The sequence below is a fragment of the Cucurbita pepo genome, chromosome 17 (genome assembly GCF_057944985.1).
Source record: "Cucurbita pepo subsp. pepo isolate OVF chromosome 17, ASM5794498v1, whole genome shotgun sequence".
Lineage (NCBI taxonomy): Eukaryota > Viridiplantae > Streptophyta > Magnoliopsida > Cucurbitales > Cucurbitaceae > Cucurbita > Cucurbita pepo.
The window spans coordinates 1,255,214-1,308,201 of record NC_141814.1 but is presented as its reverse complement, the minus strand read 5'-3'; the positions used below and the strand labels follow the sequence as shown (position 1 = coordinate 1,308,201).

General features: G+C 37.9%; 10 protein-coding genes across 12 annotated transcripts; 4 read left to right on the top strand and 6 right to left on the bottom strand.

Moving 5' to 3' along the window:
* The first annotated feature begins 356 nt into the window (after positions 1–356).
* On the top strand, positions 357–971 carry LOC111778702 (uncharacterized). The gene has a single exon (XM_023658675.2). It carries the CDS (start codon positions 529–531, stop codon positions 907–909), a length of 381 nt encoding a protein of 126 aa, XP_023514443.2. The 5' UTR covers positions 357–528; the 3' UTR covers positions 910–971.
* Positions 972–3,460: 2,489 nt separating this feature from the next.
* LOC111778975 (17.4 kDa class I heat shock protein) lies at positions 3,461–3,892 on the top strand. Its single transcript, XM_023658993.2, has one exon. It carries the CDS (start codon positions 3,461–3,463, stop codon positions 3,890–3,892), a length of 432 nt encoding a protein of 143 aa, XP_023514761.2.
* An 855-nt stretch (positions 3,893–4,747) lies between these two features.
* Positions 4,748–7,383, top strand: LOC111778973 (late embryogenesis abundant protein D-34). Its single transcript, XM_023658992.2, has 3 exons — positions 4,748–5,083; positions 6,428–6,709; positions 6,803–7,383. Exons 1-3 carry the CDS (start codon positions 4,763–4,765, stop codon positions 6,968–6,970), a joined length of 771 nt encoding a protein of 256 aa, XP_023514760.2. The 5' UTR covers positions 4,748–4,762; the 3' UTR covers positions 6,971–7,383.
* Positions 7,384–8,231: 848 nt separating this feature from the next.
* On the bottom strand, positions 8,232–10,926 carry LOC111778637 (FRIGIDA-like protein 4b). Its single transcript, XM_023658571.2, has 3 exons — positions 9,945–10,926; positions 9,347–9,522; positions 8,232–9,054 (listed from the first exon to the last, which is right to left on the bottom strand). The coding sequence occupies exons 1-3, from the start codon at positions 10,828–10,830 to the stop codon at positions 8,533–8,535; spliced, it is 1,584 nt and encodes a 527-aa protein (XP_023514339.2). The 5' UTR covers positions 10,831–10,926; the 3' UTR covers positions 8,232–8,532.
* A 1,661-nt stretch (positions 10,927–12,587) lies between these two features.
* On the bottom strand, positions 12,588–21,636 carry LOC111778436 (uncharacterized). Of its 2 annotated transcripts, none has more exons than XM_087119275.1 (3): positions 20,515–21,636; positions 16,819–17,126; positions 12,588–13,101 (listed from the first exon to the last, which is right to left on the bottom strand). In XM_087119275.1, the coding sequence occupies exons 1-3, from the start codon at positions 21,540–21,542 to the stop codon at positions 13,016–13,018; spliced, it is 1,422 nt and encodes a 473-aa protein (XP_086975401.1). In that variant the 5' UTR covers positions 21,543–21,636; the 3' UTR covers positions 12,588–13,015. The 2 variants fall into 2 exon arrangements, with proteins under 2 accessions (XP_086975401.1, XP_086975400.1); XM_087119274.1 differs by lacking the exon at positions 12,588–13,101 and adding an exon at positions 14,092–14,814 and having other exon boundaries at positions 20,515–21,631.
* A 1,050-nt stretch (positions 21,637–22,686) lies between these two features.
* On the bottom strand, positions 22,687–30,450 carry LOC111778214 (uncharacterized). The gene is given in 9 exon segments (XM_023657908.2): positions 22,687–23,879; positions 23,881–24,703; positions 24,794–25,007; positions 25,112–25,211; positions 25,545–25,631; positions 25,865–26,103; positions 27,077–27,156; positions 27,250–27,379; positions 27,805–30,450. Coding segments are annotated over 9 exon segments (3,930 nt in total). The 5' UTR covers positions 30,010–30,450; the 3' UTR covers positions 22,687–23,827.
* Positions 30,451–32,241: 1,791 nt separating this feature from the next.
* On the bottom strand, positions 32,242–35,533 carry LOC111779269 (putative serine/threonine-protein kinase WNK9). The gene is made up of 7 exons (XM_023659386.2): positions 35,212–35,533; positions 35,103–35,140; positions 34,792–35,019; positions 34,493–34,713; positions 33,997–34,154; positions 33,549–33,912; positions 32,242–33,472 (listed from the first exon to the last, which is right to left on the bottom strand). Exons 1-7 carry the CDS (start codon positions 35,269–35,271, stop codon positions 32,574–32,576), a joined length of 1,968 nt encoding a protein of 655 aa, XP_023515154.2. The 5' UTR covers positions 35,272–35,533; the 3' UTR covers positions 32,242–32,573.
* Positions 35,534–38,201: 2,668 nt separating this feature from the next.
* On the bottom strand, positions 38,202–41,640 carry LOC111779270 (amine oxidase [copper-containing] alpha 3, peroxisomal). Its single transcript, XM_023659387.2, has 5 exons — positions 40,856–41,640; positions 39,669–40,053; positions 39,464–39,577; positions 38,574–39,106; positions 38,202–38,391 (listed from the first exon to the last, which is right to left on the bottom strand). The coding sequence occupies exons 1-5, from the start codon at positions 41,614–41,616 to the stop codon at positions 38,223–38,225; spliced, it is 1,962 nt and encodes a 653-aa protein (XP_023515155.2). The 5' UTR covers positions 41,617–41,640; the 3' UTR covers positions 38,202–38,222.
* A 587-nt stretch (positions 41,641–42,227) lies between these two features.
* LOC111779108 (uncharacterized protein C24B11.05) lies at positions 42,228–44,264 on the top strand. 2 transcript variants are annotated; one of them, XM_023659179.2, is made up of 8 exons: positions 42,240–42,534; positions 42,613–42,678; positions 42,775–42,872; positions 42,950–42,987; positions 43,058–43,145; positions 43,231–43,440; positions 43,504–43,569; positions 43,930–44,264. In XM_023659179.2, exons 1-8 carry the CDS (start codon positions 42,504–42,506, stop codon positions 44,104–44,106), a joined length of 774 nt encoding a protein of 257 aa, XP_023514947.1. In that variant the 5' UTR covers positions 42,240–42,503; the 3' UTR covers positions 44,107–44,264. The 2 variants fall into 2 exon arrangements, with proteins under 2 accessions (XP_086975399.1, XP_023514947.1); XM_087119273.1 differs by lacking the exon at positions 43,504–43,569 and having other exon boundaries at positions 42,228–42,534.
* A 627-nt stretch (positions 44,265–44,891) lies between these two features.
* On the bottom strand, positions 44,892–49,051 carry LOC111778601 (putative linoleate 9S-lipoxygenase 5). Its single transcript, XM_023658518.2, has 9 exons — positions 48,757–49,051; positions 48,327–48,622; positions 47,995–48,235; positions 47,583–47,918; positions 47,392–47,477; positions 47,212–47,319; positions 46,820–47,124; positions 45,949–46,212; positions 44,892–45,872 (listed from the first exon to the last, which is right to left on the bottom strand). The coding sequence occupies exons 1-9, from the start codon at positions 49,010–49,012 to the stop codon at positions 45,104–45,106; spliced, it is 2,661 nt and encodes an 886-aa protein (XP_023514286.2). The 5' UTR covers positions 49,013–49,051; the 3' UTR covers positions 44,892–45,103.
* Positions 49,052–52,988: the final 3,937 nt, after the last annotated feature.

The window sequence follows — 52,988 nt, the reverse complement described above, 5'->3', positions numbered from 1 at the left end:
CGACGCACTACCGTTCACAACTCAACCCAACCCAGTTCTCTATTTTCAGGTTGTATTAGATTTTGCTTGTAGATATTGTCTTCTTTGGGCTTTCCTTTCTGAGCTTTCCCTTCTGAGCTTTCCCTCATGGATTTTAAACAATGCTTCGTTCAACTGAGAAAGAGGGTAGGTCGAGTTGGACAGTAACCCTACTCTCCAAGTTTGTTGGGTTTGTGCCAAAATTTTCAATTTTCTAAGAAATTAACCAAACCCAACTAAATTTTTATAATTTGAATTAAAAATTTCGAGTAAGTGGAGATTTGGAGTCACATAAACACACGTGAATGGGTAGGTTTGTTCATCAATAATTATGTAACTATAAACATATATATTAATAGGTTTATGGAATACACAACATAAAAGTGAGTGAGGTGAGCAGACAATTTTTTTAGAGAAAAGAAAGTTGAGTAAAACAAAAAGAAGGCATAGCCCACTTTGAGCTTTCCACTTTCCATACCCATTTGTTCTTCATGTTCTTGATGTTCTTGAATGGAAGAGATAGAAACAGTGAAGTGCGAGTGCTGTGGGTTAAAAGAAGAGTGCACACAGCATTACATATCTCAAGTCAAGGCCAACTTCGACGCCAAATGGCTCTGTGGCCTCTGTTCTGAAGCCGTTCACGACGAAATTTTCAGATCCAAAACCCCCCCGCCGCCGCCCTCCACTCGGATTCAAGACGCCGTCAAAGCCCACATGCTCTTTTGCCGGAGGTTCAAGTCTAACCCCGCCGTTGGAGTCGCCGATGGCATGAAGCAAATCTTGAGAAGACGCTCTTCCGACTTGTCGTCCTCCCACTCCTCTTCTCCTTCTTCTTCCTCCACTTCTTCCCAGGTTCGCGACATGTCGTCTTTCTCCTCTTCCTTTACATAATTTTCCACCCTACACCATTCAATTCCCTTTCAATATTAATAATAATCCTTCCTCTCTCTCTCTCTCTCTCTTGTTTTTTTTTTCATGCATGAAAAAAATAAAATCAATTCAATTTTATATTCCATCGAGCATAAAAATTTTCGATTAATAGTTGGTTACACACAAATCCACTTTTCTTCAATATTCGAGTCGAGCTGGTCTCACTTTGATTAGTTGCATCGCCTATTTCTCGTTCTCGCTCGAGAGCCAAAACAGTTTCTTTACGAACGGGCTTGACCCAGCTCAAATATCCCAGCAGCGAAAAAAAGTACCCTTACCAGAGTCCCTCTTTAGGATCAGTCTTATGATGAATAGCTGCTCTTAGGGTTACACGCGATTGGTAATAGCATAACTAGAAGAGGGGTAGGAGAAAGAAGGTTACGAGCTGGTTAGCGCAGCGCATCTGTTTCGGGATATGTGACGATTTTATTGAATAATTTAAATTTTTACTAAAAATATATTTAAATAAAATTTAATGATTAAATTAAATTTAGGTCGTGGAGGTAACACTAAAGAATTATTATTATTATTATTATTTGGGTAATAATGTTGTTGGATTACGTGGGATTTAAGGAAGTTTGAGTGTGCTTCAATTGAAGTCAAATGTATTAATTATCTCAGTTGGGTTGATTAAGATGTAAGATTAGTGTAATTAAAATTAATTAATGTATTAAAAAAATATAATGTAATTAAATTATTTATAAAGTTTTTATACAAATATATATATACAATAAAGTAGCACCAACACTAAATCTCATTTATGATTTAATATGTCATTTTTTGTGGATAGGACACATTTTTAGGTCACCTTGCCCTATATAACAGCGACATTTTATCATATAATATCTTTAATTAAAATAACTAAAATTTGTCGTGGTCGTAAATCCTAATTAATAATTTTTTCTTTTATTAAATTTATTGGATTTCACATAGTTAATGATTTTTTTTTTAAAATAGTGACATATTAAATATATCAATAAATAAGTTAAAATGGGAATATTTTTTAATTTATGACCCAATTTGTGTGTGAATTTTGGCTATAATTTCGGGTGGGGTGTTTTCTGTCAAAAGGTTAAAATGGGCCAACCATGTTGGGCTGTTTAATACCACACCCTTTATAGTAGGCCCATTAATACATTACCAAACGTTTTGGGCCAACCATGTTGGGCTCTTTAACGCCACTTAGTAGGCCCATTGATACATCACCAAACTTCAAATAAGTTTAAATTATTATTTTGATAACTATTTGTCTTAAAATTTCATTTTTTATTTTTTTAATAAATATTAAAATAATTCATACCATTAGTGATACGTGAAAATCACTCCAAGGGAGAGTAAGATTCGGATTACCTTGTTGATCGAATATCTCAAGACAAGAACATTGTTTGAGATTCGAATCACTCGATAAGTAAGATTGATCACGTCTAGCTTGAATGATTCTTGTTGATCAAATATCTCAAGGTAAGAATACTTGCTTGAGATTCAAATCACTCCACAAGTAAGATTGATCATGAGCCTGAATGATTCTACACCCAACCTAAACTATATAGAATTGGAAAGAAAGAAACTTAGCAATTGACTAAAGAAAAGTACACAACTTCTTTTACTATATTTTTCAAGTTTACTCGTAAATACTTCTTTTACTATATTTTTCAAGTTTACTGGTAAATGGCTTTAACGGCCTCAAAATCAAATTATTAAAGACATTCAAGAGTGGTAACATTTATATTTGACCATAATTAACCATCATGTAATTGTAACACAAAGTAAATAAAAAATCTTAAAATATATCAATGAAATAATAACTCTAAATTACTCCAAATTGTAATCTACCCAAAATTTATAACATTAAACTTCATTCTCTTCCATGCGACACGAATTAAAATATCTTTTGAAATTTCAACAATATTTTCTTCACATCTTCATTTAAGCATATTGTATGATTTATGTCTCTCCGTTTATATCAATTAGTTTTTATTTACACTTATATAAATTTTGGAAATAAGTTTCTATCAAAATTATTATTATTTAAAATAATAATAAAACTTCAACTAATAGCGAGGATTACATCTAGTAATAAATTTTCGATTTTACCAATAATGATTTAACCGAGACATTGACAATGAAAAAAGCACGGCATGTAAATTTGATATCTTGGCAATCTTACGAGCAGTGACAGTATTTTTCTCGTGAGATCAAGTTCATGGTAGCAATTGTGGCATTGTGCAAAGGGTTGTGGTTGAGAAATTTGTTGAGCGAAATGACGGGAAGTGAATTAAAGTCGGTAACTCTCTATGTGGACAACAAATTTGCGAGTGCATCGATGAAAAATGCAATTTTAGGGACGTAGCAAACACTTTACCCATTAATTCCGATTCCAATACCAATTCGTTAACGATTCTTCCCTTTCCTTGAACACCAACTCTATGATCAACATTTTGATTCCTTTTTGGAATCCATCTTCCTTCCTTTCTTTACCAGACAATCACTCTGTTTCTTCCAAGTTCATCCAATGTCGAACAGCCGGAATATCTCTCCTCCTCAATCGCTTCCGGGTTTAAACCCTAACAAACTGCGGCGGTTGCCCCATCTTTTCAGCCGGGTTTTGGAGCTTCCCTTTTTTAAGTCCGACGCCGATATTTCCATTTCCGAAACCTCTGATTGCTTCCGATTCGTAGCGGAAACTGATGGACTCCGCCGCGAGTTTAGGGCGCACACGGTTCATATCCATCCCGGAGTCCTCAAGGTTGTGATTACACAAATTGGGGCTCTGGAGTTGAAGTTAGATGAACTGGAAATCGACACGTGGAGATTTCGACTGCCGGAGTCGGCTCTGCCGGAGCTTGTAACCGCCGCGTTCGCCGGCGGAAAACTGATCGTGACGGTTCCGAAGACGGAAGACGCCGGAAAAGGTGCGTGGGGGATAAGAAAGGGGATTGTTTAGTCCATTTTTCATATATTGAAAGGAATTTAATGAAATTTCTCATTGGTTGAATGGTTCGGCACGCTTTGTTATAGAGAGGTTTTCGGGTTTTCAGACTCTCAATATCGAATGTTTTGTTCCATTCTCCAACATGAGATCTCACACTTTTTGTAACAATACGAACCAATTGCTAGCACATATTGTCATCCTCACGATTTTAAAATACGTCGATCAGGGAGAGGATTTCACAACTTTTGTAAACGCTAATAGATATTGTCCACTTTATTTCGTTATGTATCGCCGTCAGTCTCACGATTTTCAAACGCGTCTGTTAGGAATGAATTCAAAGTTTCCACATTCTTACAAGAAATTTTTCGTTATTCTCTTCAACCGATGTGGGGTTTCACAACTTTTGTAACGGCCCAAACTAACCGCTAGCAGATATTGTCCGCTTTAGCCTATTACGTATCGTCGATCACACACTTTTTGGAATAGCCCAAACGAACCGCTAGTAGATATTATCCACTTTAGGCCGTTACATATCGTCGATATCACAATTTTGTAACAGGGCAAACCAACTGCTAACAGGTATTGTCTGTTTTCATCTGTTACGTATCACCAATACGACCGTTAGAGAGAGGTTTTAATACCCTTACAAACATAAAACTAGTCCGTTAGAGAGAGATCTCCACACTCAATGTTTATTTCTCCTCTCCAACCAACCTATCTCGGGTCTTTGCCAATGAAACCTGTACCATAGGGTTACAAAATGCAACACGTGTCTGGTGACGTGTCATTTACACTTTCTTCCAAACGTCCGGCAACGGCCGTTTAAATCCCTCTCCTCCTCCTCCTGCGATTGTTTCAGGATCCTTTACTTTGTGAAAGCAAATGAGCCAAGAACAACCGCGCCGCCACCAACAGCAACAACCCATCAAGTATGGCGACATTTTCAACGTCTCTGGAGATCTCGCCTCCAAGGCTATACCGCCGGTGGATGCTGACATGATGCAAACCGCCGAAACCATGGTGTTCGGTGAAACCCAGAAGGGCGGGCCCGCCGCAATGATGCAGTCTGCCGCCTCACGTAATGAGCGCTCTGGCTTCGTTGGCCATGACGATGTCACTGATGCTGCTAGAGACCAAGGAGTCGCCGTCAAGGAGACCGACGTCCCCGGAATTCGAGTCATCACCGAAAAAGTCGCCGGACAGGTCCCCATTTTAATTCTGAAACCATTGATTTTAGGTCACTTGAATTCGGGAGATACTCTGTTTTGTTAGGAATAGGAATTAAATTAGTGAATGTGAGACTCCCTCTCAACAATCCTCTCCTCCTACAAAGTATATTATAGAGCTTCCTCCGACCTCTGTGGTGCCTTCGAATAGTATCCCCTTAAACTAGACTTGACTTCATCTCTGGACCCCTCCCTTAGAACAACTGGACCCCTTCCTTAGAACAAAGTATACTATAGAGTCTCCTCTAACGTCTATGAAGCCCTCAAACCGCCTCCACTTAATCGACACTCGACTTCATCTCTGAAGCCCTCTCCTAAAAAAAAAAAAACTATAGAGCCTCCCCTAAGGTTAATGGAGCCCTCGAACAACCTCCCCTTTATCGAGGCTTGACTTCTTTTCTGGAGCCCTCCCCTCGAACCTAGACACTATAAAGGCTCCTATGAGGTCTATGGAGCCTTCAAACAGCCTCTCCTTAATCGAGGCTTGACTTCTTCTCTGGAGCTCTCTCGAACAAAGTACACTATAAAGTCTCCTCTGAGGTCTATGGAGCCCTCAAACAACCTCCCCTTAATTGAGGCTCGACTTCTTCTTTGGAGCCCTCCCCTCGAACAAAGTACACTATAAAGCCTCCTCTGATGTCTATGGAGCTCTCAAACAGCCTCCCCTTAATCGAGGCTCGACTTCTTCTCAGGAGCCCTCCCTTGGAACAAAATACACTCTAAAGCCTCTTCTGAGGTCTGTGGAGCCCTCAAACAGCCTCCCCTTTATCGAGGCTCGACTTCTTCTCAGGAGCCCTCCCCTCGAACAAAGTACACTATAAAGCCTCTTATGAGGTCTATGGAGCCCTCAAACAGCCTCCTCTTAATCGAAGCTCGACTTCTTCTCTGGAGCCCTCCCTCAAACAAAGTACACTATAAAGCCTCCTTTGAGGTCTATGGAGCCCTCAAACAGTCTCCCCTTAATCGAGGCTCGACTTCTCCTCTGGAGCCTTCACCCCTCAAACAAAGTACACCATTTGTTCGATACTTGAGTTACTTTTAACTACACTTTCGAGACTCACAACTTCTTTGTTCGACCTTCTGTTGATATGACTAAGTTAAAGGCATTACTCTAATACCCATATTAGGAATCACGACTCTCCACAATGGTATGATATTGTTCACTTTGAGCATAATCTCTCATGACTTTATTTTTTGCTTTCCAAATGGTCTCGTACCAACGGAGTTGTATTTCTTACTTATAAACCTAAACCCACGATCATTCTCTAAATTAGCTTACGTGGGACTCCCTCTCAACATGTTTTTCACCTTTCGAGTGCAGGTCGTTGGGCAGTTTGTGGAGCCTACGCCGTTCATCGGAGCTGCCATTGTTGAGCAGAATGCAATCACCATAGGACAGGCTCTAGAAGCGACTGCTCACACTGCAGGCGATAAACCGGTTGATGAGAGCGATGCTGCTGCTATTCAAGCAGCAGAGGTGAGGGCAACAGGGAGCAACGTCGTGATACCGGGCGGACTCGCAGCGAGTGCTCAGTCGGCAGCTGCTTTCAATGCCGGAGTTAGCAAGGATGAAGATAAGATTAAACTGAAGGACATCCTAATAGTATGTTTGAACCAACAAAAACAGAGGAAACAATATTTGAATTTAAATTCAGGTACAAAAGGGTCGCAAATTATATGATGTTTTGGTTTACAGGACGCCGCAATGAGGGTGCCAGCAGATAAAGTGGTGACAAAGCAGGACGCAGAAGGGGTAATGGGTGCAGAGCTGAGGAACAAGGCGAGAGTAGCAGCTCATCCTGGTGGGGTGGCGGAGTCCATGGCAGAAGCCGCTAGGATGAATGAGAATGTGCGCCATCAATGAGCGTGAGAGTAGCAGCAATGCATGTGTTCTTTGGTTTGCGGTCTTGTAGTGATCCAACTTTGCAGAAAACTAAGGTCCGATGTTGGCTCAATATATGAAACTCTTGAATTGTGAGTGTACCATGCCACGATCATATTTGTCTAAAGCGTTTAGCGTTTAGGGTTTAGGGTTTAGGGTTACAGTCATGTTTGTCTAAAGCGTTTAGAATTTAGAGTTACAGTCATGTTTGTCTAGAACGTATTGTCTATGGTCGCATGTTTATCTCAAATTATTTTTATTTCTTTTATGTTAAATGGGTTTTTACTACTTTTGTTGTGTCATTATTGGGTGTAAGATCGGTTACCAAAATCATGTCTACGTCCGGTAGGGTTAAAATGCTCCAAATGTAATATAGAGATGTGATTTATCGTCAATTCTTACTACTTGGGTCATATGTCTATCCTGTTTTTAGCCTATAGCCTATTTTGTGAATGTATTTCTTAGCTCATGTCAATTTTGTCTGGAAAGTCCGAATCTTACACGACTGGCTTATTTGTTAAGATAGATTTTACCTACGTATTCATTATAATTTGAATATTGCCAAAATATATGCACTTGAGATGTTTTGAAGAGGCCCCGTTTTGTCAAACCATATTTTATATCTCGAAGTTTGATGAAGATTGGCAAGGACGATTCGGGTTGGCCCACTATAGATTCAAGTTGCGTGTAATGTGTGGAACTCAATTATTTCTAGGTGGAATCTATGAGATACGAATTTGATTTGAAATTACTATTTACTAAAGATAGAATATTTAGACATATGAACATATGAACATGTCACCTTCAGAATAAGGATCGATTTCGTTGACGAAAATGCATCAAATGAGTAAACGAACTTAGGCACCTGATGAGAAAGTTGAGGCTAAACAAAGAAAATCCAAATTTCAAACCATTTTCGTAAAACTTCTCCTGTTTCTTTACCACCAAGTGGCGGCTAAGCGATGATCTGATAAACAATTTGCAATAGCTCAGGAGTGAGATTGCAACAGGTAGAATTCAAAAGACACACGAACAAGCATCAGATTGACTGATCATGCCCTGCCTGCTTCATAGCCACAGACAACAAATCAGAGACGGGCTTCTAAACCCGAATACCCATCTTGATGACGATGAATTATCAAACGCCACTTGGGCGAAACATACTCTGTACATTGAGGTAATATTTGAATTTGGATGAAAGTAAATAACCCTCAAATACGGATGGATGATAGGCATGATCGAGTAAGAGACTAAGAGATTAATATAAGCAATAGGACAAGCCTTTCTACAACTAAAGACCAAATGACATTAGGATCTACTTAATAATGTTTTTGTCATGGTCATCCTAATAACTTTACACCATCAACCTACAGCTAAAGTTTGATCAACATTAGAGTTTGGCTTCTCAGCACGAAAAGTCACAATTAACACGCATACATCGCTACTGTTTAATGGTTAGGTATTACAGACAAACCATTATGAAAGTAAATAACAAGATCGGAGTCATCAAATCAGCAGTTACCATCATCAGAGATCAGTCATGTTTATCGGTAGTAAGCTGGTTGATATGCTGGGGCCATTGGCTTGCCGTAGCCACCATATACAGGATAGGACATTGGAGGCGTGGGAAAGGATCCAGCATGTGGAGCAGCTTCCGGTGAGTAAGTGTATCCAGCATGTGGAGCTGATTCAGGCGAGTAAGTGTAAGGATTTGTGGGTGGGCTTCTGCTACCATACATTGAGGGTGGGGAATGGTAAGGTGGGACACCAGCAGGGTATTGAGAGTGCGAGGGGGACCTAACGAATGCGGGAGCTGCAGGGTACGAAGATACGTACGCATTCGTCAAACGACCAGCCTTTGCAGGAGGCATAGGACCGCCATTGTTTGCTCGTGTTCTCTTGTTGGCAGGGACTGCAGCAGGCTTTCTCTTCTCAACCTTGACCTTTTCAAGCTGTTCAAGGCGTTTCTTAAGGTTTTCTGGAGGGAATTCAGCCTGAAGCTTGTATTCTTCAATGCACTTGATGACAGCTCGAAGTGCTGACTGCTCTTTTCGTGCAGCAAGGTGCTACAACAAACAAAAAGAACGTATATCAATTACAACCGCCTCTGATATGTTGAATAGAATCCATTGAGATCGAATACTACAGAGAACCTGGAAATGAGGACAATTCCTTTTACCAATTAAACACAAATAGCATAGCCTATAACATACTTTCAAATATCTTCAAACAGATGAGATATCCAATGAACAGCCCATTGGTGATCCCTCACTCATCATCACATGAAAGATATAAACAAGAACGCGAAAACTGATTTCAAGAAGTAATAGTGAAGTAAAGAACTAAGATAAACTCTACCATTGCTCTGCCAGCATTATTTGGGTCCTCAGAAATGGCAGCTGCAGCTTTCTTTGCATCCTTCAGATAAGCTTTCAGCAGTGGAACAGGAGGGAACTTATCCAAAAGATCAACCTCATATGTAAAATGCACGGCATCAAGCTGCTGCCCCCGGCTGATTAGTTCTTCAATCATATCTACACATAGATAGCAGCTCTCCCATTACAGTAATGTCTTCCATGATATAGTAATAATAACAAATGATGCGAGGTTAAGAATAAGAACACTGCAATTAGTAAGAACAATGAAACATTTAGCTATCAATTTCAAAATAACCACTCAGCGTCAAATCCATGGAATGTTGTGAAAATTTGATATGCTACCAACATAATCCTTCTCATAGATATAATTTGCCGTGCAATTTGCATAAAAGCTCTCATTGATCCGTTAAAATGTGGATTAATGAGTTTTTACAGATCATTTCTCTCATATAGTTCCATGGTTGGATCTTATAGAGCAAGAACAGAATATAACCCATTTCTAGCTTCTAAAATAAGATCAAGATAAAAATTCATCAGTTTTCCATATGAAACTAAAGGGAAATGCAAAGAAATTATACCAGGCATTATATCACCAAGGCCAAGTGATACCGCCAGCTTGGGCATCTGCTTACGCCAGGCCGATCCAACCACGAGCTTCCTATACAAATTAATGTCTTCCCTCTTCACAATCCCAAAAGTAACCAAGTGCTGCAAAAAGGTGTGCACGTCTGGTGTTCTAACATTCTCGATTCCACCTCGCTCTTCCAAGCTCGCCTTCCAAGTTTCAGCGATCTCCTTGGCGCGCTCTTTCATGCTAGGTGTAACCAAAATCCTTGACTTCCCTATCACAGGGTCTACAACAACTGGAATCAGCGATTCAAGCACTAAAACACAAGCCCAGCCTAAATCGTTCCCTCCATCACTTTTTTCCACTCTCTTATCCAGTGGAAACACCTCGGAGATGGCCTCCAGCACGAATCTCGGTGGATCGATGCATTCAGCTAAAGCCAGATGAATTTTCGCCCTCAATGCTTCCAGTTCCTTCTTCTTACCAGTGATAAACCTCCAAAATCCTCCAGAATCCATTCCCAAACAGAAGGATTTCAGCTTTAACAACAATCCATCGCCATCATCGACTTCACCATTCTCGTCGTCCTCTGTCTCAAGCGCTTTAAGCGCCGCCTCCATGCTTTTCTCGACCTTACTAAGCGCGATCTGAACACTGCCCTGGATACTAACCTCGCGCTTATCCAGCTCGTCAAGAGACTCCTTAGTCTGATGGTCTAGGGTTTGAATTTTATGCCTCAGTGCCTCCGATTTCTTAAGAAGATCTTGTTCCAGATTAGTAAAATGATCGGAGAGCTCCTTCCAGAGCAGAGTACAGCTCGTCATCAGAGACGTCTGCCTTTGGAACTCATCAAAACTCGGATGAGTCAACTCGCCGGGATCGGGGATCGTCCCCATTTCTTTTTAACTCTCGAACGGCGGCGGTGGCGGCGTCTCGGCGGTGGAAAGAGAGAGAGAGAGAGAAAGGGCGTGTGGAAAAGAAGAGGAGGGAATGAAACTTGGAACGGAAGAGATAAATCAAAGGGAGAAGACACTGAAGTTACAGGAACGAATAAGAGAATGACACGTAAGCGATAATTACCGGAAACCGGCGTCCAAAAGTTACGTGTGAAACAATTCTAGAATACGCCGAAATCAAATGCTTTGGATTTAAATTTAAATACTATTTTTCTTCCCTCAATTTTCTATATATATATATTTATTTATTTATTTAAATTACAAGTTTTGGCTTTTAATACTTTATTTCACACGTCGTTATACTAAAATGTTAGAAAATTTGGAAGGATTTTGAATTTTAAAGGTATTTCTTTATTTCTTTTCTTTTTAAAAAATTAATAAGTTAATTTTTTAGAAATCCTAATTCAAATAGATAGAGCTATTAATTATGTATTTAATTTAATACGTTTTTTCTCTTATATATATATTAATTTAATACTCATAATACTACTAAATGCCAAAATTTGCTAAATTTGCTAAATTGAAATGATTTAATATATGAATTTATTAGACAAGTTTGAATCTTTAAATTTTATTTTAATCTGTAAATTAAAATAATGATTTAAGTTGAATAAAAAAAGTTATGATGATTAGATTAATGAATATTAATTTCATACAATATTGCTCCAAGTGTAAATTAATTCAATTACATAAAATATACTTTAAATAGAGTATATTTATTACAATTATTCCTAAAATTACTTTTAAATTTGTAACAAAAAAACATACATTTAATACTTTTCTAATTATGGAATTATCATGATGTGTTATGCAATTTTGGCTTTTGCTGTCTGTTTTGAAAATTAAATTTTGGCAAAATGCTTTTCTTTGAAGATAAGATTGGGAAAGGTGAACAAGACAACAATTTTCTCTATAAAAACGTCAAATGTTCATAAAATTACTGTCCTACGGGACACATAGTCATTTATCGAGACATTATTTTAAAAACGTCAACAAGATATTAGTACTTTAAATAGTGTTACTATTGAGTTTAGTTTGGATAAAGTTAGAACTTTGATCCCTCACTCTAGGAGATAGATTTATGTGTCGAACTATTTTTCTGGAAGACCTCCCCTACAATATCATCACTGCAACATCCAAAGCAACCTACTTGAAAGTTGTTTTATTGCACGACCAATTTTACTAGTCAAGCAACCTACTTGAAAGTTGTTTTATTGCACGGTCAATCTTACTAGTCAAGCAACCTACTTGAAAGTTGTTTTATTGCACGACCAGGCTTACTAGTCAAGCAACCTACTTGAAACCAGTCTTACTAGGCACTATATGATTTTTAAAGTCTAAAGAGATCAATTTCCTAAGTTCATCACAACCAAGTTCATCTCACCTAAGCAAGGAAACGTCTTGGTCATCACTAAATAAGTGTATGCTTCAAGTCTCCTATTCCTCGATCTATTCGTCACCTAAACATAATGGTATCTCCGTAGTCACAAGATTGATTAGCCCATTTATTACCAAAACCTACATGAATTACGACCAGTGTATTCATAATGACTTTGCTATCAATCCAAGCAAAACTCGCCAAAAAGACAGTAAACAATTATAATCAACCCAAACATAGCTGGATTGAGAAGGCAACAAGAAAACAACTATAATTAATCTGAACATAACTCAACCGAAAAAAGATAATAAGAAAGCAATTATAATCAACCCAAACAGCAAGAAAATAACTATAGCTCAGCCAAATAAACAAGAAAACAACTCTAATCAACTCGAAGAAGAAGATGGACTTAAGAGTATAACTATAGAGTAGTTAGTGTATGTTAACTAACATAGGTGTGGTGTGGGAAGAAAGTGCTTTCACGAAAACCAAAGCAAAAGAGAGAGGGAAAGGAATGGGGAATAGGTGGGGGGATGGGCCATGCCCACATAGTCTGACCACCACATGGGTTCAGTCAGTTAAAGCACAGACAGATGCCAAAACAAGGTACGCAATTATGCACAGTGCCATTTCCTGCCTCACCCTCCCTACATTAACTCCAGCATCTTCCAAGCATGCGCATCACACGTGTAAAGCTTACACCCTCTTCCCCTTTCCCATTCCCATCCTCAACTTCCACCTTTTGTCTCAACCCCGTTTCAATATAGGGTTCCATTCTTCTTTCTCCTGTGGATCCATGGTATGAACCAAAACCACACTACCTCCATAGTTACCTGTCAAAATGAAGGAAATGGCAACAATCTTTGCAACATAGCTTACAAGACATCAAAATAATACTAATAGTTATGAGGCTTTCCTGGTTAAAATATATATGCAGGATGATGTAACCATCCAGCTTGGACGCCACCATACAATATTGTGGATAAGATTCCTAGCCCAGACTACTCTCAAAGTATCTTCCTCCTTCCACCGACACCAAAGACTAATTTTCAGCATTCAACATCACTGCCCCAGAGATAATATCCTTCCTATTTCTACTTTTCAAAGAAAAAATTCTTCAAATCATATCAAACAGAAACTACAGACACTGAAAAGCAAACAAAAACTGTCACTAAAAGTTGGCCTCCTGGTATCCCACCCTCGGCTGCATAAGCTACATTTACCTTCAAAAAGTACTCAATTAGATTACTGTGAACAAGATTAAATTGCCCAATTGTCCAGTTGAAATATATTGTACAAACATCAATAATATATAAGAAAAAAACAACCAAATTAGGCATTTCACCCTTCTGGATCCACTCCTGATTGGTTGGACGATGCACAGATTTGTACTCCAATGAACAAAAATCATCTAGTTGAAGATATATTTCTCAAGCTAGAATCAAGTTATAAATGCAAGAGAGTCTAATCCATCCAATAACAATTGTTATTAATTGATTGGAACCTCCATCAAGATTCAAAGACTGAGCATCTATTCACACATGCACACCCGCGGTCGGCTCCAACTCCCAAGTGTGCCAGATATTTTAAAAACAAAGCAACTCACCTACACAATCAACTACCCTTTTGATAAACATGCAATCAATAAGTACACGCAGAAACGTAACTGGAGACAGCCCAGAGGATTGATTCCGCACTCTACTTTAAAATTGTATGCTTGTCCTGAAAAGTAGTAAGCAACGGAAGGCTTGTTAACTCAGAATTAGCTTCCTTCCCAGATGCTTATACAGCGAGTCATTATGATCAAAATTATGCTCATATCCTGCTTCTAACAAATAGCACGTTCGTAGAATTATGATGGTGAGATTGTCCGGGTTTGTTTATGCAACAACTTTCAATCATTAGAATTTAAGACGTTTGACAAACCAGATCCATAATCAACATCCTACCATACACATTCATCCTACGGTAGAAATAAAATTATGCAACAAAACCAGGGAAATTCCTGAAGTAATGTTCACTGGTAGTCCAAACAACCACCCACCTCCTTTTGACGAACGGATAATATTCAACAAGCTGTTTGGTAGACTTTACCGATGACCATCGAGCTCAAAAATAAATCGGATCCAAGCGTTGCAGCTCATCCAAGGATGCAAATTAAACATGAGCTGAACTATATTTGGAGATATTCTACCTTGATGATTTGATATCCCTATAGCTCTCTATGGCTACCTTCTTCCTTGTATCGAAATCAACTTTGTCCATATCAGCTGCAGTTGCAAGATAGCCATAGAAAATTCTATTCCTCTCTCCAGTCTTTTCATCCACCTTCACAAGGTTTGGGTTTTTATCATCATCATTGCCCAATGCTGCAGGTCGCATGCAAGCCCAAGCTTTACGTCCATGATTGTCCTTCTCAAAAAATTCAGCCAGTCTCTTGGCTTCATTGAGGCCAGACTGATCACCCGAAAACTTGATCAAGGTTGTGCCCAAATGACCCTCCCTTCCATACAAAGACTTCGACTTCCCACCCCCAAACCCAAGTTCTGAAAAAAAAAAAAAAAAAGGAAGGCCAAATGACTCGTCAAGACATCTTAATGCCAATATATTGATAGCAAACTAGCCATTGGATTATAAAAGGTAAAGGCCTTTGAACTAGGAACAGAGGTGGCCGTGTATAAACTAAATAGACATTTTGAGAACTGTTTACAAAAAGCTTAAAAGCGTCAGAAGCTACAGACAACAAGAGGCAGTTTCCACAAGTGTATAGCATGCATGATCATTTAAAACAAAAATAACTACGACACAGAATCCAAGCACCAAGTTCAGGAAGCTTGAGAATTTGGGAAAATCAAATCAAATGTAATAATAAATTAAAAAGAGCCTCAGAAGCAAATTATTATCATGTCTACCAATTAACAAAACAGCACACTAGAAACTAGCATGATAAATATTGTTAAGGTGAGGTCAAATACAAACGTTGCCCTTAGCTTAATATGAGAGCATCTCCCATCAATCTGAATCTAACTCTTCTGTTAAGGATTGCAAAGTAACTAATTTGCAGAGCCTATCATTACCTCCATTGTCTCTCACACTAAAGACAAACGAATAATATGATCCAATGTATACCGCTGAAATAAGAGACTGAAGTTAAAAGTCTCTATGTTCAAATAATCAAAATCAACCCCACTTTCTTCCAGTTCACATCAGTCTTAATTAATGCAGTACTATGTATACACGATGACATTAAGAAGTTGCGTAAGGGTAAAAACTAAGTAAAAAGAAGATGCATCGACAAAATGGATCATCTAAAGATCTGTAACCTGCCACTAACTTCTCATAAGCTTATATGATATAAGAACAAAGAAAACAATCTATTTGAAGACAATGGGTTTAAAACAACAAAATAAAAGATATGTTAGACACAACATTTGAGAGGGTGGAAGATGCTGAAAATAATATCTAATGTGCAAAGCACATGCCTGTAGTGAAATGAAAATTTCTCAGATAAACTCCCTTGATTCTGTATAGCTATTCAATAGATCATATCTCAAGATTGTCAGCCAACAAAGATTGTAAGGTAAAAAAAATCACCAAGGACACCAAAAGCAACTACAGAGATTTAAGGACGTTGATTAGAAAAGGGATTACATAAATCCCTTCAAAGGAGATGTGAAACAGCTTCACCAACACAAAAACAGGACTATAACAAACCCCCAAAAGATTCCAACGTGCCATCAACTTATCCTTGGGGGATTCAGAAAATAAAAAATTAAGGTAAGTTAATTATAAGTATGTTATGAACCAGGTAAATATAACCCAAGTATAATCAGCAACTATACTAATAAATAATTAAGGTACTTCATAAAAATGTATATTATCAAGCAGATAACTATAGCTAACGTGACACACGTGGGAGAGAGATAGAGAGAGAGAAGAAACCTGATAAATAAATTATTAAAAGAAAACTAGAAAAATACTTATGGACTGTTACCCCTCCCTACAACGCATCAACACTTGAACGGAATCAACTCAATGGAAAAAAGGAAACAGCTTCATTCACATTCAATCAATACGAAGCTGCTATTTCGTCAAGAAAAGTACAAAAGAGTGAGGATAAGGATATCCTAGAGCAAAAGGAATTAAAAAAAATCCCTTCCAATTGGATTTGGAACAGTTCCACTAACACAAAAACAAGATCGTCCCAGAAAGATTAAGTTTCCACGTGTGCCATCAACTCCTTCATGGAGGGTTCAGATATAACCTCAAGTTCATTAACTAAAATAGTACGTGCAGATAAATATAATCATGGTTCTCATCAGCAACTAAAAATTCATTAAAGCACTCTGCAATCTAATCTATTTTCTAAAACATCTGTGACAGATGAGACAGACAAGGGGCATTTTATGTGCTTCTAAGTGAAATTGCGGGGCAGTAAAGTTGTAGATGCAGTACAGCTACTTGATCAGAAACCTTATTCTGTCTAGCAAGAGATAAATCGACTTAAAACAACAATGAAAAATGAAAAAAAGTAAAAAGGTTCATTATACCTCTAATTTTACTATCCATTGCCTTGTTTCCCAAACCCTCCATGCGCCCATCTTTACCCTTTCCAATAATTGTATTATGGATGATAACTAGAGGAGGCCACATAATCAGATCCTCCTGGTTAGCTGCTGCTTCATCAGCAGATAGATACCGGTACCCTCTTGAACTATCAGGAGGCTTTGAGTAGTTCCACCCCATTAATACACAAAGAGCTTTGTGTAAACCCAGATGATCTACTAGCAAGTCAGCGCTATCACAGTTGTATGTGTGCATAATAAGGCCATGCATATCTGGAAAATCTCTAGAGGACCTGAAAGCAAGCATGTAAAGGAGGGGGCAACATTCTTTAGGGGGCCAAAATATGATTTTTAATAGGTTCAAACTATAATATAAGCCTAGAAATTTGAACCAAATTAGGAATAAAGTGGCGTACACCACTTAAAATGGAAGGTTTAAGGAGGAAACGAAGACTCCAATATTGCAAAAGGCATTATCAAGCACAGAAATCAAGCATCCATATCACAGAAATTAGGTCTCAAAACTGCTTCTTTTAAAACAAGCTAACATCATACCACCAACCATTAAAGTTCTTCTCAACTGCAGTAGTCCTAAGAAAGATTTATAATTTTTGTTGCGATAGTTCCAACTTTGTGATCCCAAACAAAAATGGAAGATGCAGTCCAGACAAATAGCAGAAGAGGCAAAAATTTTCCATCTCAGGTTCTCCTGTCACCAAAGTTATCAATCTTCAGGTCTGTGAAGTCAATGGGTGAATGATCTCGATTACTGAGCAGTGAGTATCATGGTTCCTTCTTCCATAACTAAGATTATTTGAATTTATACAATTTCATAATGAGAGGAACTTAAATAACAACATACCTAAAAAACTTATGGTTCCTATGTTTCATCAAATTGTTTCTATCTATCCTTCTACTACATTAAGAAACCTCAGATAACCAATAATAAGGGTTCCTCGTCTGCAAAATCCATTGATCAAAACATTGAAGCTTGAAATCTTCTACACTATTTCTACCCATTTAATGACTATTGGAAATTCAAACATATGCTTGAGACGACAAGCAGTTTATTAACGACAAAACATGCACAATATTCGGGAATCAATGATTGGTAACAAGGTTCAGATAATTTCATGGTTGAAATCCCATAGGTTCACATTATAAGGAAGATATGGGACCAATGAGAGAACAGGTACACCATATGAATACATGGTTGGTAAAAAGGTTCAGATATTTTCGGTTGAAATCCCATAGGTACACTTCATAAGAAACAAATTACAGGGAGAATAGGTACACCATTCGAATACCAAACCAAACTAACAAAGTTGAACAAGCTTGAGCTATACTAAAGGTAATAACGATTCTCCAACATGGAAAAATTCAAGGAATGCAATCCTTAAATGAAACGAGTCCATACAAACAAAAAGCTCCCATATAGCCCTTGAAGTCCTCTCAATCACTAGGAACAGTTTCATGTTTTCCCTCTTAATTAGAAAATCCCCAAAAGGAAAATCAAGCAAATATTTGTAAGTTTCCAGGCCAACAATGGATAAGCGAAGAATGGTCCTTCATAAATATTAGGACATAGGAATGGCACCAAGGAAACAAGTTATCAGCTAGTTCCTCCCCCTGGAGAAAGAAAAAGGCACGAAAAAACATCCTATCAGACACTATACTAAGTATTGATACTTCTCAGGAGAGATATTATTTTTTCTTCTATTGCTACTCATGTTTCCCCACAGGCACAAAAAAGTGGCATGTATTGTCCCATAGCAAGTTAAATGGCATGTATTGTCACATAGCCAGACACTAGAATTGAAGAAATTATTCATTCATGAGAAACTTTAAACCTCATTCACATCAAAGCAGCCCATTTGGCAACCTAAATCCACAAATACTTCAAATTGATATATGCAGGACAGGGAGTTTCATAAAACCAGCTGATTCACTCAATTTACAGGCTTGGATTAACGCCTAACCAAACAATTACCATCAAAGAGATAACTAACACAATATCTTTTACCACTAATGCGTCATAGCTATATGTATCAGACAGAGTTAGTAGCATTCCACCAGCTTCCTATTGGCACTATTTGTAAAGGGAGAAACAAATATAACCAGCTGATTCACTCCATAAAGTGAACAGGTTTTTCCAGATACAACTGTTGATGGTAAGGCAGTAAAGTAACCATATTGTACACACAGAATAATTGCATCCATACAAGCCATCGAACTGTATCACATGGCTAAAAGAGATCAAACCTATAGAAAAACACAATACAAAAGGTGAATCAACATCACAATGAAGTGAACAAAAAATGTCTAAGGTTGCAGGGTAATGGCACTTGATGCAATCATACTTTCCTAAAAAAATATAAGGTAACTAGATAAGAAATATACATATACAGTAAAATGAAATAATATAACAAATAAGGGGAAAACCCTTAAACAACCCTTGCAATAAAAATAGCATCACATGGGAATTCATATCAAGAAATTAAAAAAAAAATAGTAAAAAAGAATAAGTATAAAGCAAGACAACGCACAGGACAAAGTCTAAACATATCAACAAAACTTACCCCTCTAGAATTACCAGAAACCACGAGAGTATGTTTGTGGCAATTCCAAGCCACTCACATTGGTTAGGAAGAAAAATTATGCTCGAGTCCAACAGTCAATGGACTATGCCCATCCCCTAGTTCCGTTGTGTAACAATAAAGCCCAAAAATGATCAGTTGGTTGCTTTTACTGACAAGCCAATCCAGGGTTGGTTTTGGCCAAAAACCAACCCCAATAGACCTTTTTTTTTTTAATGTTAAAAGAATGAGATCTCAATAAAAGAATACAAAAGCATACACAAAGACAACCCTCCAAAAGGAGCCAAAACAAAGTCAAGACTAACTAACTACACAAAAAATGGTACAATCTAAAATAACTAAGATGCCCAAATAGACATTGAACTTGATGAAAGATCACACCTCTAACACCAAACCAACCATCTTACATCACTATCCTATATTACGTAATATGGGGAACAAATGTATAGGAGGAAAAGTACAACAAAACCAATGGCCAGACACTCAGCAAGAGCCAGCATCCACAGTTTCCCCAAATGCTTGTATATAACACTCATAAGGATAAGTAAGAGCAAAGAAAAGGTATCAAGAAGCATCCACTTTAAGTATTGACTTCCTTCTCAGTCACGACAACATCAAAAGCAAACAAACAGTCAAATGTATTTGCTCACAGCAACCACCACAATAGACGCAGGGAAAATATTAGAAGGGAGTCTAGTTCTCCTTTCCCTTCTTCTCGTCAATCAATTAAACATATCAAAATCCAAAATTACAATAGTACAATGAATGCATAGTATTTGCCACAGGCACGGACACTCAAGTCAGTATCCATACCCTCCTTAAATGCTTTATATCAGTCGTAAAAGAAAAGGCAGCAGCAGAAAAACATCTTAATTGGAAAGGGCGATCAAGAACGCATATGCTCAATGCATTCACTTCCTTCTTAATCACAACAGACAGTGCAAACAAACAGTGGAATGTATTAGCTAGCTGCATCCACCATAAATTATCCCGGATGCAGGGAAGAGAAGCATTAATTATCAGCAATATATAAAAATACTGCAAGTCAAAGAGATAAGACACAAAGAGTCCAATTGCATCAAACCTTGAACAAGCAAGACATTGAAGACGCCCATGTTTCCCGTCCTCCAAATAATTCTTTTTCTGAGTTGCGTTTTCATTGATAGTCTTCACAAAGTGAAGGAATGCCTTTCTCAATGCATTCTGGTCAACTTCCAAATATTTAGGAGCTACATTGTGACCGCTACCTGGCCTTAAACCTTCGTTTTCATAACTACCACCAACTCGCATGTACTTCGAGAACCTTATATCTTCTGTTCGACCATATGGATCACTCGTTCCCGCCAAAAAATCACCCCGCCGTTCGCCAGAACCAGTATGAAACCCATTTGCATTCTCATTGTGCAAGAATTGCAGTTGTCGCCTAGACATTTCGTCTTTCTCATCCTTCCTGTCTTTCTCACTGTCGTCATTGAATTTCCTCTTCATCGAAAATTCTGCAGGACCACCACGTTCGTCAGTCCCTCGAGAATTCCAGTGATCTTGAGGCCTGGAACGCGCAAATTGTTCTTCCCGAACACCCCGAAATTCATTTGGACTCATAGGGCCACCGGGGGGAAACCGACGGTCAAATCCACCATATTCACGGCCAGGACCACCGGAGCCCATTGGTAAAAACCGAGCAGCAAGATCCATGGGCCTTGCAGGCGGAGTAAAATCTTGATAGTCCAGAGGGAGAGCAAAGTACGACCGTACGCTTCCATCAGCAAGAACAATCGTGCGACGATCGAGCATGTGGAATCCATAAGACGGCGGAGGCGGTGGGCCAAGATCCGAGGGATCGGAAAAGGGAAGAGGAACTCCAGGTGAATGGAGAGGAGCCGATGCCGGAGTTGGATTAGCAGCCTTGTCGGCGGGATGCTTGGGGTGAGTGGAATTGGGACTAATTGCAACCTTCGAGGAAGGATTATGGGGTTTGGAAGATTTAGAATCGGATTTGGGATCGGAGGGAGGATTGTTGGTGGACTCCCAGCGGGATTTCCGGTTAGAAGGGGCGGTGGAAGAAGAGGGAGGCTTCTGAGACGGCTTGCTTGTATTGTTACCGCCGGCCATGGCTGTTGTAGAAGCGGGCGGAGCCGCCTAGGGTTTAGAGAAATCAGAAAATCTCCGTTTTTAGCTTCCCGGCTAACTGGATAGATGAATGGGTGTTTTATTCAGCGATTGCTTCCCGATTCCCTTTCCGGCCCCACCAACTATTTTATTTTATTTTATTATATTATCTCTTTCTTTTTTTTTTCTTTTCTTTCACACCTATTTCATTATATATCAATAATAAAAAAATTTATTAATTTCATTTTTTTAATAAATACAAGTTTAAAACTTTTATCCAATAATTTAGATTTAAAAACAGAAATTTTCATTTAAAACAATAAACTTATAATAAAATAGTGGTCAAATATCAACCTAAAATCATTAAAATAATAATACTTTAAAAATATATATAATATCCAAATAAATCCATAAACTATTAGTGATGAGTATTAAGGGAGTCTAATAGATGTGTTTTAAAAACGTGAGGCTAACTACGATACATATCAAGTCAAAGTGGACAATATTTGCTAGTGATTGATTTGAGCTGTTACAAATTGTATAAGAGCCAGACACCGAGTGGTTGTACCAACGAAGATGTTGCTAGACATCGAGTGGTTGTACCAACGAAGATGTAGCTAGACACCGAGTGGTTGTACCAACGAAGATGTTGGGCTCCCAAAAGACTTACAAAGGTGTAAAAACTTCTTCTTAGTAGACACATTTTAAATGGTTTCTACAAGACAATATCTACTAACTACTAACAACTAACAGTGGATTTGAGCTCTTACAGCAACAACTTCTCTTACAGCAAGAACTTTCAATTTTGTATCTAATAGTCGAGGAAAACGTTGTGAAAACGTTGTGAAAGATTTACCTGAAGACTCCATTGGAGACGAACTTCAGAGAGTCCATTGGAGACTATCAAAGGATTTGTTGCCCAAGAGGCATACAACTGAAAAACCATATAGTTTAGTTCCTGATGATCATCAAATCATAATGAATTTACAATACCATTCTACTACAGGAGACAGGTCAGGCATTCACATGCAGAAATATCTTACTTCCTGCTACAGAAAGCAACAGGGATATGGCGAATGATTTGAAGAAGGCTGAAGAATCTTGTAACAATCTGAGGTCTGCATCCACATTTTTGTTCATAACTTCACATACCAGTGACACGCTTCATCAACAGCAGCTGAGAAATCTCCAGATCACTCACAGTATTTCGATACTTTTCAACACAAAATTAAAAGTTCACCTGACAAAATTTATTTCTAGACGAAGGCGAGAAAGTAAAGTTGGGAGTTCGAGAAAAAAGTGGAGCAAAATCTAGCCTCAGCCAGCAGTTCAAACTAAATACATGTGCACCAGATAATTACAAGTAATTCCCAATAACAACAGTTGGTAAACAATGGACGCCCTATTCTAACTCTCAATAAAAGCTATTATCTTTGTTGACCCTTTGCCTTCACACATTTTAACCAAACCAACCCTAGACACTCATGGTTGGCAGCGTTGTAGCTTCCAAGAAGATGGTGAAATTTCTGAGAATTAGATGATGCCCCTGACTGACTGCAGCAAAATGAGGTGACGAGCCTGGACATTCCAGCAAACACAGCCTATACACCCAAGGGTGTTGTTCTCATATCATTCTTACGAGTAATATGAATGAGTATCAATATATTTCTTCTGTCAAAGAGCCCACAAGCAAACCTTGACAACGTGAAAACGTCTCGGAATTTTAAATTCTCTACCTCTGTTGTGGTTGTGTTCGTCGAAAAGGCTGAGCAGCAGATAGCAGATACTTTGACAAGAAGATTATGATCCAAGAGATTAGCTTCACCCTGATTAAGAATGGAAATGCTCCATTTCAAGAAAAAAAAGATGCTGCGGTTTGGAGAGTTCTCGAACCTACTAACTGAAGTCGGTTCCAAGTTCCGACCATACCATGAAGTCTGATCTTCCAAGCTAGCCAGCATGATGAATGAGTTCGTGTTTCAGAGCAGCAATTTCAGAAGAGATAGGCAGTGAATTGAACCATGCTACTTCCATCAAGGGCACCTCTGTAGAACTCCAGGGCTGAAAAAATCGTGTTAACTATCACCGAAGGTGGATTATGATCTAACACCGAACAGCATAAAGTTGAATAAATTCTGTCAAATAGCAATATTAATTATTGCAACTCATCTCAATTTAAGCACTAGCCATTTAGCAACAGAGCCCTGCACAAACCAGCAACAAAGTGGTCGCATGAGAAATAACCCAGTTAATTTGGAGATGAAATATCAACATGGAGCCTCAATTTATCAAACCGAACCAGATTCAGCTCTCTCTTCCCGTGAATCACCTGACTTTTTCCCCACAGGTCTGTGGAGAATTTTCACTGCCACAAATTCCATCATCGGATATAGTTTCGGAGGGGCGTCCATTAGAGCCACACAGACCAGATGAAGAGGCAAGTGGCTTTTCACCGACAACGCCATTAGCAAAATTTTCATCCCAATGAGCAGGTTTAAAAGAAATAGCATGGGCATTGTGTTCACGAAAATCATGACCATTAATCTTATTCAAACACTTGTCATATTCAGGAGAATCCATCACGGGTATGTTGTTTTCAAACTCATCAGTGCCATGGTCTAAAGTAGAAGTGAAAGATTTCTTCTGAGAATCAGATTCAACCAACTTGTGCCCAGCATGAGAATTCGAACGTCTGATTCCTTCATCTGAAACTGTAACCTTAGGTTCAAGCAAACTGTCTGAAGGAGTATCAGCTGCCATACATTGAGAAGTGGACTGCGGATGGTCTTCTGAAACATGCTGAATTCCAGGCCTAGTTTTGGTTGGAAGAGAGATGCCCATCGAGGGAGATGAACATTTCCCATCGGAGGAACATTCAGCTAATTTATCACCAGAATCAGAATCTGAATTTTCAGTTTCCATTGGAAAGCAAGAAGTTTTAACTTCACGAGATGCGTCCAGAGAACTATTCACCACAGATGTATCATTTGGAGAACCAGGCATGGATTCAGGATCCGGGTTAGTGTCAGCTGCTTCGTCTGTTGTCTTCTTGGAGTGGCGCGGTTCAGTGTCATCACAACTTTGAGGTTCCTGTCCAGATGAGGTCTCTGCATCCATCTTAGGACTACTGAACTCTGTACTTCTACAATTCGTTTGCTTTGCACCTTTTAAGCAAAAACATAGAGCGAATAATTACATTGGCAGGCAAAACCAATTTTATTCGAAAAATAAAAACGATGAGAACGATATAAAACCTGAGGCAGTAGTAGCATTTTCCTCAACAATTGTCTCTTCGATTAACAACTTCTGTAACATATCTGTTCCAGGGAACACCAGCATATTCATCAATCTCATTTCTTGCTTGAGTGATTGCTCCAAAGGGATAAAGCCAAAAATAACATTCCATGTATGCATGAGCTCGGCAATTGCTGGTATAATCAGTTTCTCAACCTTAAGCATGCGAAGAGCCTAAATAGAAGGAAAACATGATAAACATTGCAGTCATTGAAGGAAAGTAGTATGTTAATCATAACAGTAGGAAAAGATTAAGAAACATCTTTTGGGTAACTCACAGATTCAATTGCACAAAAAAGACGACGGCACATTCCTTGACGTCTATATATATGACGGGTTCCAATGAATGGCATCTCAGCTAACTTAGTCCCATGAAACCTAACCATATCAAAGATAGCACATATCAGCAAAACCTTACTATTCAAGCAAGCATCAAAACTGAAACATTGAACCAAAAGCTTATTTCACCAGATTACCATTCTATAGGTATCTCTTTCTCCATAAACTAATATGGTTAGAAGATATCAAATCCTAGAAGATAAATAATCAATTATGTCTAAAAGTTATATTTCTATCTAGAGCATGGTCTACTTGAATTTTTCCTTCTGCAAATATGCACAAGCAAAACTATATGGTCTATTCGAATTTCTTCCTTCTGCAAATACCAAGTTAATATGTCCACGCCAAATGATGAAGTGTGATGCATGATACCTGATTGTTGCTGCAGAGATGATTTCATCACCCCTTTCCAAAATAGCAGTGTAGAAGCCACTATAATTCAGCCTATAAAAGTTTGATCTGGAACATTAAAGATGAAACCCATCAGACAAACATTCAGATACCATGACGAGAAAATAATTTTTTAAACAAAATTTTGCTGTAGATTGTGATCAAATAGTTTTATCCATGTTAGAGCAATCAAAATTAAGTAAATACAGTAAAAGTAAGAAGAGCACTCCCAGAGTATTAGAGTTATGATGATGCGAACAAACTATATCAGTATTACTTAAGGCAAGAAAAAATGTTCTTACCCAATATTGTAAAGAACATTATGAATTAGATTTATCCCACTCCTCCTGTCAACAATAGACAAAAAACATTCATCCATAACTGTTAATGCAACAGCCAGTTTAGAGTTGCATTCAATCCTTTGTGAATGCCCACGAAGAGATGAATCTGAATCTTCACTTGTTCTACGGACAAGAGACCATGAGAACCCTGCATCTAATTCGTGTTTCACCCCAAGAAACTTCTGCAAATTCTCGAAAAGCTGTAAAATACAATAATTAGTCTGCAGGTGAAAATGTTCATTGGAAAGAAATAGAAGTTCTTAGAACTACTTAAAAGTAGAAAACATCAACCAGGTAAATGCAGGATTAGGGAACCTTATGCCACAACATGATATGATCACCAGCACAGACAAAAAGTACAATTGTAGTAGCCTGTATTCACTAACACATTCAGGTGATTGAAACTTAACAACGAGTAGCTCAAAGGTAACACGTGCATTAAAGAAAAAAAAAATCCATGATAAAAGAATAAAAAAAACTACATAACAGAGACCAATAAAGTTCAAGATGAAGACAGGACACTGTCGATTCCTATATTTTCTTGAAAATAGAAGGTTTTAGTCCAAGGAAGAACTATTGGTCAAAACATTAACAGACAATGGTATATACACATCATAGTTATATTATCACAGACAATTGGGATCATATTAAAAATTTCAAATTCTACTCCATCTCAGACAGAATGCGACTTCAAAGGTTACATAGTCATATTAAATTAAGTCAACCTTCTCGTTACTGATAGTACAGCTTTAAGTTAAATGAAAACTCAATTAACAATCAAAGATGTATCGTGCAGGTTTACATAGCAATTGATGGAACAGTCACCGAAGGGACAAGAAACTAAGGAAGAAAAGAATGTTTGGATTTGGGTTTAATAAATCTTTTGATGGTTGTCATCAATAGCAAGTTAGATACATTGAAAGTGAACATAACTGGTAGAATCTAATTTTTTGAAGCCTATCACTTCACACCAAGAATAAATACACCAAAGGAAAAAAGAATATACTTTCACAGTGACTGAGTTACGTGTTTGAAAAACTATTGAAAAAGTGAATGCTCTACACAATTCCTCAACTGCTTTATTCATAACGTCCACAAGAATAAATGACCAACAAAATTTAAAGTCATACTAAAAGAAGATTGGAAGCTAAAATAAATAGAAATTTTAGCTACCTCTCTGCAATTCTTGCCACAAAAAGAAGTGACTGAACCATTGGAATGAGTATCCATTTCCGGGATGCACGATTCATGAACTGCAGCAATAACAAAAATAAAGATTATAAAAACACAGTTGATGAGCAGGAAGGGAGAGAGAAGAAATAAAAGAGAACAAATTGAAGTCATACATTTTTTCTCGCATAACAGGCAACTAGATATCTCAAGAACATTGGTAGTGTTTTCATGAGAAGTATCAACACTAGCAACTCCACAGTACTTGCATGTACAATTTGGGCAGTGCCAATCACCCGGAGGAATCTGTACCAACAATATAAGCAAGCAAAGGAGTCAAATCTGAACTCAACGACTCTAGCCTTAACTAATTCCTCTTAAAAGAACTTATTTGACGATAATAAACAAAAGGGGGGCTGAAAAAAAGTCCATACAAGAAGAAGAGAATATAAGTCAGAGACAAATAACACTGGTTAAATCACCAAAACCAGTGTACGTCAGTTTTCAGGGGTTCTAAAATTTTGTTCGTGTGCGAGCGAGAAAGAAAGTGTGTGATGAACAGCTAATCCCATCCTCATCTGTACACAACTCCCTAAATTCAGCTAGAAAATATTTCCAGCCTACTAAGTGATTTAATCATAAATTGCGATCAATAATTAAAATTGAACAAGTGGCATGTGACACAATAGGGATACCTACCAACAAGCATGAACAAGAAACTGGATACACACCTGAATGTCTAAACAACTCTGATGAAAAGTTGATGGACACCCATCACAACAGATCAAGTCGCCACCATCTCCACAGATGCCACAAGTATCATCATTCGGATCGTCACCTTCAATTTCAACTGTGTGGAAACTGAGACGTTTAGATTCCTCCTGTCTGTTCCAAGCATCTATCTGGTATTGCAGAAGAGAAATCCCGGATTCCAGAAAGATGTTTTGAAAAGGTTGCCGTAGTTTGCTTCCAGCGTGTATCTCAAACTTTGAAACAGTGAGGATTTTGCTGCAGCAACCACAATGAATGCCGTCTCTGGTAATCCACCCCTCCAGCATCACTCGGGTCTGTCTACGGTTCATATAACGAACCTTTTGGCTCAACTGCACAGTCCCAGAATCGATAAGCCAGGACAGCAGAGTCCTTTTACCAGTATATGGAATAAAACCATCATTCTCTGAATCTAATCCCTTACTAGAGCGACGAACTAACAATCCAAGCTTTCTACCTTTTCTTCCATGTAAAATACGTGAACTGAATCCAGAAGAAGGTTTTGCAGTGGCATCACGTGAATACTTACTAGAACTTTGACCTTTTGAGTCAACACTAGGAAATCCATTCTCGTTCAATTTCTTTTTAATAGATTTCCCACCCTGCTTTATGAAAGAGCTTAATTTTTCTTCGTTGCTATCACTATCCATGCTGTCCACGTCATTTTTAGTACCAGCAGATCTCAGTGCACTTGCTTCTTTGGCATTTTCACTGTCACTTTCATCTCTCTGCTTACTTTTCCATTCTTTCTCAATTTTCTTTCGAGTTTTCCTGGTTAATTGACTGAGAATATCATCTGATATTGGGGTAAAGGAAGCATCAGCACTGGGTTTAGCCTCTGCTCCTTCTTCATTTAATTGCTTTTGAAGGGCATCATAAGCCTTAATAATTGACCAATATGCTGTTCCAGTTGGATTAACATAGACAGCATCTAAATAATCTCTATTCCTTCTAGGTCTGTAATCGATTTTCCAGCCAGAACTAAGGAGCATTCCCCTGATCCTTTCACGTAGCTTTTGTTTCTCAGTTCCACTGCCTCGTTTTGCTTTTCCTTCCTTTGCTGTACTTGGGGGAGTCTCTTCACATGGAATTTTTTCAACTTCAGAGCTTGCCCTCTTGGTAGATTTCTGAGCTTCAACAACCTTTTTTCTGGGCTTCAATGATACACCGCTATCACCTGAATCCCAACTGCAACCCTTTCCATTTTTTGTTGATGCTGATGTTTGAAAATCAGCATGGTCCTTCTCTGGCTTAGGAAAGGGATTCTGTTTCACATGGGGTTTAGTTTCTGGGTAAACTGAAGGAGCAACTAACACTTTCCTCTTCGGAGTATCTTCAGTCCTTAGAGTCTTTCTACTTTCTTCTAATTTGCGATGATCATACATATCCGAAGTTTCACTCACATTCTTCTTCTTTTTTACCATGACCTTTAAAACTCCATTTTTACCCTGAACCCTTATTGCTTCATCAGAATGACCCCTAAACTTATCCCTTAACAAGGGTGTTGGGACATAAGCTCCATCACTATCTGTGTCGAAGTTAATCTTTCGGGTAGGCCTGTCTCGATCAAAGGTATTGGTTTTTTCTGCATACAAATTCTTTCTCTTGTCCACCAAAGCATGCCTACTAGAAGTGGTTCCAAATTCCCTCTTGATTTCACGTTGAGGCAGGTTCATGGAACCAAGAAACCGCTTTTCTCCACTGCCGTTAACATGCTTCCTCTGCTCAATCTCACCGTCGAGGTCATCGTACTCGTTGAAATCAAAGACATCTAAGGTGCCCATATTTCTTCCTAAACCATCCACATCCATCCTGTTGAGCAGAACATCATCATTCCGCTTAACATACTGCAACCTATCCTTCTTTCGGATGCTTCCCCTCTCGTCCATATCATCCTTTTCAAAAGAATTCAAACCATTACAAACCCGAATGGTTTCAGGATCAACTCGTCTACGATGGGGCAGCAATACCTCATCACTGGACCCAGAATCACTCAAAACCAACCTAGGCCTCTTCTTCTCCTTCTTCGCATGAAGCAAGCGTGAGGCCGAAGAACCGGCGCCCCCTAATCCATCCTCTTTCTTTCTAACAATTAAGCAACCGGACGAGTTCCGAGTCTTCACCAAAATCCCCGATGGTCCCCCAGATCTCACACCGTCCTCCATGCGAATCAACCCCCAAAGCAAGAACCCTAAATTACAAAATTTCCCTCCATAATCATATTGAGCTAGCCAGCAAACCCAATACAATCCAGCTACCACAAACCCCAATTCGATTACCCCCGAACTCCCCCAATGAAAAGCCTATCAGATCTGAAGCAAACAGATCCAAATTCCGCAAGATTTTTCCAAAACCAAAACCGTAAACCACCAACCCTACCGTGGACGAGATATCAAGAATCTTACCTCAACAGAAAGCTCTAGAATTCCATAGCCGGGAATTGGCTTCAATTAGCCGCTGAATGCCCCGACGTACGAAAACTGATCATACACAACTTTTCTTAGTTAGGATCGTCATCCCATAGCCATCGCCACTTTATTATAAACCAAAGCAAATTATAAAACCTTCCAGTTTTTTTTTTTTTTTTTCTTTTCTTTTCTTTTCTTTTTTCCCTTCTCCTAAATTTATTTTTCAAGCATAATAATAATAATAATAATTCTCTTATTATTATTTATCCTTTTCTCATTTTTTTCATTTTTTTCCCCTCCAAATCTCGTTTTCCTAGGTGGAGCACAGATAAAGGTGACGATCTTGCCACGTCGGACAGCACTGAGCTACGTTGGATTGAGTTATGACGTGGCGATATCTCAATGGGAGCAGAAGATTGCTAGCTGTGTTTTACAGTTCTGACTGTACTTAATTTGCATATGTGTTTTTCTTTTTTTCTTTTTTTCTTTTTTAATTTTTGCGTTTGCATTATTTGGCTTTGTTGAGGTCCTGCTGGTTAAGGCATTGACGAGGAACTTGGCCGCACGCGCCTACTGTGCGCGTGAGGATACTAAAACTACGGCGGGGTATTTTAAGGATTACTGGGTTGGGCTTCGGATTGGGCTAACTAACTAGGCCCAAACTTTAGATTTCCGTAGTGCCATTTTCCAATAATGCCCCCACCATCTAATTTCTTTCAAATACTGTACATAATTAATACTTCACTAATTTAATATTCATTCTAAATAAATGCTTAATTTTAAATGTGACGATAAGATAAAGTTTGAATGTCACGCACTTTATTAATATTTAAATATTAAAAGTTTGAATGTCTCGATAAGATAAAGTTTATAGCTGTAGAACTAATTTACACGTTGATATGTTATATAATTAACTTATATATCTATAAATTTAATTTGACGAACACTACTGAGACGTGTTCTAAAGTCGTGTAGGAATCGAATATAAAAAAGAAAAAAGACGAAAGTTAATGAAACATGGAATTAAGTTCATTTACATTTGAGGGTGACAAAGTTGTGGCCTACTTTTTCTCTAAGCTATATGTGAGCGAGTGTGGTTGAGGATGACAACGTTGAACAAAATGTCTGGTTTCAAAGCGACATGCTTTGCTGGTGGTACGGATTCTCTTCTATTCAATTCATTGTGGGAAGGCTAGCTTTTGCACCCACTTCTATGAAGAATAGTGATCGCTTCAAGGAATCTCTTCCCACTTATTGCACCAGCCACTAATGCCGTTAACCGACTCGAAAGCTACTGCTGAGGTGTGACACGTTGTAGTCTATATGCTTTAGTCGCATGTTGGCTAATTAAGGAGAAGATTCTATGTATATAAGTGACGAACACTGTCTCTATTGGTACTAGGTTTTTTGGAAATACTAAAACGAAAGCCACTAGGGCTTGAAGCACTCTACGGAGAAGGCCCAAGAGAAAGAGGGGACTGAAGATGCAGTGAAGTTCGTCTCGAAATCAAGAAACTGAATAGGCTGGAGTTCCTTTGCCCACGCCTGAAGCAGAGGAGGAAGAAGAAGAACAAGAGAGGGAGCCCAAATGTAAGAAAACCTCACTCCATCAACTAGTTAGATTCAAGCTCTAAGGTTTCTCTGCTCCCACCTATCGGTTTACTAGGGGTTTACAAAGGTCAAGGACGAGGTCGAACCTTCGTTCCAGCATTTGCAGTTAGGAGGTTGACCCTCATAACATAAGCCCTTAGTAAAGGCTAGGTAGTTGACTGTGGGATTGCTCGTTGGCTAACTATGACGATTGTCTTTCTTGTCCACTCGAGGGAGTAAGGACACACCTGCACTAACAGCTCAAAGTGGACAACATCATATCATTATAGAGATTCGTTATTCTATCAAACGTATCAGAGTCTCGAAAGTGTAGGATCAAAGTGATCAATCGTGTCCTTCCTACTCTAAATATCGACAAATTAGGCAAAAACTTGAGTATAGGACAGTAAAAAAGAGATGTATTTCGTTGGTTGTTTGTATTGAAAGGTTGGTAAAGAGCCACAACAGCCTCAAATTGAAAGTTCTGGCCAGGCTTCAATATCCAACCAACTTGGCCAACTTGGAACTTTGAAGCTCATGACATATTCAATATGCAGCCTTCAAAGCGCCAAGGGACCATTCCACTTCGGCTCTACGCCATATGTAGTGCCTCTAAAATGGCATCTCACCTTCACCAATTGGATACCAAATTCAAACAAATGGGCTGTCAAAGGCTTCAAGGATAAAACAGAGCTTTTTTTACTGTAATGTCAACTTTGTTAGTGAGGATTCTAAAAATCAATGGCATCAACAGGAAGGGAAGTTGCCCTTTGTAGAGAATGAGGCACCAACGCTCCCGTATAGAAACTCTTGCCCGTAAACATCAGCTCGGGAATACTCGACTCGTCCACAACGTTCTCGTCTCGAAATGTCTGGTTTTCCGACATGTTATCAGCAACATGGAGGGAACGTGAAGCAATGTCCTTCCCAATGTCGATCTCGGCGAGGTTGGGATTCGGGTGCAAGCTAACGGATTTCGTTTTGACTCCTAACTGTCGATCTCTTAGCTCCCTCAACTGCATTTGATACTTAGCCTTGAGCCATCTGAGTTCTTGTCGAATTTCGTTCTCGTGATCATCGGTGAACGACATCGAATGATTCAACGAGCTAGAGTTTCTCGTTTCGAATTCTGTTCTAAGTTTCGGCTGCTCCGACATTCCATGTCGTTCCTTGCAACTAACTTCTCCATGTTCATGTGAAACAACCTCCGGTCCATCTCGTTGCGCCCAAATATCGGCATAATGGATATCGCTCGAATCCTCTTCTCCATTGAACTGTTCCGACCCTTCGACTTGATATGTGATCTCTTCAAAACGGCCATGGATGGAAGCACAGCCATGTTCTTGAGAGCACTGAAGAATGTGCAGGTGTGCAGGATTTTGAGGCGAAACATAATCCAAAAGATTACTATTTAAAGCACAAACATTAGAATCAGTGCAATCTAGAGCTTCCTCTAAGCTTGTTCCCCTCTTCCATTCAGGCACCAATGTAGCAATTTCGCCATCAATCATATCAGCAATCTTCTTCACATCTTGATCAGTGATATCAAGCTCAGAAACCATCTCATTTGCAACACTCAAAGCACTATCATTCTCCAAATCGAACGGGAAGTAGATGTTTCGAATCCGACCTGCAAGACGAGCAACGAGCAAACGTTATCGGTATTCGAATGCCATAATCACATCATTGGAGTTCATTATTCTTACCTTCTTTATCTGCAATTCGAAGTCGTAGAAATATATCGTCGTCGTCTCTCCTTCTCCCTTTGATAGTAATATCATCATCTGCCAAATGCTCGTCCTCTTGACCGGAGAAAAGATCGATCTCGCTCACTTCGTTGTCAATCGGACCGTAATCCAAAACTTTCCTATACCCATTAGCCAAGGGACCATGAGGAACTCCATCAATTGGCCTCAGCAAGGAATCACAACCATAACCATCAATTTGAAGAAAAGGATCATTCAAAAGCTCCCTAGCAGAAAGCCGAATCGATACGGTGGCCAAGCATTTCTCGATGAAACACCGAACCTCGAGGTCCTTTACCTTATACAAAGCATCTGGCTTCTTCCCCTAGAAGGAACAAGAAGAAATGTAAGCAATTGGTGCAACAAAGAACAAAGTCTTGAAGAAAAATGATGAACAATGAAGGCTTACAGAGATAACTTTCTTGTAAATCTGAGCAGGGTGACTGCATTCACTGTATGGATATTCAAAAGTAACCATCTCCAGAATGCACATTCCAAAAGAATAGATATCAACCAATTCATTATACTCCTCTTCATAAATCTCTGGAGCCATGAACTCCGGCGTTCCTGAAGTGAACAAAACAACCGAAAAAACAAAGCCAATAAGTGAAGATTTCGGGGTTTCCCTCAAAGTTGTTAAAACGTGTATGCTAGGGAGAGATTTCCACACCCTTATAAGGGATGTTTCGTTCTCCTCTCTAACCGATATGAGATCTCACAATCCACCCCCTTAAGGGCCAAGAGTTTTCACTGGCACACAGCCCGGTGTCTGGCTCTGATACCATTTGTAACAAGATAGCTAGCAGATATTGTCCTATTTAGGATTTAAGAGTTTTCCACACCCTTACAAAAAAGATGTTTCGTTCCCTCTACAACTTACGTGGGATCTCACAATTTCAACTTACCAACACAACGAGCAACATAGGATTTACGAAGAACAGCAGCAAGGCCAAGATCACCAATTTTGACTTCCCCTTGATTCCCATTAACAAAAATATTATCACATTTAAGATCTCTGTGGATTACAGGAGGCTCATGGCTATGAAGATAAAGAAGCCCTCTTAAAATCTGTCTGCACCAATGCTTCACAGCTCTGATGTTTACTCTCTTGTGCTTCAGCCTGTATCTGCAAAGACAAATTCGGTCGGAAAACATGTTTTCACAAAACCCATTTAAGAAAAAACACCATGAAAACGAAACTCACTGTCTAAGAGTTCCAGAAGTGAACATCTCTGTCACAAAGTTAATGTTTCTATTCGCAGTGTCAACCCAAGAAGAACAAAATTTCATTATGTTTTTGTGTTTAAGAGTCTTCAACAAATGGATTTCTCTGTATAGCCGTTCGAGATCTTCGGGAGTTTGAAGAAAATCACAAAGCTTCACTTGATTCCACGCCACTTCAATGCCATCGAATTCATCAAAGGCTCTGTAACTGTCGGAGAAAAAACCCCATTAGAGACAGACATCAAAAGAACAGAAACACGGGAGAAAAACAGAGGATGTTCTTATTCTTACACTGTCTTCGAAGCTCCTTTGCCAAGAACTTCATCGTACTGAACAAAAAACAAAAAGGGGTTTTAGTAAAAATCAAAACACGAGATTTGGGGATGAAACAAAAACATACTCTTCCATATCTTCCTGTGGGATCAACTTCGACATAATCAGAGGTTGTTTCACCATTCATTCCTTAACAATGTTTCTGGGTGTATGATGTTTGTGCCTCTGTTCTTCGCAAAAACAGAGGATTTGTGGAATCTCAGAAGAAGTTTTGAAATGGGGATTTTTCTATTTGGTTATTGGTTGGATGAGAAGAAGAGAGAGAGAGGAAAAAGGGGTTAATTGCCAACTACTCAGAGACAACGAAGCAGAGGATTTCAGAAGCAAGGCAACGCCCACTAAATAGAGCCTGACAAAAAGCTTCTCTTTTTCACTCTGCTCTCTCTGTTTCATCACGAGCTGTAAAACCAAACACAAAATAATTATTATTAATTAATAATTTTTCTAGGGACTATAGAATTAATAAAATTATGTGGTCTATGAACACGACTCACTTTGAGTATAAGTTCTCATGATTTTACCTTCAATGCCTCGTACCAAGAGAGAATACTTTATTTATAAACCCATGATCATTCCCTAAATCAGTTGACGTGGGACTTTCATCATCCAACATTAATACCCTTTATTTTTATTTTTATTTTTTTAAAAAGAAATACTCCTACTATTATTGTCTCGAAAATACTATAAACTTTTGGAATTAATATTAAAAAATCTGACTGAACAAATATAAATACATCATTTCTGTTCATATATTGATTTTTTTATAAATAGGTGTTAATAAGGAGATTTATTTTTGGAAATTAACTTTTTATTTTGGGTTAATTGTTTATTAATATTTAGGATGACTTTAAACTATGGTCTATGACCTAGGTTAATAAAAGATATGAAAATTAAATACTTAGGTCTATATAAAGTAATTGAGGTGATGTAGAAAAAGAAATAATTTATAGTAATAAAACGCTTATAATTCATTACATATGGATTATAAGCGTTTTATTACTATATATATATAGTAATAATAAATAAATAACAATTTTGACATACCAATTAGGTTAAGAATTTTAATATGTTTTCTAACCCAATTTTAAAAAAATTAGTCCAAAGTTATTTAAAAAATAATTATTTATAAGCATTTCGAGATTTGAATTTAGCTTAGATCGAGTTCTTAAGATTTCTAATTAATAAAATATATTCTATTCTCGTGTCTTATCAACTCAAAAGTAAATTTTATCGTCGAAACCAACCTTCGAATATTACATATGGAGTAATCCTAAAATGGTCGAGATAAGAAGGAATCAGTAGTAGGATTTCATGAGGTTAATTGATCTAACAAAATGAAATATGGTGCGCAAATATAAACTACAAATTAAATGCGTCATGTTCATACCGTTACGTGTGTGGAACGTAAACACAAATAGAAATCAATATTAATTAGAAAAAAATAATATTACACGAGTGATGATCATTTTGTTGTATTTGAATCCTTATCATATTATTTCTTTTTTCGGTAATGTAATTTTTTTAAAAATTACTATTTAACTTTATATTTTCAAAATCTAAATCTTTATGTCAACGTCTAACTTGATTAGGTACAAATTGAAATGAGTCAAATTTGATATCGGCCTCTAAATTAATTTAAGCCACAAAAGAGTTAGTCTAACTTATAAAATTATATCACCGATAACTATTTCTATTTCAATGTCGATAAAGCATAAAGTGTTCAATTTAGTTAGAAAAACGTGTGTCTTAGATCGATTGTATATTAAATTTTAATTCGGTTTTAATTAATTCTCTTTATTATTATCCATTAAAAATGAATAAGTTTCTTTATTTTTAAAAAAATTGTAATTTAATTATATGGCATAAAGTATGTGAAGCATATTAGTCATACATAGTACCATACATGATATAATATTATTATTGTATTTTAATAAGGAAAAATAAAATATAATTTTTTAGCAATATTATATAGTATTTTAACTTATGGCACATCGTATGCACGTGGTTGGATAAGTACTTCAAATTAATGTCACAAGCTAAGCGCGTGAACTCCACCCACCAATCATAATAAAATTTAAGATTTTGATGCTAGTATACGCAGGTTGAATTTTAAGTTGATGTTCGGCAAGGCTGGCTAATCTTATGCAGTAGGCTCGAAGACTCTTGGTTCTGGAAAGTACATGAGTCTGAACGCTATGTTGAATGTGCCACTGACACTACACTACGTAGGTACCTGTGCAGGTGAGGCGTCGGTCGGTCCTAGAAACGGCGGCAACGTCGCGAGGAGTCAACGACCGGATGTGGAGGGTGTTAGGAATAAGTCATCGCCCGATGAAACAGCGGTCTACAAGCGACCCGGGACATCGAGCGGAGAGCTCCAATGCGCGTATTCGGAGCTACGCGGATGCCGTAGTCGCATAAGCCGGATCAACATCATGACAACGGTATTTTGGAAATTGTTGGGCCAGCCACAATTAGGGTAATGTCTGGGTGCGTATGGCAGTACAAGAAAGCCCCTACTCCCCTACTCCTAACAAGTCGGTTGACAAGAAAAAAAGGGTTTCGTCGTCTTTTTCCCGCTTTCACCTTCGATTGCTATGGTTTACTCTGAACAAGTAATTTCAGCAACAGTAGACCCAGCATTTAGAGAGCGATACCACCCGGCAAAGGGGGAAAGCCCCTCGTGAGTGCGGCACGCACCTTTTTTTTTGTTTGTTTCGGAGCTGTTTTGGCAGGGCGTACTAAACCCACTTCGTACCACACTATCGGGTGGCTCGCATGAATGCCGAGTCTTTTTAGTAAACCGTGGGACCCTTGATCTGGAAGGTATGCCACGGCTGGTGTTCACAACTGACCCAACCATATAATTTTGGGTTAATTGAATCGACCGGTTATTTATTTTCTTTAAAAAAAAATATTAAATACTAATAATTAAAATCTTATAAAATTCAAATATCAAATATTCATAAATATATATAATTTCATAAATATTAAAGAGAATTTATTATAATTCCACGTAAGCCAGCAGTAGATTAAGGGTACAACGGTAAATAATAAGGCTAATAATAAGGCTTCTTATTAGGGGGCCTTCATTTTGAGAATTGGGTTTCTTTCAAAGAAATTTGTAGGCCGGAGTTCGAATCCTCCAGAGAGCGTGGGCATTATTGGAAATTCATCTTGACTCGGATGGTGATGGAACCCTATTGTGTGCCATAACACTATGTCCTTGTTCCAGATGTCCCTATTCCTGTCATCCAATAAAATATTGTCCACAATTTAAATCCACCCATAAAAAATCAGACCACCCTACTTGAAAGGCATTGTTCGTGGGTTCGGTTGGGTTCAAAACACGCTATTTAAGAGGGTGTTCGTGGGTTCGATTGAATTCAGTTGGATTAAGAATTGGATTCAGTTTTTTTAATTACGTACCTTTGTGTTATAATGTTAAGAGTTTCATCACCATGGCCACGATCGACGTACATACCGCCGGCCCATTTCTCCGATCGATTATACGGCGTAATCCATACATTATGGTCACATAATGCTCCTCGCCTCTGTGGATAATCATCCTCCAAAAGGAGTGGTCGGGGCATTGGTCCTGGAATTAAACGGTACCCGACTTGGTTCCCTATTGTAGTTTCTTTGTTTGGGTTGACGATGTAGAGCTCTACTGGCTCGGTCGAAAGGTTTCTAGCATCCAGCTCCTTCTTTGCCTCCTCTCTCACCACCGACCAGTAACTCTTCCTCGGCGTGGAGCCGTCGGTTTTAAAGCTCGTCAATTTGCCTTTCACAAAAGAATTCTCCTGGCCATCGATGTCGAGATCAAGATAATACGTTAGGAAATGGTCGTGGTTTATGCCGATCGTGTTTTGAGCTACTAATAAGCCGTAGATTTCCTCCTTTATCTCGCTTGTGTGCTTGTGTGGCGTCGTTTTTCCTTCCATGATTCCTGTTAAACTCACCTGTTCACGAAGAAGACTAAAGTTTTCAGATCATGGATTTATAAACAACGAATACTATCTCCCGTGGTACAAGACTTTCTTGAAAAAACCAAAAGCAAACCCATGAGAGTTTATATTCTGGAGGGTCGTGGTTTCTAACATGATATTAGAGTCATGTCTTTAACTTAATCATATTAATAGAATCCTCTAGTTGTTTGAACAAAGGGTGTACTTTGTTTGAGGGCGGGCTTTAGAGAAAGAGTCGAGTCTCGATTGAGGTTTTATGGTGTACTTTTTTCGATGGATAATATCATACCATTGTGGAGATTCGTGATTCCTAACAATTTTGTCACGAAAATAATTGTAAAGATGTATTACCGCAAATTTGATCGAGCCACATTTCTTGAACTCCCAATCCAAGATGTAATCATAGTTTCCGATCACCGTGATCGTCCTTATCACCAAGCTCACGTCCCGCCGAACTTCTCTTATCTGCAATTTTAAAAAATATAATCACAAAAAATTCAAATTTTAAAAATTAAAAATTAAAAATTAAAAAATTAAAAAAAATAAAAAAAGTTACCAATTCTCCTGGAATTGCGCTCTCAGTGTGGCGCCAAGCAATGTTACCGGCGTACTTCTCAAACATACAGTAAGCATTGGTCAACTTGACAGGGTTTCCATCTTGGCCGCCGTGGAAGGCGTCGAAGAAGACGGCGTTGGACGGACAATCATGGTGGGGTTCAAGCTCCACCGCCGCTGACCCCATCCCAAACTCTCCGGCGTCCATAAACGTCCGGTAATACCACTCCTCCGTTGGATCTTGGTACGGCACAAAAAGCTCGGAGAGGCTGCCTTGGTAAAGAACGTGTCGTTTTTTACGTTGGTCGACATCGTATATGGACGCTGTTGATATTACGATCCCGACTCGCATGTCAAAGCTCAAATGAAAATTCCAATTTGCCCAGCTGCAAAACAAAGCATTAGTTATAGTGAGATCCCACATTGGTTGATGAGAAAAAACGAAACACCCTTTATAAGGTAGGAACCTATCTCAAATATACGCGTTTTAAAACATTGAGGGAAAGTTCGAAAGGGAAAGCTTAAAGAAGACAATATCTATTAGTGGTGGGCTTCGGCGATTACAAATGGTATCAAAGTCATACAACTGTCAATGTGCCAGCAAGGAGGTTGAAACCCAAAGGGGTGAACATGAGGCGGTGTGTCAGGAAGGACAGTGGACCCCAAAAGGGGTAGATTAGAGGTCCCACCTAGCTTGGAGAAGGGATCCTACCTAAGGACACTGGACCCCAAAAGGGGAAGATTGAAGGGTCCCACATCGATTGGAGAAGGGATCCCACATAAGGATACTAGACCCCAAAAGGGGTAGATTGGAGGGTCCCACATCGATTGGAGAAGGGATCTCACATTGGTTGGAGAGGAGAATGAAACACTATTTACGAGGAGCAGGTGCAGTTGCTAAATCTGCTCAATTTCCTCTTCATGTATGGTTACTTGATACTATAGAGGGTCCTACCCCGATTTCGACTCTTATACATGTTGCTACGATGGTAGCTGCGGGAAGTTTTCTTGTCGCTCGACTTCTTCTTTTATAGTAATACCTTACATCATGAATGTAATAGCTTTTATAGGATAATAAGAGTACTATTTGGAGCTACTTTAGCTTAGGCTCAAAAAGAGATTAAGAGAAGTTTAGCCTATTCTCTCCAATAATAGATACGTTTTATAAGCAATTAAGGGAAAACAAACCTGACAGTGTGGCCTTTAACGACAAAGCTAGGACCAAGCGGTTGGACGACGTTAATCGGCTTAGTCTCCGCCACAAACGGCGGCCGCATACCGGAGGCACGGTAATCCGTCCCCTCACTCTTTGGCAAGACACAACGTTGAACGTCTTGAAATTCGGTGACCACCATTTGATCAAGATCCACCACGGTTTCAACGCCCTCAACGGGCCTTACCCAAACATTGACCGTAGACTCCTTGTAAAAAAACAGAACCTTGACCACTCGTTGCGTCTCATTGTGGGCCTGCCCAAACCACCCAATAGTAAAAACCGAGCCCACAACATTCGAAACATTCAGCTCTCTCTTCTCCATGGAGGATACAACTGATGGGTATTTGAGAGCCAAATCAATAGCTTCCGTTTGTTCCTCAAAGGTTAACGTTGGGAAACCGGACCCTCGGTACACACTCTGTGACACAATCGTGCCACGACCATCCGCTATACTCACCAAGAACTCATGAGTCTGCTTGTTAGCGCGTGCCACAACAAAGGCTTCTCGTGGCAATGGCGGAGATCGAGGATTTGCAAGCCATAACAGGACGTCATGTTTGTTAGGCTCGTGAATGCCAACGTAGTGAAAAGTGAGCCTCGAGGTCAGGTTGAAATTGGATTTGATTGTGGAGGTGACGATTTGAATCTCGAGCGGAGATAGCGGGTCGAAAGGATGAGAGAAGCTTGGAAGTATGAAATTAAAGAGAAAGAGGAAGAGAATTGAGAGAGCCATAGGGTAATGGTTTTTTATTTTCTTTTCTTTTTGCATTATTGGACGTGTATTGAAAATTTGGTATTTAAAGCCATTTCCAAGGGTAATATGGTAATTACGTTCAGACATTACAAGAAAAAATACAAAAAAGTTTATTGGCAACCTTATCTTTTTATGGCTCACTGACAACGTTGTGGGACCTAAAAAAATCTATTTAATTATTTTAAATATGAATATTAAGTTTAAATTATTAAATAAAAAAAAAATATTAAATTATTAAATAAAAAAGAATATTTATTTTTTATGAGATGATTTTATTGTAGAGATTAAATTTTTATAATTAAAAAGTTCAAAATTGGATGATTGGGTTGTTATGAAAAATTAATGGACCAAAATAAAAGTTCATAAATTTGTCGTTATTTGATTCCTTTCCCATTTCAATCTCATGTTGGTTTGTGAATTTCATGGCTAATAATGAGTTGCTCCGAACAATTTTTTGTCGGGGAAACGCTTAAAAAGTATCTTGAGATGCATGTGAGTAAGGATAAAGCATGTCGGAAGGACTCGGGTTGGTTTGTGGGGGATGATTTTCACTCTTAAGAAGCAAGGAGGAGGTAACATAACCATGTCGTAGGGGAATGTCGGGAGCAATTAGGTGTCGAATATGGATTCTAAATCTTGATCCAAAATCTTGGGTATGGAGTATGACAAAGCGGGTGTCAATCTCGACCTCTTTTTTGAGATTTCCATGAAGGGTACAGGAGAGATCTACACATGTAATCCATTTTCCCTGTATATACTACTCTTAGTCCCTCCCCTTCTTCGCTCCCTTTGCTCAGACTCTGTTTTGCTCTGTTTTGCTCTGTTTCTCTCTGTTTTAGCCTTCAATTTCTCCTCCATTTTCCGCCATGGATGCTTCCTTCGACTGCCTCATTTTCGGTACCTTCTTCTTCATCATCTTCTTCATTTCAAAAAGATTTAACCTTTGATATTCTTACTCTGTTTCTTTCTTAACAGACTTGGATGACACTCTGTACCCATTCAACACTGGAATTTCAGCTGCTTGCAAGAAAAACATCGAAGGTTTCCCCAACACTAAATATGTTCTGTTTTTCAATGTTCTTGTTTCTTGGGCTTTCTCAACACTAAATTTACCTTAATCTTGACGAATTTTGACAGATTTTCTTGTCGAAATATGTGGATTCCCAGTAACCCAAGCTCCAATTCTTCGTACTGAGCTTTTCAAAACCTACGGCAGCACTCTGGCTGGTTTGCGAGTAAATTCTCCATTAACAACTCTGCAACTTCATTACAGTCCCCATTAAACTAATCTTTTGTACTTAATTATGATCAGGCATTGGGTTATGACATTCACGAAGATGATTACCATGGGTAAGCAAAACAAAACCATAGAACAAAACAAACGATTCTCCATGAACAATATTAACGTTGTTTGTTTCAGCTTCGTCCATGGAAGATTGCCATACGACCGGCTGAAACAGGACATCCAGCTCCGACATCTCTTGCTGTCAATTCCACAACGAAAAATCGTATGTTTTAAATGTTAATCGTGTTTAAATTGTTCTAATCGTGTTTAAATTGTTGTAATTTTGTTGAAATTTGGGATTACAACAGATTTTCACGAACTCCGACATGAACCACGCGACAGAGGTGCTCGGTCGCCTTGGCTTACAGAGTTGTTTCGAGAAGATCATATGTTTCGAGACGATGAACCCGAACCTGCCGAAGGCGACCCGACCCGACGAGTTTCCGATTCTTCTCAAGCCGTCGATGGACGCCATGAGAATTGCTATCGACGTCGCTGACATTGACCCCCGTCGTACGGTACGCCGTCGCTGAATTGATTCATTTGTTCGTTTGTTGGTTTAATTTGGTTGTTGTGCGCAGCTGTTTCTTGACGATAACGCCCACAATATCGCCGCCGGAAAAGCCGCCGGCCTCCGCACCGTTCTCGTGAGAACTTTACTTCACCACGTTCTTTCAACGTGTTAAAGTTCTGTTTTGATAATTTATTTTTCATCTTTTTAATTCTTTCTAATTTATTTTTAAATTCTTTTTTTTTTTAATTTTAAATATTAAAGATAAATAATTAAGATAAAAATAGTATTGATCATCAATATAACTCAAATGATAATTTAAAATCAAATATAAATTACAAAGTGAAAACGTTTTTTTTTTTTTTTAATTTTTAAATTGCATGAATAATATAAAGAAAATATGTATTTTCAAATATATATAAAAAAATGAATGTTTAAATTGAAAATGATTAAATTATTTTTTAGAAAGTTATTTATATGGTGTGATTGGATGAAGGTGGGGAAGCTCGTGAAGAATATAGAGGCGGATTATGCAGTGGAAACGGTACATAATTTAGCACAAGAAATTCCAGAGATATGGATAAATGTAAAATTAGATAATGACGATGGAATGATCAATCAGAATCGAAACGATGTTGATTCCATTCTCATGGAAACAGCTATCGGTGCTTAAGTTACTAGACGATGTAACATAATAATAGTCTTGGATGTGGTTTGGTTGTGTACGTAAATGATCGGTCTAATCAATTATATATCTTATAATTGATGTAGAAAATCATTCCCCGTGTAACAGTCAATGTATAATGAAATATATGAGAATATATTTCCAACGTTCAATGATGTTACGATAAGAGTGAATATATAAGTCTTTTACATTGTCGTAATTGAATTATTACTCAATAGATAAAATATCGATTACCGTCGCAAAAATCAATTATTCAATATTTAGTCCTCGTGTCAATTTTTGTCATGTTTTAGTCTTCACATCAATTTTTTTGTTTTATTTTAGATAAAGTCGAACTAGATCGAATTAATAAAATATTGGTACATGAATGAATCGAGAGTACATCCGAATGAGAGCAATACTAAGAATAGGATAACTGAGAAAGATTTGATCGAATTACTTTTCGGTAGGTATAACTTTCATTCTTAAAAACATATTGAAAGGACTCATGTTGGACCGTGGGAATAGCTTTCACTCTTAGAAGCATAGGGGAAGTACTTGTGTTGGTCTATGAAGATAACTTTATGTGAGGTCACACATCGATTAGAGAGGGGAACGAAACATTCCTCAAAGGTGAGGAAATTTCTCTCCAGTAGATACATTTTAAAATCGGGAGGTTGACAACAATACGTAACGGACTAAAACCTAGTAGCAGTGGGCTGGGACTATTACAAATGTATTAGAGCTAGACATCCAAGCGGTGAATTATGATATCTCACGTCGGGAACAAAGTATACCTTATAAGGGTGTGAAAACCTCAATTTAGCCGACAAGTTTTAAAACACATTGAGGAATAGTAGACACGTCTTTAGACCACATTAAAGAATAGTAGACACATTTTAATACACGTTGAGGAATAGTAGACACGTCTTTAAATTCTAGCACAAACTCACCGCACAGAATCTCTAAGAAACACGGTTTGAAGATGGAAATCTATGAAAGTTTTTCAGATCGAAATGCTGTTTGGGATCCCTCTAGCGTTGAGCCCTTCTTCTTCGTAGAAATTCGAGGTATTGGGAAACAGTAACGTGTAAGGCATTTTCACCGGTCCAACTCGATTCCTCCATCTCTCATCGTTGTTCATACTCAAAATCTTCTCCTCAATCTCCCTCAACCGATCCCCAAATCTCTCAAAAGCTGCCATCGGTTCTTCATCCGTCGTCCAATCCGCCGTATCTCTCTGCCCAAGATAAATCTCATCCACCGAATGTCGGGATAGGCTCTCAATTAGCGAGACGCCCAGGATTGTTTGTAGCTGCGCTGTAATCGTTTTCAAGTACGCTAAATCCGGGTCGGTCTCCAGCTCTCTGAACTCCGGTGTGCCTGGTTCCGGCATGAATCGGCGGCTCACCGTCGGGCGGTTCGGGAGGTACCCGGCATATGGGTATTGCCCGAAGTTCACAGCGGCGTGGAGGGCTGAAGCTATCCAAATGATGGTGGCGCATGATTGGATTAGGTCTTCTCTTGTGTTCATTTTAGGCCACCATGGTTCGTCTTTCAAATCGCCATGCCCGACATTGCGAAGCTCTGTCCACCATGATTGAATTTCGGTGTCCTGTACAACCATTTCATCTGATTTGTAATAGAAATAAGAATATTCTCTAACCCATGTCTCAATTGCAGACCAGATCTCGAGCCCGTCCACGGCATATGGGTAATCCTCTATCAGAAGCTTGAGGCCATGGGAGCTACTTGGATCAGGAACTGCCACTCCTCTGAAAATGAGGCGCAAGGAAATTTTAATTTTATAGTCACGGATTCATGTTTTTGACTGAAATCAACACAACCCACCTCTTGATTAGATCAGCCGGGAGTGCCTGGTCTGTGAAAACCCAGTTCTTGTAAAGAACAGCTGACATTTCCAAGGCGTATTTTCCAGGGAAGACAGTGATTTCGAGAATTCCACCAGCGTTGATGAGAACCTGCCTTGCCATGGCGTTTATGTTCATTGTGTCTCTGAAGTGTGGATGAAGAAGCTTATAGATTGGATGCATAACACTTAAATGTCTGTTTGTTGCTATGATGAATGGCTCTATCACAGCATGCGTGTTCAGCCTGCAAAGTACAGTAAATTTTAGTTATGTTCATGTTAGTTGAGTTAGATAATGTAACACATAAGCCCAAGACCAACCCCAACGCTAGTAGATACTTTCCTTTTCGGGCTTCCCGTCAAAGTTTTTAAAACATGTCTGCTAAGGAGAGGTTTCCACACCCTTATAAAAGATCTTTCATGCTTCCTCTCAAGGTTTTAAAACACGTCTGCTCGGGAGAGATTTCTACACCCTTATAAAAGATGTTTCGTTCTCTTTCCAACCGATATGGGATCTCATAATCCACCCCTTTAGGGTCCAGCGTCCTCGCTGGCACTCGTTCCCTTCTTCAATCGATGTGGGACCACCCCCCAATTCACCCCCTTCAAGCCCAACGTCCTTACTGGCACACCACCCTCGTGTCCACTTCCTTTCGGGGTTCAGCCTCCTCGCTGACACATCGTCCGGTGTTTAGCTTTAATACCACTTGTAACAGTCCAACCCACCGCTAGTAGATATTGTCCTCTTTGGACTTTCCCTCAAGGTTTTTAAAACGGGTCTGCTAGAGAGAGATTTCCACACTCGATGTGTATATTGATCTGATTGATTATTCTAGCGTTTGTAGGACATACCAATGGCTAATCAGCTGGTGATAGCCAGAATCATTAACTGCGACATAAGCTTTAGCCAACTGCCAAACAGATCCCTCAATGCCGTTTTCTGCAGGAGTGAAAACTTTGCTCACAGCTCCATGATGATCTCCTTGTGGGTGTGGTAGACTTAGTTCAATTGCTATTGGCTTCAAAATCCCGTTATCCTGTAGAACGAGGAGTGTTCGAGTAGCGTATGTCTTCGTGGATGTCGAGTTTATTCTACTGATGTATGGCATCAGTGAATCATGATGATCCAGAATGAACAGCTTGTTCATTTCCAAAGCCTGACAATAAAGAAACATGAGATCAAGATATTAATGAGAAATCTTTATGGTTGCTGTTTAGAGGTATGAATGAAATATGCGCAGAACCTGATCAACAGTGAGCCCATTCAAGTGCTTGGCTATGTGCTCTTCTGTTATGGAACTGTTCTGCTTTCCATACAATTTAGGATCCAATTTGCTGGTTGGAGGGAACTCCTACAAGACAAAGGGAATTATGGATGAAAGGGTGCCTAATGAATGCAGTAAATAAAGCTATGGATGTCGTACTTGGAGTCGACGAATAATGACCGGGTTCACTCCTGCTAGCATTTCTCGTCCGAACTCTTCATCCGTTCTCCAAGCTGTTTTGCTCTCTGGATTTGCAATCCAAGCAGTCATTTAGGATTTCGTCGAGTTTTCCAAAAACTCCGACGTCGTAGAGTTCGATCTGAGTAAGAGGGTAGATTAGAATTTCATACCTTTGATCACATCAGGCACCGGAAACTTCAGGAATTGGTGGCCATCAGAACGCATCAGTTCCCTAAACAGCTGCCAAGGAACCAGATCCCTTAGGTTGCCTAGTATTTCATTTGGTAGCCTCATTCCTCCTTCATAAAGATCTAGAACATCTTGAAAGCAATCAAACTCATTAATAGTTTTGTCACATAAAGATTTGATCTCTGGGAGCAATGTCTGAACAATTGACTTCACAGCATAAGCTAGAAAGTCTGATAACTTCAGGTGGCGAAACCGCTCGTCTCTCGGCACGTAAATGTCTAAACTCAGCAATGGCAGCCTGCTTTCACAGCTTGGATCTGTAACAACATAACCAGGTTGATGATTAAAGAGGAGATACATGAAAGAATTTGATGGAAAGATCATATTCTCAACCTGATTTTGCTTGTTTTCGACCGGTTCGACCTCTTCGTGGATAGGGAAACTCCTTCGAACCTCCAAGAACAGTGCGGACGAACCTTTTGCTCGTGTCTGGCATTCCGAGATCGTTGTAGCAAGCATAGTCATAAACTCTATCCCACTCCTTGAGCTCACCGACGCCATTTCCACGGAGGTTAATAAGTTCATTTTCTCTGTACTTCCGTAGTGGCTCAGGTGTTTCACTCGGAAGATAACTCTATCAAATGATCAATCAAAGAAGAACTCAACTCATTTGCCTTAGTTCCATCATCAAACCGAACATAGTTCAATTAGTTAAACGATTCTACCTTGTTCGAGAAGAAAACACGGTCATAAGTATATCGATGAGCAGGATAAACCCACGAATTACAAGCGAAATGCACAGAGCCATAGCCAGGAACGTCATGTAAGGTGACTGTCTTCAAGTAAAACTGGCTGGAGTGATGGTTTCTAATGATGAAAGCTCCTGGTACTCCCATCCTTTCCTCCCATTCAAAGAACACCGTGAACTCGATCTCGTCCGCCGTTAACGACGGCTTCACCGTCGAGATCCATTGCTCCAACATCGCTGCCTTCCCCACCATTTCCACCCCCAATCTATCCTCTATCGTAAATCATCATTCAACCCAAAAGTTTAAGCCAATAAGTTACCCTAACAACCTAACAAGCGCCTAATAAATTACACTAATAGAGTTAAGAGTATCCCTAACGAAAAGAACCACGAACTCTGATACTCACCTGAGGCGGGAGGATCCGAGCTGATGAGTTGAATGGAAACACCTTTTCCAAGGAATTCATGAATCCGATCGACAACAGAAGCCTTAACATCCTTGAAGTCGAGAACACTCTTTTTCATAAGAACCACCGTACCTCTGATTCTCCGTCCATTTCCGCTGCCACCACCACCACCGCCGTAGCCGAACTTCATCAGACTACTAGAGAAAAACGCCTCCAAAAGCTTCTGAATCATCTCCATGCCAGGACAGATCCCCATCTTTGTGAAAAAAAAAAAAAAAAAAAAAAAAAAAATCAAGAGAAAGGAAGTGGCAGTCTGTTACAGCTCTGTTTCTTCGAGAAGAAGAAGAAGTTGCAGAGAAAGGAAGTGATGGGGAAGCTCTGTATTGACCTGAAGGTCATTTGTAGTGCATTAAACAGTTCCCTTTTTCCTTTTCTTTTTTTTTTATTTTAATTATTATATTTTATTTAATAATCTCATTTTTTCCAATATTTTAAAATTTTATCATGGTTTTTTCCTACATTAAATTTAAATATTTAAAAAGTTTAAAAAATAAAATAATATAATATATTTTATAATTATTTTTAAAAAATTATTATTTTACTCTCTCAGCAAAGATTTCTATTTCTAGAAATAATTATAAATATAGTATTTTTTTTTGTTTTTTTTTAATAAAAAATGGGATTATTATAAATAGAAATTTTTATTCAAAACCCTCGTTCAATAATATTAAAAATATATTAAACCATTAATTTATTTTCTTAAATATATTAAAAACAGATTAAACTAAATTGAAAATTAATTTGCTATTTAATACTAAACTATAATTTTAATAATTTATTATAATGAGTAATGATGTGATGTTCATCATTTATGATTGGACTAAAATGGAAAAATTATAATGTTTTTATATTTGGATAATTTATAAATGAATATTGTTGTTTTTTTTTCTTTTTTTAATTTCACAGTCATATTATCTTTGACTTCAATTTTTTTAGTTTATTTTATAATAAATTATTGGAGAGAGAGAAGACCCTATTTGGATCTCGGTTGCTGATTCCCATGAAATATATAATATTATTCTCTAATAAATAATAATAATAAGATAATTTAAATTAAAATATGGATGACTTGACTTTACAGATAATAATAAAGTCATCACTTTATTAGACCAATAAAAATCAAGTCGTTATTAATGGTAAATATTAAATGACATAAAAGAATAACTTTTTCTTTTTTTGTCATAATAAGTTTAAAGTGCATCACAAAAGTAATTCATTCGAATAGTATTATATCTCGTGCATCCCATGTTTCTACCTAATATTTTTTTATCTTTGTTTTTTCCTATTTGTACCGGACATAAAGCTTAGAAGGGTACTGGTTAAGGGTGTATACGGGTTGGGTTGGAAAAAGCTTTTGGACGAACATGAAATTTCGAGTCGGTTGGTTTAGTGACATGAGTCTCTATGAACTGGGTTGTTGGGTTGTTTTTTTTTATTATTATTATTTTAAATAACTGTATCTATCCACGTACATGTTACATTAATAACTCAAATCTCATAAAGTTCAAATATCGAATATTTACGAGAAATAACGCGTCACTGAAATTGGTTACATACGTTAAATATTCTTAATCTTTTAAAAGTAGAATTGGGTTGAGTTATTGTAACCCTATTTTTTTTGCTTGGTTGGGTTGACTCAATCAGTCAACCCACAAGTCGAACCGAATTTTTGGGTTTTTAAAATTTTAACACAGCTAAAATTGAAAAAAATCTAACCTGAGTTCAACCTTGTTTGAGTTAGGTAGTATTAGTTGATTGGGTTATCGAGCCATGTGAATACTCGTAGTACTAATCTTGGATATAATACGTGCACTATTGGCTTATTTTCTAACCAATAGGACAACACTTACTTTACTAGTACAATGATTATATAACCTTTGACTATTTGTGAATTCTTTCTCATCAACTATTCAACGAAAGGTCGGTCCATTCATTCCCAATTTAGTTTTTTTTTTTTTATAGAGGAATCACTTTTTCTTAGCCTATTTCACATTAAAAAAAACAAAAAATATAGCTTTGTAATTAAAATATATATATATATAGCTTAGTAATTAAAAAAAAAACATAAAATATAGCTTAGTAATTACTATTTAAAAAGTTTAGGATTTAAATCTAAAAATAAAAAAGATTCAGTTAAAAATAAAAAATAAAACGTCTGTCCTAAATAATATTATAGTAATATAATTATTAACTTGAAAGAGAAGCAAATAAAATAAAATAAAATAATATATATATATATATATATATATATTTATTTATTTATTGCTTCTCTTTCAAGTTAATAATTCTATATGTATATATTTACCTTTAAAAAGAAATTAAGTGTATAAATAAGTGTACAAAGGAAACCCTTAGTTTGGGATATTATTTTTGGAGTTATTAGTTTTTATTTTAAAAAATAAAAAAGGATTTTTTTTTTAATTATAGAGAGATAATTATCAAATAAATCGAATAAGGATAAAATTTTGAACAGCCATTTATATTGGTTTGTTTTCCCAAAAAGAGTAAATAAATTTTATTTCGTACTTTTTCGCTTTTTTTCTGTTTTTATTTCCAATGATATATTTCCATACACATATAATTTTATTAATTATATTCATATTTTATTCATAATTAACATTATTTCAAATTATTTGTCATTATAGACGGTCATATATTATTATTATTATTGCATTATATAATATGATTATTTATTTTATAGAGATTATGATTGGTTTGTATTAGTACAGTATACTGGGTCCCTCATGAATTAGTTGTTTTGCTCGGTGACAGAAAATAGCTAATATGAACTAGAGAAAGTCAGATGCCAAAGGTTTCGATTCTGATAGATGCACTTGACATGACAACACTTGACATGACATGTTCACTCCCTTCGTCATCTCGAACTATTGAAACAAGTCATTGATTTTCTTTAAAAAGTCGTTTTGTCTTCTCATTAACACCCTTTAATACACTCGTCTATATTATTTTCTTGTGAATTTTAGGAGGCAATGTCCCACGTTATGTTTATTTAGGGTATCAAACAATTTGGAACTTTATTACTGGGTAATAATAATAATGTTGAAGCTCTCTATTATTAGGTGTGGGGAACAAGTAATTAATTCCTATGTTTTAGATTATTTGGTCTCTTAAAAACCAAAATAATTATAGACATAATTAATGTTCGGTTTTATTATGTAAAGATTTAATATTTATAATTTATAAACGTATATAATTAACATAAGTAACAATATATATATATTTTAATTAAAATAAGAAATATCACTCTATTAATTTTAAAATATATTAAAATTATATAGTGGGTTGGTATTTATTTTAGATTTTTTTTTTATGGAAAATGAAAATTAGCTTATAAATTATTAAAAGAAGATAAAAAAAAAATCTCAACAGGAAGCGTCGTGGTGGCGCCACGTGATTGGTCCGTTACCGAGGTACGAAAACCAGTCACGATCACATTACATTATTGTCCTTGCGTATTAATAAGTATGGGCAGACCATCCATGTCGTGGGCCCCAATTATAGGGGACAAAAACGTCAACAATTATTTCTATATTTAAATTTATAATTTATTTTTATTATATTTAATTTTAAAAATATTTAACTCGTATAAATCTTTTGTCCAGTAAGCATATCAATATTATATATATTTTTTAAAATAATTTTATTTTAATAAATTTAAAAATGAAATGTTTTTTTAATCTATATGTAATTAAATGTTTTAAAGCTGTAAAAGAGATAACTATAGGAATGCTGTAAAGATAAAGGATGTGGATGACATGTGAAGCATTTTAATTGATAATAATAATTTTAAAAAAAGAAAAACGATTAAAAATAAAAACTTTGCAAAATATAGGAATCGTGTTCGATACCCACCTTTTCTTGTGGGCCACGGTAAGAATATTAGGTGAGTTTGAATACCACATTTTCTCGTGGGCTAAGGTTTTGGTATGCAACGGACATGCGTCCGTCACCAACACACCTTGGACAGACATGACCGTGACACATTGCATGCCCTTAATTTGTGAGGCTTTGGTTCGATCTAGTTTGGTTCTTTCCTAACCTAATTCACAGGCGAAACGAAGAAGTGAGGTGGATACCTACTAGAGTTAAACGAAGTTTCTTAGTACAAGCTAAGTCGACTATTCATAAATGCAATTGTATCGAGATAGTTA

Excerpts from the sequence above, each read along its gene's own strand:
- LOC111779270 (XM_023659387.2), bottom strand. The coding sequence starts at position 41,616 with ATGGCTCTCTCAATTCTCTTCCTCTTTCTCTTTAATTTCATACTTCCA. Across the intron at positions 40,054-40,855 it reads GTTAAAGGCCACACTGTCAG|CTGGGCAAATTGGAATTTTC; the intron begins GTTTGTTTTCCC and ends TTTGTTTTGCAG. Across the intron at positions 38,392-38,573 it reads CTTAACATTATAACACAAAG|GAATAGGGACATCTGGAACA; the intron begins GTACGTAATTAA and ends ATTGGATGACAG.
- LOC111778702 (XM_023658675.2), top strand. The coding sequence starts at position 529 with ATGGAAGAGATAGAAACAGTGAAGTGCGAGTGCTGTGGGTTAAAAGAA.
- LOC111778975 (XM_023658993.2), top strand. The coding sequence starts at position 3,461 with ATGTCGAACAGCCGGAATATCTCTCCTCCTCAATCGCTTCCGGGTTTA.
- LOC111778973 (XM_023658992.2), top strand. The coding sequence starts at position 4,763 with ATGAGCCAAGAACAACCGCGCCGCCACCAACAGCAACAACCCATCAAG. Across the intron at positions 5,084-6,427 it reads CCGAAAAAGTCGCCGGACAG|GTCGTTGGGCAGTTTGTGGA; the intron begins GTCCCCATTTTA and ends TTTCGAGTGCAG. Across the intron at positions 6,710-6,802 it reads AACTGAAGGACATCCTAATA|GACGCCGCAATGAGGGTGCC; the intron begins GTATGTTTGAAC and ends TTTGGTTTACAG.
- LOC111779108 (XM_023659179.2), top strand. The coding sequence starts at position 42,504 with ATGGATGCTTCCTTCGACTGCCTCATTTTCG. Across the intron at positions 43,146-43,230 it reads CAATTCCACAACGAAAAATC|ATTTTCACGAACTCCGACAT; the intron begins GTATGTTTTAAA and ends GGATTACAACAG. Across the intron at positions 43,570-43,929 it reads CCGGCCTCCGCACCGTTCTC|GTGGGGAAGCTCGTGAAGAA; the intron begins GTGAGAACTTTA and ends GATTGGATGAAG.
- LOC111779269 (XM_023659386.2), bottom strand. The coding sequence starts at position 35,271 with ATGAATGGTGAAACAACCTCTGATTATGTCGAAGTTGATCCCACAGGA. Across the intron at positions 35,141-35,211 it reads CCACAGGAAGATATGGAAGA|TACGATGAAGTTCTTGGCAA; the intron begins GTATGTTTTTGT and ends TTTTTTGTTCAG. Across the intron at positions 34,714-34,791 it reads ACTTCTGGAACTCTTAGACA|ATACAGGCTGAAGCACAAGA; the intron begins GTGAGTTTCGTT and ends TTGTCTTTGCAG.
- LOC111778436 (XM_087119274.1), bottom strand. The coding sequence starts at position 21,542 with ATGGCCGGCGGTAACAATACAAGCAAGCCGTCTCAGAAGCCTCCCTCT. Across the intron at positions 17,127-20,514 it reads CAATGTCTTGCTTGTTCAAG|GTCCTCTAGAGATTTTCCAG; the intron begins GTTTGATGCAAT and ends GCTTGCTTTCAG. Across the intron at positions 14,815-16,818 it reads AATGGATAGTAAAATTAGAG|AACTTGGGTTTGGGGGTGGG; the intron begins GTATAATGAACC and ends TTTTTTTTTCAG.
- LOC111778637 (XM_023658571.2), bottom strand. The coding sequence starts at position 10,830 with ATGGGGACGATCCCCGATCCCGGCGAGTTGACTCATCCGAGTTTTGAT. Across the intron at positions 9,523-9,944 it reads CCTTGGTGATATAATGCCTG|ATATGATTGAAGAACTAATC; the intron begins GTATAATTTCTT and ends ATCTATGTGTAG. Across the intron at positions 9,055-9,346 it reads ATAATGCTGGCAGAGCAATG|CACCTTGCTGCACGAAAAGA; the intron begins GTAGAGTTTATC and ends TGTTTGTTGTAG.
- LOC111778601 (XM_023658518.2), bottom strand. The coding sequence starts at position 49,012 with ATGGGGATCTGTCCTGGCATGGAGATGATTCAGAAGCTTTTGGAGGCG. Across the intron at positions 48,623-48,756 it reads CTCGGATCCTCCCGCCTCAG|AGGATAGATTGGGGGTGGAA; the intron begins GTGAGTATCAGA and ends GATTTACGATAG. Across the intron at positions 48,236-48,326 it reads GTGTTTTCTTCTCGAACAAG|AGTTATCTTCCGAGTGAAAC; the intron begins GTAGAATCGTTT and ends ATCATTTGATAG.